The sequence below is a fragment of the Vitis vinifera genome, chromosome 7, assembly GCF_030704535.1.
Source record: "Vitis vinifera cultivar Pinot Noir 40024 chromosome 7, ASM3070453v1".
Classification (NCBI taxonomy): Eukaryota; Viridiplantae; Streptophyta; class Magnoliopsida; order Vitales; family Vitaceae; genus Vitis; species Vitis vinifera.
The window spans coordinates 19,996,115-20,057,062 of NC_081811.1; the positions used below are offsets into that span (position 1 = coordinate 19,996,115).

General features: G+C 31.1%; 5 protein-coding genes and 1 long non-coding RNA gene across 8 annotated transcripts in view; 3 read left to right on the forward strand and 3 right to left on the reverse strand.

Annotated features, from left to right (window-relative positions):
* Positions 1-163, reverse strand: part of LOC100256899 (probable sodium/metabolite cotransporter BASS3, chloroplastic) — a 3,179-nt gene extending 3,016 nt beyond the window's left edge. Inside the window, exon 1 of the mRNA XM_002263648.5 lies at positions 1-163. This exon is cut by the window's left edge and continues 324 nt beyond it. Within this exon, the coding sequence (XP_002263684.2) occupies positions 1-20 (20 nt within the window). The 5' untranslated portion in view covers positions 21-163.
* Positions 164-12,785: 12,622 nt separating this feature from the next.
* Positions 12,786-14,608, reverse strand: LOC100241410 (uncharacterized). Its single transcript, XM_002264034.5, has 2 exons — positions 13,880-14,608; positions 12,786-13,324 (listed from the first exon to the last, which is right to left on the reverse strand). The coding sequence occupies exons 1-2, from the start codon at positions 14,351-14,353 to the stop codon at positions 13,262-13,264; spliced, it is 537 nt and encodes a 178-aa protein (XP_002264070.1). The 5' UTR covers positions 14,354-14,608; the 3' UTR covers positions 12,786-13,261.
* An 11,014-nt stretch (positions 14,609-25,622) lies between these two features.
* LOC109121883 (uncharacterized) lies at positions 25,623-27,198 on the forward strand. Its single transcript, XR_002029162.2, has 2 exons — positions 25,623-25,990; positions 26,408-27,198. It is a non-coding gene; the product is annotated as an uncharacterized LOC109121883 (long non-coding RNA).
* A 5,877-nt stretch (positions 27,199-33,075) lies between these two features.
* LOC100265830 (monocopper oxidase-like protein SKU5) lies at positions 33,076-41,726 on the forward strand. The gene is made up of 9 exons (XM_002269689.5): positions 33,076-33,487; positions 34,398-34,507; positions 34,593-34,863; positions 34,953-35,091; positions 38,135-38,498; positions 38,825-39,190; positions 39,292-39,370; positions 40,520-40,719; positions 41,276-41,726. Exons 1-9 carry the CDS (start codon positions 33,341-33,343, stop codon positions 41,385-41,387), a joined length of 1,788 nt encoding a protein of 595 aa, XP_002269725.2. The 5' UTR covers positions 33,076-33,340; the 3' UTR covers positions 41,388-41,726.
* Positions 41,727-43,087: 1,361 nt separating this feature from the next.
* LOC100263672 (U3 small nucleolar RNA-associated protein 18 homolog) lies at positions 43,088-47,331 on the reverse strand. 2 transcript variants are annotated; one of them, XM_002264249.4, is made up of 2 exons: positions 47,017-47,331; positions 43,088-45,146 (listed from the first exon to the last, which is right to left on the reverse strand). In XM_002264249.4, the coding sequence occupies exon 2, from the start codon at positions 45,127-45,129 to the stop codon at positions 43,420-43,422; it is 1,710 nt and encodes a 569-aa protein (XP_002264285.1). In that variant the 5' UTR covers positions 45,130-45,146; positions 47,017-47,331; the 3' UTR covers positions 43,088-43,419. The 2 variants fall into 2 exon arrangements, with proteins under 2 accessions (XP_002264285.1, XP_010645232.1); XM_010646930.3 differs by having other exon boundaries at positions 43,088-45,151.
* A 6,771-nt stretch (positions 47,332-54,102) lies between these two features.
* LOC100258524 (serine carboxypeptidase 1) lies at positions 54,103-60,613 on the forward strand. Of its 2 annotated transcripts, XM_002264418.5 has the most exons (14): positions 54,124-54,674; positions 55,243-55,388; positions 55,977-56,050; positions 56,166-56,288; positions 56,381-56,483; positions 56,852-56,889; positions 56,958-57,059; positions 57,453-57,533; positions 57,628-57,867; positions 58,699-58,764; positions 58,838-58,959; positions 59,971-60,084; positions 60,227-60,272; positions 60,346-60,613. In XM_002264418.5, the coding sequence occupies exons 1-14, from the start codon at positions 54,526-54,528 to the stop codon at positions 60,427-60,429; spliced, it is 1,488 nt and encodes a 495-aa protein (XP_002264454.2). In that variant the 5' UTR covers positions 54,124-54,525; the 3' UTR covers positions 60,430-60,613. The 2 variants fall into 2 exon arrangements, with proteins under 2 accessions (XP_059594249.1, XP_002264454.2); XM_059738266.1 differs by lacking the exon at positions 55,243-55,388 and having other exon boundaries at positions 54,103-54,674.
* Positions 60,614-60,948: the final 335 nt, after the last annotated feature.

Consider the following 60,948-nt stretch of genomic DNA (forward strand, 5'->3'; position numbering starts at 1 on the left):
AATCGGGATGTGACTGCCATTGAGTCTGTGGGGAGAGACAGGAGTGTTGAGTAAAATGGGAGGATTTTCTCTCATCGGAGAAGATGGAAGTGGTGGAAGATTTATATAGGGAGGGGATTGGAGGGTGGGTATGAAGATATGATATGGGCTCCTGCCCCAGCGTTTCCCTTCGGTGGTTTGTCCACCTATTCACCTTCAATGTTTTGTTTTGCACTTTGCCCCTCTTCTTTTTCCGTATTTACATTACATCCCCACCTCTTTTCTATATTCTTTTTCTATTTTTCCTCTATCAACTAAGAAATTTATGCCATTAATTCTTATAAATTTGAAAAAAAAAAAAAAAAAGACAGAAAACATAAGAAATCTCTTATTTGCCTGTCCAAGAAATAGAGAGAGAAAAAATTAAATTAAGAAAATATTTTTGTTAGATTTTTCTCATTTTTATCTAAGGAAAATATTTTAAAAATATTTTTCCCCATAATATTTCTTTTTCCCACTCTTTTTATGATATTTAAAAAATATATATTTTTTAAATATATTTATCCTTTTCTAATACTAGTTAAGACTTTTAATTGAGTCATTAATGTGACTCAATTTCAATAAGAAAAAATAAAATCAAAATATAAATAAATGGCATTTTAATATAAAAATTTAAAAAATAAAATAAAATGAGGCCATATGACCACTTTCAATTTATTGTCACTTTTCAACATAACATGAAAAGTTTTGGGGATTAAATTAAAATTACAAAGGGATTAAATCCAACCAATAAAAACCCCAGCCTTTTAAATAATTTTAAAATTTTCTATTATTTTAAAAAAATAAGAGTACTATTTCGATAAGGGTATTTTAGTAAAATTATGGAGTTACTTAGATGGGAAAAAGATAAAAGATGATTGGAATTCAAACAATGAATAGTATACTTTCATTTTGTGGCTTAAAAGTGAGCCATGTTCCATAACATCATCATGGGTCAAGTCGAATGACTTTAGTCATTTCACTTTGTAGTTTCCTTAATGAATTCTTTTTGACATCTAACTTGTAACTAATCTTTCATTGTCATCCAAGAAAATACTTGGATATAAATGACAAAAAAAATGTTTTTAAAAATAGAATATATAATATAAAAAAATAATTTCCAAAAAAATTAGCAATGAAGTGCTACTCCAAGGGTTATTTTAGGTAATTCTCCAAAGTTTTAAATATGATTTCTTAAACTTTGTCAAACATGTGGCAATAAAGGAGGGGAACATTTTCAAATATTAGAAAATATTTTAAAGTACAATCAAATCAAATCAGATGGACTCCAAACTTTTTGTTTTGTACCCATGGTGTGGGCAAAAGTGGAATTATGGTATAATTGGGGGTATGAAGAGGACACAAGTGAAAGCAAAGCAAAATATTGGGGGAGGAGTTGAAGGGAATTATGGAGAGTAAATGGGAAATTTAGTTAAAGAAAAAAACAAAATCAAAGTAATAGGGGTTGAAACTTGAGAGTTGTGAGAGGAAGCGTCCAAAGAGAGTCAGTGGGTGGTGGTAATTTTGCTTGTTTCTTTCTTGGGTTTCCGTTTCTCCCTCTCTCTCTCTCTCTCTCTCTCTCTCTCTCTCTGAGTAAAGCTGTGGAGAGGGTAACCGATGGTGCATGAGGAAGCCAAGTGTTGGTCATTTTGCTTGTTTCTTTCTTGGGTCTCTCCTCTCTGACTCTCTCTGAGTAAAGCAGTGGAGAGGGTGACTGACAGTGCATGAGGAAGCCAAGTGCTTGTTGCATGTACAAAAAAGCCACTCTGCTTTTACAGTTTCTCTTCAAACCCTCTATGTGTGCGCCAAACAAGATAACAACTTGGTGCTTGGAGTCGGAGATGGCCAGGGATGGTGATGGGTGAAGTTGGTAAATTTTGTTTAAATTTGGGTCGACTTACTTGAGTTTGGGACCCCCATTTATTTTTACAAATAATTAAATAAAATATAATATAATTTTTTAAATATTTTGAAATAAAAATATTTACTTCTTATAAAAATTGTAAAAAAAATTATATAATATTTATTTATTTTATTTATAATATAATTAAAAAAAATTAATAATAAAAAATTAAACTGGATGGAATGGGATCACTCACCTCGAACTCATATGATTGTCATTGTCATCCCTACTTAAGGTTTGACTTGTTTTTTCTTTTCTTTTTTTTAATACCATTTTATAACACATTGAATTTGTTCTTAATTTTAAAAATACGAATTCCAATTAAAAAAATCAAATATAATATTAATACAATCCATACAAGTTTCATTTTCCTTTTTTTTTTAAATTTTGTAATGGTGATTTGATATCATATAATTTTCATTTTCAATCCTTCATTTTTCATGATAGAATAGAAGTATAATGAGATGGAACTTGCATTTATACCAAAAACATGTGTTCGAAAAACAATTTTTTTAAATAGATTTTGAAAATAGTTGTTTGGACTCGTTTGAAAACTCTTTTTCATAACAGTTTTTTATTTTTTAAAATAAAAAAATAAAAACATGTTTAATAACTAAAAACTGTTTCTATTTTCTATTTTCAAAAACAAAAAATAAGGTGTTTTTAGATAATATCTTTTAGTTGTTTTTAATTGTTTTCACTTATATTTTGGGAGTTGTTTTTAAAAAATAATTATACAATTATATTTAATAATTAAAAATAAAATTCTAGACATAAAAATAATTTTTAAACATATATAAAAATATTAAAAAGAAGTTAAAAAATTTTAAGTTCCGAAACAAATTTTTATTTTGCAAAACAATACAAAACAGTTTTTAACAAACTATTCTTAAAAATTATTTTTTAGAACTGCTTTTAAAAACAATCATCAAGGTCTTGACATTTTGTAGAATAAAAATTTATTTTAAAACTTGAATTGTTTTCAATTAAATATTTTTAAAAAATAAATTTTTTATAGTGTTTTATTTTCAAATATTCTTTATATTTGTCTCATTCAACTCAAATATATTTTCAATATATATATATTGCTTTTAATAATAAAAAATTATTGAGTGGTTTCTATTTTGTGGTAGTTAAACATGTTTTTAAAAAAGAGAAAATTATTTTTGGGAATCATTGACACGTTTTTCATATAAAATCTCTTTGAGTTAATTCTTTTGCAACATATCTTTTCCACGTATTAATAACATTTTCCATAAATAATAACATTTTTTCTGACTGTTTATTATATTTTCACATCATTATTTTTTTGTTTTCCTTCTACTTCTAAGTATATAATCATTATTTTAAAATTTTATTTTGTTGTTATTATTTTATTCATAATCCAATTCTCTTTGGATATATCCCTCAAAAACTTCCGATTCGTAAGGATTTTCCCTCAACTAACAAAGAGATTTTGGTTGAATTATTAAATATGAGCACAATTTTGCAAAGAAATAGTCCACTTATTTATGGAGAAAAGATGGAAAACATGCTCAATATCATTTGATGGAATAGTTGGTTCAACTCTTTGTCATTGGAGGAATTTGAGTTATATATATATGCTTCATAAAAAAATAAAAAAATAACAATAGTAAAGTGAAAGAAAAATAAAAACAATTCAAAATAGCTTTTCGACGTCATTTGGGATAGTTTTTGATTTTTTAGTTTAATTAAAAGATAAAATTAATAATTAATTAGTTAAAATGATGAAATAATCCTTAAATTTATGAATTTAATCATCCTCATATATATATATATATAAATAATCCTTAAATTTATGAATTTAATCATCCTCATGTATATATATATATTTTGAAAAATAATTCATTTTGAACATTAATGTTATTTATCATTTCAAGTATTTATATGTAGATTTTAAAATAAATGAATATTTTTATAAATAAATAAAATGTAAAGGTATTTTTTATCAAAATGAGACCAAAAAAAATGAAGGATTAAATTTCAAATTTTGAGTTTTTAAAAGCCCTTTTAATCAAATAACCCTAAAATTAAAGCCAAAATCACAATTTTGAATGGGTAATGTTAGTATTGTTAAAGTTATATTAAGACTTTCATATTAGTTTTTTTTTAGTTTTCTTTAAAATTATAAACTTTTTAAATAAAATTAGCCTAAGATGCATACAAGCTCTTATTGAGTTTAATTTATTTTTTTATTTTTTTTTTAAAAAGACTTTAACCTTTTCAAAAGTTCATTCAAGTGGATCCTTCTAAGTTAAGTTCAACTTATAAGAGGTTGAACAAGGGTTATGGTGTTGATTTGAGGTGACATGAAAAAGGAAAAAAAAAAAAACAATTAATTATAAAAATTAATTTTAGAAATAATTTTTTATTTTTTTAAAAAAATATAGAATTTGAATATGAACAAAAGAATGTGCTTTCAATATTATTTTTAATTATATGATGTATAATAAATAATAATAATTTAAAAAAAATACTTATAAAATATTGATGCAAGAATCACTCCAAATTATTTTTAAAATTTATGAAAATAATTTCTAAAAGCATTCATTTTCTAATCTATCACTCTCCAAACACCACAAGTCAACATGGCAAATGTAGGTTGTGAGCCATCATCAATGGATATACATTCATGACTTGAACGAATGGTTAAAAATAGATTTTCTTTCATGAAAGCAAAGAATCCATCGATTAAACCAAAGGCTCATATTGGTGATCCACGTGCAAGATAGTTGCAGCTTTGTCCTATTATGTGGACCAACAAGAAATACAAGAAAAAAATCCAAGGCCAAGTTTCAATGTTTTTTAAATTAGTTATTAAAAAATAATTTGGATTAATTTTATTAATTAAAATTTCATTTGCATGTACAACAAGAAGTGAAATTTGAAATCAATGATGACTAAATGCATTTATACTAAACCTTGGGTGTAAATGAAATTAACCCAAAATATTTTTTTAATGTATTTCTACCATGGTTCTTTTTGAATAATTTTTTTTTATTAATTTTAATTAAAATTTTTATTTTTCTTTTTTTTTTATTTTTTATTTTTTTTCTTTATATTTTTTTGTCTAAATTTCCTAGGAACCAAACGTAACATAAATGAATTTACATCAATCAAGTGATATTTTTTGGGTTTAAGTATTTAAAGTAAATAATTTAATTACATTTTTAATTTTCAAATTGCGTTTTGAAAAAAAAAATTGTGAAAAAGGAAAAAAAAAAAAAAAAAGTCCTTTACATGTAAAATTAGGAATAGTGGATGAAAAAAATTGAAAAGCAAATTTGATAGTGATGGAATAGGATGTACTCAATAGATGTACCTATGTGGAATTTAGTCTAACCTCATCCAGCAAAAAGATATTAGTGCAGTCATTTTCTGATATTGACTTTACGGTTGGTATTGGGACCATTTATAATTTTTTTTTTTTTTTAAATGAAATAAAATATGGAAAAGTTGATTGCAATTGCCTTTTAGAACATAGGAATATTGGAATGAAATAGAGATATATATTTTTTTATATGTAACGGTTATTGGTAGACTAACTTAATAAGTTAAAATGATTTAATAATTTAATTTAAATTATTAAATAAATTAAATATATTTAATAAAACAACTTAATAATATGACTTAAAGTTAAAAACAACTAACTTATTCTTAAATTTATATTTTTATTTAATCTTTTTATCTTTATTTATCTTAATTACTTATACGATCTCTTTTATTAATCCACAACCTATATTGTTACTTGACTTTTTTGTCCTAATATTTAAAGTACGAATTAAATAATAAACTATAAGTTAATAACTTAAATATAATTTAACTTAAAATTAACTTAAGTTATTAAATAATAAATACTAAGTTTTATCAAACAACCCCTCAATGTGTAACTTTTTTTTTTTTTAATTTGTAGAGCATTTTAACAAAATGTAATACTATGAATGATTGTTAGAAAAATAGATGGAAGTCGTTGTTTGTGTTTTTAACTTAAATCTTAAATCAACTAATTTTAGAATTTAAGTCTTTTTTTTAAGTTGTTTTTTTTAATTTATTACTTTTTGTCTAGAAAAAATGTTTTTTTTTTCTTTTTTCTTTTTATTTACTTTTATCTTAATGAATAAATAAATAAATCATTTTCTCTCTTTTGTCTTTTTGAGCCTTTAAGTTTGTTAAGTCGCAATAATCCTTGTATTAACAACTTTATTTTATCATATTTATCAAACTATCTATTAGAGTCATAATTTCAACTAATTTTGAAAAATAAAAAGTTGGAAATAGCTACTCTTTGTAGGGAATTGATGTTCTTTCCCAAATTAAAAATCCGAAAACTAATGAATTAATTTCGATACTAGAATACATATTTCAATCACAACACATAAATTTAAAGGCACAGATTTTGAAAAAAGTATTAATTTAAACATGTAAAATTAAATAAATTTAACACTTAAACTCATTACTAAAAACAAACAACTTAACAATTAATAATATTCAAACTCTAATAAAAAAATGTCCTATTTAAACTAAAATCAAATTCAAATATATTCAGATTTCATACGAAAAGACAAATGTTACCTTAATCATATAATTTGAAAAGTGATTAGTTGCTAATGAAATAAAGTTAATCCTATCCTTCCAAGATTAAATGCCATAATCATTCACAATCATCATGAGGTTTAATCATTCCTTAAACATACTTATCACATGGTCTTTGACTCAACTTAAGACTTATAATAGGTCCTGGCCATGATGGTGGGTTTGACCATCCCATAAGACATCCATCCCAAGGATCCCAAGGCTTTTTCAACCATCACAATGAGACTTAACCATCCTGAGATCTTTACTCATTCTAAGGCTTAAAGTAGGGTCTAACCATCTTTGGCCTTGTACACTTCATCCCAAGGTCAATTCTTCAATCATCATTTCCCCTATCAGAATGATTATTTATTTTTATTTGAATATTTAGTAACAATAAGAATAAGAATGGAAAAGAAAATAAATTGATAATAATATCCTTACATAAAGTTTAAGATTTTTTTGATTTTCAGTATAAAAAAAAACCCCATCTTTTAAGTCTACCTGAAGTTCTACCTGAAGGCCTTTAAATGATGTTCAAATGACTGCTTTTAAAGTTTAAAAAGTTCCCAAACTAGGATTATAACTTGGTACCCTAAAAATAAGACTATATAAAAAGCAGTTGACCTTCATTGAAAAGGGTGATGATCCTGTGAAGTGTGACAGCAGCACATACTAAGATACTGATTCTTTCTTCCTTCTTTCAGGGCAAAAAGGAAAGCACCTTTTTCTTCTCTAAAGAAAAAACCTGTGAGCTTCAAACTAACTTCTAAAAGAGATCTTACAAAGTGATTCTATTGACAAATCAAAACACAGTCACCACGGCATCAAGTATTCACTGCAAAAATTTCTTATCATACTCTACAGCCAATGTGGGATCTCCTAATCATCCTTCATGTAAGCATGGCGTCCTCATGGTATCCTATGAGATTGCGGGGAATGGACATCCCTTGTAGGACTAGATTCTCCCACACTCGACTAGGGAGTGACTTAGATAACATTTGTTACATTTGTAAGAACTTGCTCCCTCCGTGGATATTATCCACTTTAAGCCAAGGTCTGCTCAGCTTTGGAATATGTTTTTAGATAGTTAAAAGGAATTCACTACATGTATATTGTTAGGAACTTCTCTCCCTAACCAATATGAAAGATCTCACACTATGCTAGTGTCATTACATGCTGTGTTTAACAAATCAATACAACCTACTTACCATGTGAGCGCAGTTTAGCTGCAAACCCACAAAAATCCAGTCAAATAAAGTTGAAAACCTTATAGTCAAGAATGTTATATGAAGCAGAATTACGAAGTTAGCATTTACCCAGCAGCAACAATGCCTAAGCAGGCAGAATATCATTTTTTGGGTATTGACAGCAGGTTGCTGCCTCATTTCATCTAAAGGAAGCTATGCCAGTGTCATTCCATGGCACATTTAACAAATCAATCCAACCTAATTACACGTCATTTAGTACAGTTCAGTCCCAAACACACAGCCTGGTAAGGTTGACAACCTTATAGCCCAACATGTCATGTGAAACAGAACTCCTAATTCAGTGTTTCACCCGGTTTCAACAACGTCTAAGCATGCAGAGTATCATTTTCAGGCCAGCACCAGGTGGTTGCTCCTTGTTTCATCTTGAGGTTATGTCAGTGTTCTTGCATTCCATGTTTAACAAATGAATACAACCTATACTCATCATGAGTGTAGTTCAGCCTCAAACATGTGAAAATGTTATATGAAACAGAATTCCTAATTTAGTGTTTGACCCTGTGCAACACTAAGCATGCAGAATATCATTTTGGGTATTGACATGCCACTTCAATGCAAATGTAAGTGTACACAGAAATCGATACAACCTAATTACTCATCAGTAAATGCACTCCAATTTCAAACACACAATATCCAGTCAAATAAAGTAGGCGAGCACATAGTGGGACTCAGATACCCTTTGTGCTAGTGGTTATCCAAGAACATATTCTTTGAAGTGTGTAGCACATCCAGCACATTGTACAACATTGAAAATTCCGCCAAGTGGATTTTGATGGTCACTTCAAGTAAAAAGAGTGGCATCTCTACTAGAGCATGTATGCCATTGGCTCCACTTCTGATATTAGGACATGTTGACAATGTTATAAAAAATTTGTCACATCTTGACATATACTGATTGCTGATTCCCATTGAACAGTAGTAACCAATTTGAAATGAGGATCCAGGAAATATGATGGGAAGAAACAGGAAAACATGGCCATAAAAAGATGGGAAACATAATGCAAGGTACTAGTTTGGAGAGGACTCAATGCAATTACAAACAAACTAGTACACACACATTAATGAAGGTAGAATGAGCCTCAAGATTTCACTTCCCTGCTATGAAAATATCATTTCAATAAGCAGGTTTGCGCAAAATTTGCAGAAATCTTTCCCATAAGCACAGAAATGGTAACAGTGGAAGCGGGATTCAATTTCAGAAGTTGTTTCCATTGCTTTGAGTCCAGCCAAAGCAAATAACTTGAGTTTAAGGGATTTAATTGTTTTTGCATTAATTTATAACATTTCACTCGAAGTTTGCAAAAGCTCTGGCTATATAAGTAACTGATAATAGCAGGGAGAAACCTCATAATGAAATAAAGAAACAATAAAAGCCTAGAATAATCCTGAATACAGAAAAAGAACCTACAACTAAGAGGAAATCATCAAGTAACATGCAGATGTCTCAAAAGATACAAACTTTCCAAATTTGAAATCTGATACATCTCCTTCAAATAGTATAGGATGCAGTTACAGCTGTATACAAAATAATGTCTTGAAAACTAGAATAGACCAGAAAAACCAAGGATGTGGTATTCTTCCTAAAATCCTTTATATTAAAATCATCTTCCACAATCTTTCTAATGGCTTTCCATTTTTTATTCTATTTGTATCAAGGATTCAATTATCATCTTCTACCAAGGAGAAGAAATATGATCACAGTCAGAAAGTCACGATTTTCCCTGAAACTCTGGAGTACACAAGAGAAGGATAAATGTAGCTTACAGCTTACCTAATTAGGCCACAAGAGATTTCAAAGATGACCAGACAGTGTGTGTCCTTTGCAGAAGAAGCAGTGCAGGATGATTTTGAAGACGAAATCTTTCTTCTAAACATACAAATAGAACCCAAAAAAAAAAGTTTTATTTGAGCTTTGAGCTTATTCAGAGTGACACAATTTGACCAAAACCAGAAGAAAACTAAGCAACATGCTGTTTAAGTAAAATTTTCAAAGGACTTGGAAACAAGTACATGTAAATGGAATTAGTGGCTGTCACCAATTTGACAGTGGGACCTGCACTTCCGGTCATTGCCATGACTGTTTCTCAGTTCTGATAAAGAGGCGTTGATCACAGCCTGCATCACTTCGCATCACTTCCTTTGAGACCTCCACTGGTTTCAATTGTGTTAGGTTGATATATACTGTGGGCCCATATTCAACCAATTTAAGTTTAAGAAAGTTGGTAACCTAATATAATGTCAGAAAACAGGTTAATTAGAGGTCTTGAGTTCAAGTCTCTCCTGCTGCTATGGTTGTTTTTTGGTTCAGCAGCACCGTAATATGGCAAACATTATGCACTAATGTGTCTTTGTTGGAATTAGCATACATAAAAGGTCATTGAACTCACTTAGAGATGAAATTTTCACAGGTAGGTTAATTTAAAATGAAAGGAAATGGAGAGAGAAAGACCATGTGGTTGATAAAATATCACTTATTTAAAAAGAGAGCAAAATCTATAGATAATGGCAGAAAAGTGTCTCCATATGTACCATAAAAGGCAATTTCTACAATAGCAAAAACTTATTGGAACTCATTGTGGATGTGATTAAATCAATTTTTACTCTAGGGGATTCCCATATGGCTCTAACCTTGATTTAAAAACTAAAATGACCATACCACCTGTGACAATGGAAGCCTTTCATTAACTGAAAGAATTATTGCTGTAGGCTGAATGGTGGTCATTGTTATTTTTACATCAAGGGCAGCCTTACATAGAAATTCCATACTAATAATAATAATTGATTCAGCCACATCATCAAGGAGTTGTGGAGCTTTGCAAAATTTGCTGTGTTATAGAGTGCCTGTAAAGATTGCTCTTCTGAAATAACCTAGAATATTAGTTTCTCCATTTCACTTTCATTTTGCATTGACCTATCAAGGGCATAAACTCACCTCAGTATAACACCAATCCATTTAGTGACATGGCTTTGCTGAGTTCAGCAGACTTGAGTTGAGTTTCCAATAGATAAACCAATAGTCTAAAAACTGGCTTAAACAGGCCAACCAAACGTGATAAGTGAGAATTTGCCTTGGTCAAAGTTGTTTAACCAACAAATGTGATCCCAAACCTTTTTTTTCTTTTTTCTTTTTTCATAAAACATTTTCACCCTCCTTTTGTTCTTAATTGTTGATTATCCTTTTGTTCTTAATTGTTGATTAATTTGTTTTGACATCAAGGGACTGTTCTATTAATTTCTTTTATTCCAATAGATTATTTTCTAATCATTTGATCCTTTGAATCACAGCATATGATAAAAAATGCCTTTATATTTAAGATGTCACTCTTCAATGATTTTATTCATTAACCTTACACCATTATCTAGAAACATTAAATGAAGGTTGCATAATTCATCTCCCTTTCTAAATCTATCTTTGACACCACATGGCTAGCTTTAAATTTGCAAATCAAGAAGGTGAAATCAGAGACGCCCTTGTGCAGTTCAACCTCCTGATTGGTTTTAGAAGATTGATACAAAGACTAATAATATGTATTTACTTTATCCTAGTTCTGAAGTACCTAACCAAGAATGTTAACAGAGATGTTGAAATCTTGTATTATGGAGATTATATTGAGATGTGGCCAATTGGCAACATCTCATTACTAAGTTCTAAAATTCCTTGTTTTCCAACCTATAGCGATAACTTATTCTTATCAGGGAATAGCGTCAATAGCACCCTCTATGTTGCTCCCATTTTTTTCAACAACAGCTAGATTGATAAAAGAGTTTTGGCTTAATGATGGGTTGCCACTTGAGAAACAAGTTTTATTAGAGCAACAAGTGATAAAAGGGACTATCACTCTTTTCAAAGTCCAAATCATCACTGAAACTTTTACATATTCAAATAGAACATTTAATAGGTTTCACCTACAAGAGATGATAAAAGAAAATGATGACAATTGGTCTGACACAGCTTTGATAGAGAAATCATTCTTTTTCTTTGAAAAAGGAACAAAAGGATGCAAATGAAGTTTTGATCACCTAGTTGGTGAAATGAGGCAACTTTAGAAGCAGATAGCTTGAAGAGATGGGAGAAAATCCTGAAAAGTACATATAAAGCCTTTCAGCTTATGTAGAAAGCATTTCCATTTAGAAAATTGATCTTGTTTTTCCCATTCCACTGAGCACAAGGTTTGAAAGCAGGCAGAATATGCAGACAAGCAGAACTATTTCTAGTCCTGGTTACTGATTTAACAAGTTCAAGAGTTTGGTCCATTGTGTTTCTTAACATTGCATCCCCTACATTCTCATCAATGCCAGTTTTAGATCAATAGTAGCACAACTGAAGATAAACTTTCTGATCTGAATCTTGACCTCATATGTAAATGGATTCACAATCCAAGAGAAAAGATCACACAAACTTTTGAACAAATAAATTTTCCTATTATCATGTTCTTAGACATGATGAGGAAGCATGAAATGTTACTTCTAGAGATCCAAATGAGACCCAACAATCCCATCATGCAGAAACTTTACTGCACTCTTCTATTTATACAAGCAATTTCTGTTGACACAGGTTCAGAATTCAAGTCGTAACAAATGAGATTAACATGAACCATTTTTCAGAGCCCTTAGATGTTCCATTTCAAAACTTGAAATCCAAACCGTATGATAACTAGCTTGAATACACATTAATGTTTAACATCAAGAACAGGGACCTATTGACCAAAATTCAGCAATGAAAATCTCCTTATGATATTACACTATTTAAACTTCGCTTCATAAACGTATGATGAGGGAAAGAAAGAATAAAGCTATACACTCTTGAATAAGTGGCATATATACATTTTCTTGTCTGCCACTCAACTTATTACAGTTCATAATATGATGCTCACAACAGAACTGAAGCCAAAATCAGAATTGAGTGAATGAAAAATATGTCAAGAAGAAGCCAAGCAAAAGCAAAGGGGATAGTAGAAGGGGAATCCCTTAAAAAATAATGTAACAATTTTAGGAACAAAATATAAAGGAAATAGAGCCATTTATTCTTTATTCATTTCATCATAAGGATATATACTTCTGATCAACTAACACTGAAACTAGAAAAATAAATTTGACCCAGCACCCATGTTCATGTCTATAATACTATGAATTCAACATACAAAATGAACTTGGCAGATTCATCACCTGATATCACCCCGACCTGATGCCTCTGTATCATTTCATCATCTGTAGGCAAGCCACTGATGATTTTGATATGGCCAAAGTATCTCATCTTTCCTTTCAGTCCAACCTCTTTGGCCACCCTTGCATTGACAGAAGCTAGCTCAACTAATTTGCAGACTCTGCACTATACACCAAAAAAACCGCAAGCAAGCACAGTGGATGAAAGCATATGACCCATTAAACTGGACTTTCTGAAGACATGTACAGATGGGAATGGATAACCCATTATGTGATTGAGCAACTGTGCAACTTCACTCATCTTCACCCGCATTCCCTACAGAACATCCCTTACAAGATCTTCCTGATCAAATCGATATTGGAGTTTTCCAGATAGATTCTGCATACAAATAGGCAAACGATTCCCACTTCACAGATGATCCGTTTTGAATTTGAAATGTATGTAAACAATTCAAAAACTTTCAAATTCCAAGTAAAAATCCAACTTTGTACAACCAAATGCACACTTCTGGTCCATTTCCATCTTGCCACAAATCCAACATCCACAGAATTTCAAATTACCAATCCAGCAAAACACTCTGTTTGGCTGGCTAGAAAAAACACCTTATCATTGAGTTAACACAGAACACTCCACAATGCCCAGCCCTCTATTTTTTCATAAAAGCAAACATAGCTTCTTAAAAACCAGGAAAGAAATGAAAATTGAAATCTATATAAACTAGAACATCCTGAAACACACCCTATTTGGTTGCCCAGAAAAAAGCACACCAAACTGGATGCTCAACATAGTTACAGAGCCTTGGATTTGATACACATTATTGACGCATTACCCAATCCGCTCAATTAACAGTTTAACAACTCCATCATTTAATTTTCAAAATCAAAGGCATTTAGTTGAAGATCAAAAGAAAAGCAAAAAGTCAAATCAGCTTACCGCAAAATTGCTTTCTTCCGGTCGCTCATCCCCACGAACTGCCTTACAATTCGGCGGAGTCTCGAAGAGAGAAAGCGAGAATTGCTTGAAGACAACACCTACATCAAAATAAATGAGCCCGGAGCTGGGCACATCCACCCGAATCCCCTTCACCGGAAACCACAAAAACAACTCCTGCGCCGAAATCCCAGACAGCTCCCCGATCTGACCGTAGCTCAGACTGCCGGAAACGTTGCGATCGTAATGCAACTCGCTCTCGAACTTGGCATTGCAGGCCTGATCCAAATAGACCTCGAATCTGCCATTGTCATCGATGATGAAGTCGGTGACGCCCTTGGGGAGCAGGCCCATTGGGAGGCCATGGGAGCGGAGGACTTCGTAGATGGAGAGAGAAGCAGAAGTTGATGAGGAAGTGAGGGATGCGAAGGATGAGAGGAGCAAAGATGAGAGAGCTATGCAAAGATGGAAGAACATGGTGGTGGAGGTGGTGGAAGTGGTGGAAGTGGTTACATAATAGGGTTGGGATTAGGGTTTAACAGGGAGATGGGGGATTGATAATGGAGGAAGTAGAAGAAGGTGGTGTTTGTAGGGAAGGAGGAGGAGAAGACAGTGGTGCCAGCTTGAATACAGAAGGGATCATTAGGAGAATGATCAATTATTGGTGGTGACCGGTGTAATTGTGGGGCCCTCCTTTACCCATGGTAAGCCCTTGTGCTTATCATCTCTCTCTCTCTCTCTCTCTTTAATTTTAAATTTGTTTTAAATTGGAATTATTTTAAAAAAAAAATAATTAAAAATAAAATATTAGATATAAAGATTATTTTTAAAACATATTTAAAAATATTAAAAATATTTCAAATTTTCAAAAGAAATTTTGTTTTATAAAACATTAAAGTTATATAAAATATTAAAAGACAATTTTTAAAAATTATTTTAAAAAATAATTACCAACCGGAGTTTATATTTCCAATTGTACACCATTGTCACGAGAGTAATAAAAGATTTGACAATCAATAATGTATTTTGTAAACTTATTTGTCACAATTATTCCAATTTGATAGTAACATAAAGACATTATTGTATTCAAATTCATAGAATTTATTAAGAAAAATACCTTTTATGATAAGATGGACACACATTGTGTCTTTATCATGAAAATAATTCTATTTCTTTTGTCTTTATATTGTTGTTTTAAATAGTGTATTAGTTAGTTAATTCAAACTTGGTTTGAAAAAGATTTTTAAAGGCAAAAAAATTAGTGTTTTAATGTTAAATATAATTTTTAAAATTGTCGTATATTAAAAAATTTGAGGGAAATAAAATATAAAGAAAATATAGAAGGAAATAAAAAGTAAAAAAAATAAATAAAAAGTTTAAATTTTATTGATTTTTTATATGCTTTTTTAGATTTATTTTACTTATTTTTCTCTGTTATATAAAAATTATATAATTTAAAATATATGAATTTTTAAGGAATTTTAAATATATTTTATTTTTTTTATATTTTTAATGATAAAATCAAACACAAAAGATCTTTTTTTTAAATATTTTTCATGAATAAAATATAATCGATAAAATAGATCCGGTAAAATATATATATCGTTAATGATTTTATTAATTTTTTAAAAATTTAAATTTAAATAAAACTAATAAAAATTAAGAAAATTATGATCAGAATAATTCTTAACTCCAAAATTTCCTTTTGTTTTTAATGTAGAATTTGGACAAAGCCATGGGAGTGGTGTGAAGCAACCAAAGTGAAGTATCTTTTTGGCACGTGGTTGGAAGTTGGAGGTAGTGGGTGGTGGACAAGGAGAGTAGCTCCCACGCTCCGGTGAAGGCACGTGGGGATAGCACAGACGACAAAAGGATACAAGAGAAAATGGGGGATGGATGATGCAAGGGGGAGTAGCATCCAAAGAAGAAGGATAAGCATGTGAAAGGTGGTGGGTTGGTATGTGATCATAATCATCATGTTCTCTCTAAATTAAGTAATAAACAATTCTCTAGCTTAATAATTGCCCACAATTTTGCTAACTAATTCTTTGCCAAAATGATGATCCAAAAATTGATTGAATTTTGGAATCATGTCCATGTCGTAGACAAAGTGATGAAAACTACCAACCCGTTATTACCATCCTTCTTGGCTAATAATCTCAATTTAGGTTTAATATCATGTCTTTAGACTATATTTATTCAATTTATCTTTCTCGATTCGAAAGTCATTAGGTTTCGATCCTCTAAATGTAAAGGACATAGAACTCCCAATGCAAATACATTACTCATAGTAGACGTAAACATGTTGGTTGTAAAGTATTTTTAAAAAGAAGTTTAGAAGGTAAGCTAGATATACAATATATTAAATATTTTTTTTCTACATCAATGAGCTAGGTTTGATTGTCATTCTTGGTAACAATTACCTAATTTAAAATGATTATTATAAAAGTGATTTTACTTTGTAACTTTTTTTTTTTTTGGATAGTTGGCCTTTGAATGTTTCCTATTTTTTATTTTAAATAAATAAGATAAAAAATAAAGTAATATTTTCTATTACAAATACTTTTATTAGGAATTAGTTAATGTTTCTTTGATAATCTTGTTTGAAAGCAATTTTTTGTTATGTAGAAGGAAAAAAAAACATTTAACAACTAGAAAATAAAAAATAAAAAACAAGAGTATGTTTGAAAACTATTTTCTAGAACAGTTTTATGTCATGCTTGATAATTATAAATTTATTTTATATTTTTTGTTCTTAAGAATAAAAAATATGATGTTTTTAAATAACATATTTTAATTTTTTTCACTTATTTTTTGAGAGTTGTTTTAAAAATTAATTATACAAACTTATATATGATTAAAAATAAAGTTCTAGACATAAAATGTATTTTTAAAAATATTAAAAATATTTTAAGTTTTTAAATAAACTTTTGTTCTACAAAATATCAAAAAACAATTTCAAAAAAAAATTGTTCTAAAAATCTATTTTTAAAATAAATTACCAAATAGGTCCCAAGTGTTTTATACTTTAAACTCATTTTGAAAAACATAGATAATAGTTAAATACATTTTAAATTCTCAAATAAACATTTGTTTTACAAAATATTAAAAACAAGTTTTCGATACTGATTCTCAAAAACTAATTTTTTAAAGTTGTTTTGAAAAATAATTATTAAACAGAGTGTTGGTATTTGAATGCAACCTATTTTTTTAAAATCATTTTCGAAAATAATTACCAAAACAAAGTAGTGTTTGAGAAAACATTCATAGATGGTTAGTTTAAAAATCACTTTATCGTGATTCCTCAAATTCTTAAAAGTAACCTTTATACCTTTGCCAAACACTGATTTTAAAATATTAAGAAGTTCTTCTAAACTTTCAAAAATCACTTTCATAAACTTCAAAAACTTGTTTAGGGAAGTTTTTATCACATTTTCATTTGACAATTATTCTAAAAAATATTTTTGAAAAAAAAATCAAGTGTTTGATAAATTTTAGAAAACACTTTTAAATTTTTGTTGTAATATTGGAAAATCAATTATAATGTTTTTTTGAAGAAACACTCAATAAATGATTCTCTTAAAAACAATTTTGATAAAAAAAATATTTTTATTAAAAATATAAAAATATTATCAAATACACTCTAAAAATAACTATAAAAAAAGTTTGAATGCAACTCTTAATCCCGAATCATTCTCTCATGCGATTTATTTATGTTTGAAAATATAGGAAGATTCATGTTTTTAAATTATAATTTTTAAATATAAAATTTAATCACACTATAATAAAAATTACCTTGATCAATGGTAAAACTTTATTTCATATAAGGGTGAATTAGGTTGTTGTGAAGAAAAGGGGGAGAAGCTGTAGGAGGTGCTTGTTGAGATTAATTTCATAGCGGAAAATATGGGCATGGGAAATAGACAGGACTCAAAGTCAACTATGGAGATTGGTTGGGTTGTGGGATGCGGGCGTGTGAATGTGGAAAAAGGAGGTGACTAAAGTTGGATAGGCTTCGCATTTAACGGACTAAATGAGTAACACCTGGCTCATAGGAAGAATAGGAAGTTCAAGAAAATTATTTTGTTGGGTGGGACCATGACAAGACTAATGAGAGGGAAAAAAACAAATATTTACACAATACACTCTTTTAAAATGAGAAAATTGTCAAATGGGAAGTTTGAGGTTGATAATTCCCTTAAAGGTTGCTTATTTCATCATGACAGAAACCATCAATCAATAATATCGTATGTTACGTGTTGAAGATTAGGATAATTAGTTTTTGTTTCTAATAAATTCAAATTAAGATTTGAATTAGTTTGTTAGGGAGTCAATCGGTTAATTGTTCCTATTTTTTTGCATTTGATATTTTTATGTAATCTGATAGCTTAGGATAGACTTTTACCATAACCACTTTGAATATAAATACCTATTGTAATTTCTATTAATTTAAATAGAAAAAAAAGATAAGTCTTTTCTTCTTCTCAAAAACTTTCAATACGAGATTTTTATGTATTGACGATTTTATTTCTTTTTATTCTCATATAAGAATCTTTTTAGATGTGATTTACTCTTCTTAAAGACTCAGGTTCTTGATCTTTTAATTTAACTATCACAAATAAATATAAAAAAGTTTGTTAGAGGCAAGTTAGGTTATAAAAAGGTATTAATTGGATCGGTTTCACAAAATTAGTTTAAAATTGTGTTTTTCTTTTCATTATGTTATAAACCTTTTCACAAAGCTAAGTTATGAACCTTTTCATTCTATTTTTCTTTTCGATCTTGCTAATCCAATATGGAACAACCAAATGTGGGTACTTCCATTAATAATCCACCTTATTTTGATAGGAGTAACTATCCCCATTGCAAGGCCCGGATGGAATCTTTTTTAAAAATATAAGGTAAAAGGGTTTAGAATTCAGTGAAATTTAGACGGGGACCCCCATTGAAGATATTTTTGAAAGATTTATTAAGGAACTCAAACCCAAGTCTGAGTGAGACATATTGGATAATGAAGGTAGTGAGACCAATGCTCGGGCCTTGTATAACATATTTAATGGAGTTAGTCTTGACAAGTTTTGCAAAATAGCCACCTACAAACGTGCTAAAGAGCTCTAGGATATCCTTGAAGTAACTCATGAAGAGACTTCAATTATGAAATTGTCAAAAATCCAAATACTCACTTCCAAATTTGAGACCTTAAAAATGCAAAAGGATCATACTTTCTCTTCATTTTATTCCAAACTTAGTGATATAGTTAATTCTTCCTTTAACCTAGGAGAAAGATCCCTAAGTTTAAAATTGTTAGAAAAGTTTTGAGATCCCTTTATGAGATATTTAAACTAAGGTCATTGTTATAGATGAAAGCAAGGACGTTGACTCTATGAGAGTTGATGAACTTTTTGAATTCTCTTACACTTATGAGATGGCCCTTCCAAACTCTCAAAAGCCTTAAGAGTCCGCTTTTAAGGCTTCTAAGAATGAGGAAAAACAGTTTGAAAACTCTGAAAGTGTAGGTAGAGAAGAACTTGTGGATATGGCAAAACTTGTCAAAGAGGCCTTAAAATTTCATAGAAGAACTAATAAGAAACTAAACTTAGGAAAATGAAAAAAAAAATGAAAAGTCCTCTAAAGAAAAAGACAAGGGATACTTTAAAGGGAAAAAGATTGAGTGCTTTAACTGTGAAGGACTAAGACATGTTTCTTCTGATTGTCCTAGTCCCAAAGACATCAACAAATCTATGCAGGCTACTTGGAGTAACACAAACTCCAATAAGAATGACAAAATACCCTCAAACAAACATGTCATTATGAAATCAAGAGCTTGAACAAGGATCATTGAGACTCATAGGAAATATTGACTCCTTCATAATCTAACTTTAAAGTTAACTCAACACTCCACTAAAAAGAGTCAATTATACTCTAGTATCCTATGATATTACAACAAAACAAAGCTCGGGTCATAACCTACAATCCACTACATACAAACTCCCTATGGACCAGTGTTCCTAGTCTAATGAGGTATATGAGCTATTAACCTCTCAGGATTACTTCTCCAATATATACTTGAGTTACAGATCCTTTTATTAAGTGATTAATTGACATGTTATACCTCACAAAGAATACATGTCAAATTCCACTTAAGAAATTATTATAATCGTAATTTTCCTAATCACATGTCCTTAGGATCACCCAGGTGGACACACTATCTCAATCATATGAGATATCATGGTGTTTTTATTAAGGATATTTGTTGTCACCAACTTTCATCAATAGTGATTCAATTTATAAAGAATATATGACCACTTTAGGGTCTCACCCATAAATTAAAGCATCCTATTTACTTCAGTACAAGCTCAATATCCTCTTAAGATTGAGAACCCATACAATATAGTAGCTTGGTAAATCATGACTACCTGATAGTTAATGTTCTAATTTACTATAAATCTTGTCCAATATGTAACCATACAACTAGTGTACTCACCATGAGAAAACCATTTTAATGATTAAGACAAGTCATACCTCTAATTAGGAGACAGTGCATTACAGTTCTAATGGATTACCTAAATCCATGAACTTGAACAACTTATCATCTTGTAAAAAACTAATGACTTACATCTTTTATGGAACTTCTAATGCTCCTAAGTCATGTACAATGCAAGTGATAGGGACATGAATGTTAATATTATCAATTAATGCAAATATGATAGATAAAAAATAACCAAAATTATAAATAAATAAATTTATTAATGAAACTAAAATATAACACATCATTTCATGCTTCTTAGGACTTTATCCTAACAAATACCTCTTGTCACTAGTCTCCATCAACAATGACTCAATTTGTAAGGAATATATGTCCATTTTAGGATCCCACCCATATGTCAAAGTCTCTTACTAACTTCAACACAATCTTAACACCATCTTAAGGTTGAGAGTTCATATAGTATAGTAGTATGATGAATCATGACAACACAATATCCATTGTCATGATTCATTGTAGGTTATGTCCAATGTGTAATTATACACACTAGTGTGGGAAAGTCATCTCGATGACCAAGACAAGCCATTCTTCTAATTATGAGGTAATGTACTATAGTTTCTAATGGATTGTCCAAATTCATGAACTAACTATGAAACTTATCATCTTGCAAGGAACTCATGACTTAAATCTTTCATGTAACTCATAACGCATCTAAGTCATGTGCAATGCAAGTGATAGGGGCACAAATGCTCAGATAACCAATTAATGCAAATAAGATAGTAAAGGAAACCAAAATCATAAATAAATAAATGTATTAATAAAACTAAAATTCATTACATCATGTCATGCTTTATAGGGTTTTATCATAACATAGAGAATCTATAAAGTATTTTATTTATTTATTTATTTGAAATCACATTGATCCTAAAAAGGATGAACATTTGAAAGAAAATAAAACAAAGATTGACGACAAAGTGAAAAATATATTAAAGTAAAAATTGGATAGTGCTAGTAATTTAGAAGTGAAACTAGATTAGAAACTGAGATATTTAAATTGGAAGAAGGAGAATTTAATTATGAAAAGAGGCTTTTGTGAGAAGGAGTAACAAAAATGGACTTCTTCATTCAAGAAAGAAATTGGACAATGGTAGTTAGAGGGGGTTATCAAGATAAAGACATTGAATCATGGCACAAAGAAAGAGATGATAATTTCAAGAGCCATTATGGAAATATAGATGACCTCCATAGCAAATAAGGAAAGATAAGGAAATCTAAGAACAGATGTTAAAGAAGAAATCTCGTATAGCCTGATTAGAGTCAAAATATGTGCTCTAATGGCACATGTTCAATGTGATTTATGCACCATAACACACTCAATTCATCCAACTTGATCCAAATTGATGCTAAGGCCCCAACCATGAGTTTAACTTTTATTTTGGAGATTTATCTCAAGTTTAAGGGAATAAAAGGATGCACGTTGAATTATTTTAAATTTTAAAAGATCAAGAAAGGATTAAATGGTGAAATGAGAAAGTCAAGACTCATGTAATATTAGGAAAGGTAAGACGAGGATATCACAAGTTTGGGAGTTGAGTAATGACCATTATGAAATAAGAAAGAAGGCACACAAACATGGGAAATGAGGCATGAAGCAAGATTTATCAAGTTTGCATGAAAATTTGGAACTCAAAATCTGGTGGCAACATGTACTTTGATTTTGAGGTGATATTTGGAGTATTTCCTGAAGTCCATTCTAGGCAAGCTATATATCTTTTCAAAGCTTTGGAAGTCAGGAATCCAATGCTTCAAACAATGCACAAATTGGAATTTAAATAAGGAATTTATAAGCATTTGAAACAAACTAGTTAGAGAAGAATGCTAAGTTCAAAATTCATTATGCATTTCAAACTCAGCCCCTTGATTTTGAATTGAACCTCATTCTTCCACTTATGAGTTCGAAATTGACTGGGAGCTCACCCAAATTTTGAACTAAGCCACTAGTGACCAAGTTTGAGCCTTGAGACACATCGAAATGAGTTCCAAATGTCTCTACCCAATTCAAAATGCCTTATACTCGTTTAGAACTCGTAATTTTTTTTAAGTTTTTTAGGTTATTTATGACTTTTCTTTGTAATAAGTGGTCAATGAGAGTGTGTCACATGTTAGGTCATTGATAATACTATATAAACTCTCTTAGTTCTAGGGTTTAGGCATCTTGGATCTTTGGGCAATTTGACATTTTTGTAGGGAAGAAAATGAGAACTTTGGTTTATTTCTTTTCTTCTTTATTAAATATATTGTTTTTAGTTTATTTTGATTCAAATTATGGATTTTTACCCTATTATGAATTGTGAATGTGACATCACCTCCATGAAAGGCTAAAAATTCAACTTGGATCTTGAAGCATGGAAACCTAAAAACTAGAAATTTATAGGAACAATGGGTTGTTATAACAATGAGATTAATTATTGGTTAGGTTACAATTTATCAATTTTTTTATTCTATCCTTGTGAGTTAGTTTAAGAAATGATACAACAGGTTATTACCCGATACTAGTGATTCTTGATAACTCTTTATCATTGGTTATCCTAGTTTTCCCTATTGTTATTTGCCCCAAAACAAAGCTATAAGGAGTAGGAAATGTTAAAAGGTCAAACCTTAAACCAGTAATCAATCTTGTTCATTTGATGATTATAGAAATTTGTTTTAAAAATGAAAAATTAGGTTTTGGATGCAATTTTAAATTATAGAATTCAAGTTGATCATGAGTGGCCAAGGATCCCAAAACCCTAAAATCACTTTACTTAAGAAACCTTTGTTTTTTTTTCTATACCTTAAGTTAGATTGTGAAAACTCCAGACTTGAATCAATTAAATTAAAAATCAATATTCGTTTTATTATCAATTTAGTACTTTTATTTATTTTCACTTCATTCACATGTTATTTTTCACTTTAGGATTCAAATAAAGTGATTCATTTATCTTAGTATTGACAAAATCCATAAGTCGTTCCTTGTGGATGACACCTGAAGTACTATAGAAGTCATAGTGATTCTTTCTTTGGTTATTCTTGACCAAAGTTGCTACATAAAAATGCTTAGTATTTTGGATAATAGAGAAAATTGATCATAGTCATAGAAAAAGAACAAGTTACAGGAAACAAGAAATGGATGACGTTTTGGACCAGCTTAAGAGATATGGGTTGGATGTAGAGAGAAAGGGGGTGGGAAGGCAACAAGAAAGGGAAGAATGACATAGGTTTTGACAATCCCATATATATATATATATATATATATATATATATATATATATATAAAACTATCAAAACAAGAAAGAGAAAAAATAAGCGGAGTAGTAAAGAGTGGGCGACGTGTAGAAGACAAAGAGTGGGTCACCCATGCTACTATCAAAATAAGAAAGAGAAGAAATAAGCAAAGTAGTAGAGAGTGGGTGACGTGTAGAAGACAAGGAGTGGGTCACCCATGCTAGGGAAAAGGATGGGTATAAAAACTTTGATACAATATACTGAAAGAAGAAGATAAATAAAATATGACATCTCATTGATGATTGATAAATATTTATAGATAAATAATGTTTGGGTCTATTTTATATCCTAATTCAAACTCTATCTTCCACTTTAATTGAAATTAATAATAATTATCTTCTATTCAAAGTTGAACTTATAATAAATAAAAATTAACTTTTTCTAACATAATTTGATATATTATATAGTTTTCTTTCCTTTCATAACTAATTTTATATTGCTCACCTTATTGAGTAATGAAGCGTAAGTATTGCCACCTAACCATTTTTTTTTTACTTTGCTACTATTCGAATGGATCGAGAAAACAAGAAGAATTTTTACGGTAGTCATGGAGAAGACCATGGTGGTTCTTAGGAAAATTCAAAGTTGTAGTGCCAACTTTGCTAAAAAAAAACACCTAGGCATAAAGTTCAAATAATGCTACTATCATTTTGATATTTCTTATAGTGAGATGAATAAGAAGAATGACTCAATTTGTCCTTCGAGAGTGACTAACCTTGTTGAACATGGGAAATGGATTAGGTTTGCACGTTAGACAAATAGCTCATTCTCTAGTTTTGTTTTGTTTTTCCACATTCCACATCTTTTAAATTTTTTAGGTTATGTTTGGTACTTGGAAAATTTGAAGAAAAATGTGAGGGAAAGAAAAAAAATAAAAAAGAAGAAAAGTGAAAGAAAAAAAAACATGTTTAAATTCAATAAATTATTTTTATATGTTTCTTCAAATTCATTTTACTTATTTCTCACTATTATATAAAGATTAAATAATTTAATATATATATATATATATATATATATATATTTATTTATTTATTTATTTATAAATTTTAATTATAATTGATTTTCTTTTATATTTTTTTTATAGTTTCATGGTAAAACCAAATATGAGAAATTTATTTTCCTTAACACTTTTTTTTTCTTTCCTTAATACTTTTTGGGAACCAAACATAGCCTTAATTCATCTCAAAAGTCTATTACATGTGCCTTAGGCTACTAAGATTAATCTTATTAGTATCTTTCAATTTACTAAAGATAACAATGTTTTCTTGAATTTTGTTATTCATTTTGCCTATGTTTGATTCCCATAAAGTTTGAGGGAAAATATTTGGAAAAAAAATAAAAAGAAAAAGTAAGAAGGAAAGAAATAATGCAATAAAATAAAAATAGATTTAAAATCAATAAATTATTTTTATATGTTTTTTCAAATTTATTTCACTTATTGTTTTTGAGATTATATAAAGATTAAATAATCTTAAAATATAACATTCTAATTAATTTTAATTATATTTAACTTTCTTTAATAATTTTCATAATGAAACTAAATATGATAAAACTATTTTTCTTAAGGTTATGTTTAGCTCCCAAAAAAATTGAGGAAAAATATAAGAAAAAAAATAAAAAGAAAAAGCAAAAGGAAAATAAAGAATAGATTGAAAGTCAATTTTTTTTTTCTACTTCAAATTCATTTTACTTATTTTAATTCATCGATATAAAAATTAAAATATTTGAAAACACTTAAATTTTTAATTAGTTTTAATTATATTTATTTTCTTTGATATTTTTCATAAAAACAACCAAATATAAAAAAAAAATATTTTTCTCATCTTTGTTTTTCATTCGTTACTACTTTCCGGTAACCAAACATAATCTAATTTTTTTTCTTTCCAAGCCAAACATATCTGTAGACCCCCTTAACTGGGGGCAGGTTTTTTTTTTATTATTTTCATTCATTTTCTTTTTTTTCTTCTTCTTTTCTGCTTTCTTTATCCACCCGAGGACGGCTGGAAGTGAAAGGAGGGAGAAGGCAGAGCTTTAGGGGCGGCAGATGTGACAGTTTTGCAAGCAGGCTGGCTTGCTGAGGAAGACACGAACAGAGGAATGAAGAAAGGAGAGGCTAGATAGGAAAAGAAAAGAAAAGGAAGAGGATAGAGGGAGAGGGGGTTTTTTCTGGAAAGAGAGAACGGACAGGAGGGAAAGGAACGGAGGAGAAGGGGGATCAGAGAACAGGGAGAGGAAGGGAGCTGGAGTCTTCCCTGTTTTCGAGTAACAAAAAGCGTGAGAAGTTGACCAAGCTGTGAGAAACCTAGGTATGACCGTCATGGATCTTTTATTTCTTTTCGTCAGCATGTAGTCTCTTTCTCTTTTCTTGGTATTTGATGTGAATTGCTTGATTAGGGGCTTAGTTCCATGGTTTCTGTTTGGTTTATTATTGTTATCTCCTTCATTTTCTTTGGGGTGACTCGAGAGCAACACGACTCTGTTTTAGCTTCATTATCATCATGTGGGAGTTTTGTTTTTGCTTTCATTTCCATGGGATGCACTTAGTTCATATCTACTTCTAAGCTAGGGAACCAAAAACACAAAATGTGGCCTTCACCGATTCATCTTGGTTTCATCCTCCATACTCTGTTTTTCTTGGTTGCTGTCCTCTGTTCTCTGTTGGTACTTTGGATGTGTGACATTATATGCATCATTCGTTGATAATGTTGGAGACTGGTTCTTAGATGTTGACGGAACTTGGTACCTGAGCTTGTGAAAAGGGGAGAAGACTTGGTGGCTTCATGGGAATACCAACTCATGAGAATGGTGGCTCCATACAGAGAAGTTTTAAACGAGCAATGATGAATTTAAAGCAGCTGAGTTAGAAGCTTTTATTAGACCCATTAAGGATGCGAATATTGATCTTAAAAAAAGGAATGGCAGCCTTGTCAAAGGAGTTCTTCTCGGATAAGGATTGGATTTTTAGAATTAGTGCGGACTTTGAAAATTTCTAGGGAGGCAGATAGAGGTGCAGATGGGGTGTGTGGTCGGTTTTTTTTTTCAAATTTTCAATCAAAACCAGATTCTCGTCGGAAAAGATGGCATGTGACGACTCGCCTGACTTCCCGCGTGCATGGCGTGCCGACTCCATCATCTCCGTGGTCGGTCTCCTCACCGCCATCGGCAGCGGCGACAGTAGCTGTGAGGACGATCCTCTCGCTGTGGAGGGTTGCGGCGTCCAGTCCCAGTCCGCACCAGCCACCCTCCAAGGCGCATGCAGTGGCCATCATTGCCCCATTTCCTAACTCCCAGCACTAAGAGTTTTATCTTTCTTTGTTTATTTTATTTTAGTCATTCACCTTTTCTTTGTTTCACGTTCTCAAATGGCCCCTATAAAATCCCTTAAAATTTCAAAGTCCTAGATTTACTAATCCATTCATTTGTTCTAAAAAAATATATATTTGTATTTATGTAGCATTTCCGAAATAACCTTCTCAAATTTAAATCTAAATTCAATTCGTATAAGTCCAATTCTTGATATTCAATTTTCCCGAACTCCAATATTGTTTATTTATTTGCTTATTTATTTATCTATTCATTCGCTTATTATTATTTTTCAAGTTTTAGTCCTTTAAAATTCATTGCTCGTGATAATTTTCTAAGGTTTTAATTTTAAATGTAATTTTTCAATATTCAAATTCTTAAATTCAATGTTTCAAAATTTCTAATTTCCAAAATTTCTATCTTCGTAATTATTTATCAAATCATTCTTATTTTTATTATCCCATTTATTTATTTATTCACTCTTTCATTTATTTAAAATCTTATCTCTAAATAACTCTTCAAATTTTCAGTCTTAAAAATTCCACTATCCACTTTCATCTGTTTAAACATTATTTATTCATTATTATTAGTATTATTATTATTATTATTATTATTCCATATTTATTTAATTATTTCTTTTAAAAATTCAAATCATTAAGGCTCGGTTATTCAAAAATCTAACTTCCTAACTTATTTTTCAATTTCAAATATTCAACTATTTACTTTCGTCCGTTTAGGTATTATTCTTGTTATCATTATCATCATTCCGTATTTATTCATTTAATTCTTTTAAAAATTCTAATCGTTCAAAGTCCAATTCTTCAAAAACCTGACTTCCTAATTTAATTTTTAATCTTAAAAATCTCACTATTCATTTTCATCCATCCAAATATCGTTTTGATTAATTAGTAACGTTATTCTATATTTATTTATTTGTTTCTTTTAAAAATCTCAATATTTCAAAATTTAATTTTTAATCTCACAATCTTACTATTCATCTTCATCCGTCCAAATATCGTTTTGATTAATTATTTTTCTATATTTATCTATCTGTTTCTTTTAAAAATCTCAATATTTCAAATTTAATTTTTAATCTCACAATCTTACTATTCATCTTCATCCGTCCAAATATCGTTTTGATTAATTATTTTTCTATATTTATCTATCTGTTTCTTTTAAAAATCTCAATATTTCAAATTTAATTTTTAATCTCACAAATCTTACTGTTCACTTTCATCCGTTCCAATATCGTTTTGATTAATTAGTAGCATTATTCCATACTTACCCACTTATTTCTCTTAAAAATCTCAATCATTAAGTTTAATTCTTCAAAAATTCCGATTTCTAAATTTAGTTATTTGAAATTCCAATTGTCCTATCTGCGAAATTAATTTTCAATTTCCCATGCCCCAATTCCCGTATTTATCCCGCTTACTATCATTATCACTATCATTTTATTCATTATTTCTATAAATTCTGACTTCGAATGATTTCTAAGATTTCCAATTTTTATACATCAACTTTCATAATTTCTACTTTTCAAATAACTTACGATTCTGATCCCTTTCAAAATTTAACTACTATAATTCCAATTTTCGTAACTTAATTTTTCTTAAAAATCCTGAACTTTCAAATAATTCTTCAAAATCCTAATTTTCTTTCAAATTTAATTTCTAAAATTCTCATTCTCACATTTAATTCCTAAGAATCCAATTTTCAAATAATCTCTAAGATTCCGATTCTCAAATGAATTTCAAAAATCCAGTTTTCCTTCGAACAATTTTAATCCTTGTTTAGTGATGCATGTGATATGTTTCGTGCTCTATATGGTGCACTAACCCTCTCTATTGTTTGCACTAACCCTCTCTATTGTTAGCGCATGGTGGCTCGTTGCCCAGGTATGTACCCATTTTCCCTCTAATCGTTGTCTATGCATGTCTCGATTCTTATGTGTGCATGATCATTCAGGATATTCATTGATTTACTCATCAATTGCCACGTCAATTTCATTTTATTAGTAAAGACCCGACTTGAGGGACTTAGAGGGGTGCTATGGTCTTTGTCGTACCTTCCCAATAAGTAACCTGACCCCCGAGCCCAATCCGGTTTTTCGTAGATCACCTTTTCCAAAATAAGGAGTCGCGCTTAGGGTTTTCTTTCTTATTTTGTTTACCCTTTTAAAAATAAAACAAAAATAAGTGGCGACTCCAAGTCATTTTCTTAATCAATAAAAATCATTTTTCAAATCAAAATTGAGCTCGCCATCGAGTGGAAAACGCATGAGCCGAAATGTGGGGTCCACAATATCATTTTGTGTTGTGAAGGATCAAGAAATGAGAGTGGCACTCTTCTCCAAGGAATCTGCATGAAAGATTGTAGAAGTTCAACTTAACTACTCAACACGTGCAATGGTTTTAGAGTTTCTCTAAGTCATAATTATGCTATCCAACCACAAGCTTCTTTTTCTCATTTTTTTCTATGACTGCTTTTAATGGAAGCTAAACCCTTACCCCACCACCCCTTTTATGGTGATCAACCATAAGGATACTGTAATAATACCTCAAACCTAAAGTCAAGGAGAAGAATGCCTTTGCCATAAATATTAAAAAAAAAAAAGAAAAAAAAAAACAAGGATGAATACGTGTAATTGGCGATTAGTAAGAATCTTGGTTTATTAGGAGATTTATGGGATGTTTGGTAAAACTTAATATTTATTATTTAATTATTTAAGCTGACTTTAAATAAAATATATTTAAGTTATTGATTTAAAACTTATTACTTGATTTTTACTATAAGTATTAAAGTTGTTTAATAAAATTAACTTAAATTTTTTTTTCTAAATTATTAAATTTTGACATATTTTTCCTCCTAAATTAGAATTAAAGTAAAGAAAAAAGATGAAAACATATATTAATGAGACCTTTTTCTCACTGGGTTGTCTTCATGATTCTCAAAAGTTCTTGGTTGCTATATTGTTAATTCCATGGTGATTTCATTAGATATACCCTTTTTTTTCTCAACATTTGGTTATGGTGTTATTATAATAATTTTATTATTTTGAACTTTTTAGATATATGTTGCATTAAATTTTTTTTTAATACATTAAGATGTTAAGAAATTGATTTTCAGCATATAAAAAATAAACAACTTAATACTGTTAAACATTATTTAATATTAAGTTAAATATAAGTTACATTTAAAATTAGGTAAAAAACAAAAAACAAACACCACATAAGTCTATATTTAGGATCAAACATTCTTCAATTTCAAGTAAGCTAAAGCATAAACTTCCAAGAATCGGTAACTCTTTATTGTAGTTCATAACAACTTCTTTGAAGCAATGTATCACTAATCCAATTTTTATGTCATTTAGCAAACAATGCTATAAAACCACTTCTTTTTTTTATGACAATTAACTTATTAATGGCTACCTACATAATTCATTTTCTTGTATTAATCCTTGAAATATATTAAATAATATTGTGGAAAGAGCTATATATGTTTTAAAATATAAGGACTTTATAGAATTTTGATGTGGAAGGACATGACTCTACATAAGTCATGCTCTAATTATTAGTTCAAGTTTTGATTGCCACATTTGTCAAAGCAACCATAGAAATTGGCTTGTCCATAGTGAAGAAGACAATTCTTGAACTAATAATTAGGTGGATTTATTACTTTTTCCTAAGTATTTGGCATTTCATATTTTATATAATTTGGTGGAACATTGTAGAAAAAGAAAAAAAGGTAATGTCTCTCTTTGTGATGTGAAAATAGGTGGATTTATCACTTTTTCCTAAGTATTTGGCATTTCATATTTTATATTTATATTTAAGCTACGTGGGAATGCTTTACTTTTTTGTTTATTATTTTAGCTTAGTAGTTGAAGTTGAAGGTCAAGCCAATTTAAATTATAAAAATCATCTCTTTATTTTAATCTATGTCCCAATTAGGACTCTAAGGCTATGTTTGGTTTCCTGAAAGTACAAAGGAAAGAAAAAAAAACGCTAAGGAAAATGATTTTCTCATGTTTGGTTGTCCTATGAATAATGTCAAAGAAAATCAAATATAATTAAAACTAATTAAAAACTTATGTATTTATAAATTATTTAATCTTTATATTGATGAGTTAAAATAAATAAAATGAGTTTGAAGTAACAAAAATAATAATTTATCAACTTTTAATCTATTTTTTTATTTTCCTTCACTTTTTCTTTCCTTCTACTTTTCCTTTGTATTTTCTTTCCCTCGCATTTTCCCTCAAATTTTCCGGAAACCAAACATAGCCTAAACCTTTTTTTTTAAAATAATATCAACCTTAAATTCAAGGAAAATTTTGAAATAAATCATCAAAATTTCTGTGAAAAGTCAGTTTGTTGGTGACATACCCAATCACTAATTTATTAAAGAAAACAATAAAAAAAAAAGAAGAGAAATCTACACCTTGAGAAACCTAAATGGAGATGGAGAGAGAAATGGAGGAATAAATTATCTTGAAAAAATTGGACGTTGGTAATGGGTGTGGAACCAGTGGGCAATCGAACTGCACAGTGACGAGGTGAGGTTTGGGAGTTGGGGTGTTGTAGTAATGGTTTAAGGGGTTTTAAAAATATAGTTTTTTTCATTTAAAAAAAAGTAAAATATTTTGCTTTTTTTGTAAAATTTTTTAAAAATTAAGTAATAAGTCATAAAAAATTAATAAAAAGATGATATTTAATGAACTAAGGACAAAATTCTCTTTTTCATCTATTGAAAACATGGTTGATAAAAATAGTAAAAATTGTATTTCTTTTTCCATTGATTTAATAGTTTATTCTAATTTTAATAGTATTTTTTTTTTCAAATCTTACCACTCATCATATTCTTACTTCATCCAATGTTAGTTATCCTCGGGTGGTCAACACGGTTTGAGTCCTCACAAAAAGTCCTAAGGGCTTGGCTATAGAAAATACTTCAGTTAAAATGAAATAAATTGAAATAAAAATATTTTAATTGCAAATTATAAAAATAAATATAATATAATTTTTCATGCAATAAAAAATACTTTTGCTTGCTTCTATGATCACTTTAAATTCTTGTCTTTTAGTGGTATCTTGTAAATAATATTATTGAAGAAACCATGACTAATTTTTTTTTTTTTAATGAATAACAGGATTTTTAATAAGCCGATTCTCTTATTTTAAATTCTTGTTAAAATTGTCTTTTAAAAAAATAATTTTCAATTTTCAATAAAAATCATATTCAAACCCTATTTTTAAAAGTTGCATATTAAAATTGTCTTCTCAAAAAAAATTCCTCACTATGAAAATTTTGAAAAAAAAAAAAAAATCCTCCCTCAAAAAGGAAAATAAGACCATAAAGTAGCATATTTAAATTATGTTTGGTTCTTAGAAAAATTTAGATAAAATATAGGTGAAAGAAAATGGAGAGAAAAGATGGAAGGAAATAAAAATAAAGAAAAATAAAAAATAAATTTAAAATCAACGAATTATTTCTACATGTTTTTTTAAATTCATTTATCTTATTTTTCTTTATTATATAAAATTAAATAATTTTAAAATATATAATTTTTTAATTATATTTAATTTTTTTTTCTTTTTTTTCATAATAAAATTAAAAAGAAAAAATTTATTTTTTTAATATATATATATATATATATATATATATATATATATATATATATATATATAAAGGTCATCCACCATATTAAATATTTTTCTATTTAGTTATAATTTTAGATCCAAATATGATGCAAACTTCACTGTTAAGGTCCTGTTTGGAGTAATTTTTTAAAGTCAGAAAGCTTATTTTATAAGCTTGGTATTTAAGAACTTCCATTCATGTTTGTATAGTAATTTTATTAAAAAGTAGAGAAGCAGGGAAAATAGTGTTTTTTTATTTTATATTCTATTTGAATTCAAAATTATTTAATCAATTATAATTTTTAGTAATAATATTTTAGAAAATATATCATCTTAATTTTTAAAAGAATTTTCAAATTTTCTAAGAATAATTGTGTGAATTAAGCATGATATAATGTAAAAACAGCTCAAAAGGGACAATATTTTCCATCACAGATCTACCCAGATGAACAGTTGGATTCAAGAGTGAAGCCGTTGAAGAGGAATTACAGAGAGTGGGGCAGTATAAATTTGGCAGTGAAGGCTCAATTCTCAAGAAATACAGAACATGGGGCCCCGAGTCCTGTCTACACTGACTGCTTTCCATGTGATCCTTTACGGCTTACAGCTCCTCCCACTACCCCAAAGCAAACATCAAATACAACATTCTTCTTCTCTCTTCCCCCTCTTTTTCCCCTCCTTTCTCTCTCTGCTGTTTCACAGAGGGATCCAATGCTCTCCACCCTCCACTCAGCTTCCCTCTTCTCCTCTCTCATCCTTCTCTCCATCTTCAATTATGCCTTTGCAGAAGACCCGTTTGTGTTCTATGACTGGAAGGTCTCTTACATCACAGCTTCACCATTTGGGGTTAAGCAGCAGGTACTCTCTCTCTCTCTCTCTCTCTCTCTCTCTCTCTCTCTCTCTCTTATCTCTCTTCTCTGTAAAATCCGTTTGTTTTTGCGGGAATCGCAACATGGGTTAGTTGAAGAAGTTGTTGAAATAGTAGTATACTGCTTTCCACCTTCTAAATTTGGAAGAAATCTGCTTGTTTCCCAATTGAGGTCCAAACCCTTCATTTATTGATGTGTATCTATGTGGGTCTGATTCTATCATAGACAACCATCTTTCTCAGTTTAATGGTGTTATCATTTTCATGGGCCAAAGCGGAGAAACTATTTGGACCCTTTATATGCATGTGCGATGATTCCATGACAACGACATCTTTGTAACTTAATCAAACCCTAAATTATCCTAAATTTAGTTATAGAAAGTAAAATTCAATCAGGATTAATACAACCTCATGGCAACTATGTGGCTATGTGGCAATGTTTTGATGAGAAAGGCTACTTTCCTGAGTGGATTTTTGTGTATGTGGCAATATTTTTATTAGTAATGCTGCTCTATTTTCAATGGATTTCTTGAATTGTGGATGAAACACAATGTATAAATTCCCCTCGATTAGTTTCATTTCTGTCGAGTTCTGTTTTGTTTTCCTAGTTTGATAGTAGTATCCAAGTCATACTGCATTTACTCTGAGACTGAAGGTTCGGTATTGGGTTCTAGTCAGGCTTTATTGGCTTGTCTACTTTGAGAAGCATCATCAATCTCTATATCAGCAATTTAGCTACACTCACTTTATGATATCCTAGAAGTTCGCTCAGAGGATTCCTGTTTCTCTTCCTCTCTATCCTTTTACTTTCTTGTTGGTTCAATTTTTGTTTTACTGTGGAACTCGTACCATACGGTGATAGTGTCGTTGGCTGCTTTCTGATTTGAATAATTATCCCAGGTGATTGCAGTTAACGGGCAGTTTCCAGGACCAATTCTCAATGTCACTACCAACTGGAATGTGGTTATCAACATCAAGAACGACCTTGATGAGCCATTGCTTCTCACATGGTATACATGAAAGGTGAATTATACATTGGAACATCGAGTGACAATGTTGATGATGATGTTTGATTATGCTTGTTATTGAATGCAGGAATGGCATACAACATAGGAAAAACTCTTGGCAAGATGGTGTCTTGGGAACAAATTGTCCGATTCCCGCTGGTTGGAATTGGACATATGAATTTCAGGTTAAGGATCAAATAGGGAGTTTCTTTTATTTTGCTTCCTTAAACTTCCAGAGAGCTTCAGGTGGATATGGTGGAATCGTCATCAACAACAGAAATGTTATTCCAGTTCCCTTCGGGACACCAGATGGGGATATTACAATCTTTATTGGTGACTGGTATACAAAGAGCCATAAGGTCAGTGTACATGTTATCTTGCTGCCTCTGGTGAATACTCGCTGTTCTAGTTGGTTTCTGAGGTCTTAATGTCTTCTGTGTGGCAACAGGAACTTCGGAAAGATGTAGAAAATGGAATTGACCTCGGTGTTCCTGATGCCATTCTGTTTAACGGACTAGGGCCTTATCGTTATGATCAGGCACTTGTTCCTGATGGTATTGGCTATCATACGATAAATGTTGAACCAGGTAACTATAAGGGATGTTTATATGGTCCTTAATTCTTTGATTTAACTATGTTTATATTTTTGAGATTGTTCTCGCTATTTCTCTTAATAGAAGCATCAGTTACTTGGGTGAATCAGATGTCTCTACAAAGATTGGAATTTTTTATAATGGAAAGTCTTCTAGAAGTATGCTGATATTTAGTGTGTTTGGATATTCTACAAAAATTAAGGCTATGTTTGGTTCTCAGAAAGTACTAAAGAAAGAGAAAAAAGAGTTGAAGGAGAAAGATATTTTTACATTTGGATACTGTGGAAAAAGGTAAAAAAATAATAAAAAAATTTCCTCCCTATTTTACCTAAAAAAAATTTGGGGAAAGTGCATTCTTTAACAATTTGATTTTCTTTACCTGAACTTTTCTATGGACAACCAAACAAGAGAAAAATTTTATAATTTTTTTCTTACCTTTTTCTACCCTTCTACTTTTCTTCTCTATTTTCTTTCCTTAAAACTTTTTAAGAACCAAACATAGCCTAATGGCCCCATTATGTCTGAATAGAGAGACAGAAATCCATCACCATGATCCTGGCCAATGAAGAAAAATAGCAGTTATCTCAAAAATGATGGTAAAAGAAGTTGAGATTCTTGACTCAGGAAAACTTGACCTTGATTCTTTACCATCGGTTCTGGTGATGGATTCCATTTCCCCTATTTTAGACCATGGAATGTTATCTTTTAACAATATATGGAACAGAATAGAGGCCTTCAATTTCCATGGGATGTCCATTTATGCCCTGAGAAAATCTTTTATTTGTAATTACTGAGGGTGCATTTGGATGTTTACAAAGATGAATAATTCCTTTTGTTTTATAGTGTTTAGAGTATGGTTTTGAATGCTATTTGCTAACCTCCTGGATAATTCCCTTACCCTCAAATTGTGTTAATGCATTATGTAAATACCAGAGAACTCCTTCATAATAGACTCCAAAAGAGAGGGATGTGGAAAATATTGTCTCACAAATAATCCATTAAGGTCTTCCATACATATGATGATGTGAATATACATATAATATGTTATTAAAGGGGCATAAAAACAAATATATTAATTATGCTATTATCTAAGATGATAGCATATAATATATATTTTTTTATTCCATAAAATATTATATGTATATTCATATTATCATATTACAGGATATTAGTCTTGATGTAGGAGTGGAATGTATGGGTTGGCTCCAATTCGTGAAGATGCCAGTGGATATGGGTATGGATCTGCGCGAGATGATAGCTTTCTCAGATTTTTGAAGAGTTGCTAGCTTGTTGATTTACCTCTTGGTAACGGGAAACTAGCGATGGTCTTATTACCTTTTCTTCCATACACCTTTGCCGGAACCAGTACCTCCTATCTAGTCTCTGCCATTATCTGATTGAAGAATTTTGGTTTTGGTATTTAACTATGTGGGAACTGTGTCCTGGAAATTTTTGAAACAAGAAAAAACATTATTTTTTTATTTTAGTCAACAAACAATTGTCACCTAAGAATGCTATCCACAAACATAACCCGCTATTACCGAGCCAACAAGGTGCAAAATGAATCTCAAACATCAGAATGTTTATCTACCTCTTCATGTAAAAAATGTTTAGTAACTTTGCATATGAGCATCAAAATTTAAAAGCAACCAAACATTGAAATTAAAGAAGAAAACAGTTTTTGAGCAAGCGAAAAGGAGGGCTTAGACTTTATGTCAATCTAAATAATTGATCTGTTGGAGAGCCACCTTGACTGCTAAACTGATGAGTGTGCTTGAGGGATGTCAATTCCCTGTCTAGGGATGGTAAATTCCATCCATCTTTCCATAATCACTAGTCATCTACTTCCTGACCAGATCCCAGAAAACACGGTATGAGAAATACAAATTTGTACTACAATTGAAAGCCTTTGTACTAGCCCTTTGTGCAAGCTTAAGGGGTAATGGAAAGTAACTGAATTAACACCTTTACGGAACCGGAATGTATTATGCCATCAGCTACTCTAACCTTATCCCCACTTGAGCAAGTGCTTTAAATAGAAAAGAGATGGCACTCTGCTTGTGTCATCAAAAGCTCCTGAGTTCAGGATGAATGAAAGGTTTAGTTTAGAGGACACAGAAGAAGCTGGACGAGGAAGACTTAGAATAGCATGAAAGAGGCAGTAGCGGTTACATCTGAGCCATTAGTTGATGAAAAACTCTAATCGCTTCATGAGAAAAAGCCACAGAAGCAGAGACATAAGGGCCTATAGATCTATCTTGACAGATAATGCATGATGTGCACAAGACTGTATGTTCCCTATAAGAGCTCTAGTCATTACTGATAGAAGCTTGTTTCTGATATAGCTCAAAATATATTTCCTGGTAAGAACAGTTCCCTGCAGTAAGTCATATCTCAACTTGTTCCTCTCATCTCCTAAGCACTAACAGACCTTCTGCCTTCCCAATTTTTAACCCCATATTTATTGTCTGGCTGTAAAGCAAGAGCTGACTTTTCATAAGATGAAGAGATCATTATACTAAATGAGCTCCTCTGTTGGCTTTAGGGTAAGACACAGTCCTTCAGTGTATTTAGAACAGAAAGCAACCTTTGAAATGGCTGAAATCAAGATTTTGCTCAGATCAGCCCATTTTTGCACAATGAAGAAGATCAGGGGAAAAAAAAAGTTAGCTACTGAACAAGGTATGGTGAAACTCAAATTTCATGGGTAAATGGAGCAAGGAAGAGAAGAGCATGCCTGGAAGCAAAGTCTGATCATAGCAACAATGTTTCAACACTTTACAAGTTACTTCCTTTAGAAATACATAAAAGGCTTCCTCAAGATGTTCTCCCAAGATTTATTGACAAAAGGATTCTGAGCATGCATAGACTTTGATGTTGTGGTTTTGAATGAAACCGAAGAGACTCTAAATTGAAAGAACCTATAACATCACATGGAACATTTGCATTTTGGCCATAATATTTTACTAATTGTAAAACGCATTTTCGGCTTCCTCTTATTGCACTTTCAGTAAATTGGTTCTTTTTTGTGAAACAGGGAAAACATACCGCCTCCGGGTGCATAATGTTGGTATTGCAACTAGCTTGAATTTCAGAATCCAAAACCATAATTTACTTCTTGTAGAGACTGAAGGATCATACACGGTTCAGCAGAATTACACGAACATGGATATTCATGTTGGTCAATCATACTCATTCTTGGTAACAATGGATCAAAATGCTAGCAGTGATTACTACATGGTTGCCAGTCCTCGGTTTGTCAATTCATCTGCTTGGGCTAAAGCTACTGGAGTTGCTATCTTGCATTACTCCAATTCTCAGGGACCTGCTTCAGGTCCTCTTCCTGATCCTCCTAATGATCTTGACACGTTTTTCTCAATGAATCAAGCAAGATCTATAAGGTTGTAGTTAAATTTGTTTCTGTTGGGGGTAAATATCAGAAACCTTCCTGGAAATCTTACTGACCTCCCCACTTCAAAATTTTCGTCTATAGATATGTTTTAAGCGGTTTGGAAAGATGGATATACTCATGCTTTAAGTGTTTGTTGATTCTTGAATCTGTGACTAGTTGGTCTTTTCAACTGCTGAGGTTCACCAATGTCGTGGGGAGGAGAAGTATATGATGCTATTACAAAAACTCAGGGAATGTTTCTAATATTTACTCTTATTTTTTTAGCTCTACTCAATAGTCTGGGCTGACTGTTATACATTCTTGTGTAATCCTTAGATGGAATGTCTCTGCTGGTGCTGCTCGTCCAAATCCACAGGGATCTTTCAGATATGGCCAGATCACTGTCACTGATGTGTATGTCCTCCTTAACAGACCTGCAGAACTTATAGACGGAAAGTATCGCACCACCCTTAATGGTATTTCTTATTTAGCACCTTCAACACCCCTAAAGCTTGCGCAGCAGTTTAACATTCCAGGGATTTACAAGATTGATTTCCCAAATAGACTGATGAACCGACCTCCAAAGGTCGACACATCCATAATCAATGGTACTTACCGAGGTTTTATGGAAATCATATTCCAGAACAATGATACCACTGTTCAGAGCTACCATTTGGATGGTTATGCATTCTTTGTTGTGGGGTAAGCTTGATATTTTGATATTATTCTGTCTCTCTCTTTTCCTAATTCATGGAACTCAAAACTAGAAATATGATATCAATAACTTCTCATTCTGACTGTAGTATGGATTACGGAGTGTGGACAGAGAATAGCAGAGGCACTTACAACAAATGGGATGGAGTTGCCCGATGCACAACACAGGTATTCCTTTCTTGGAACTTGGCTCCAGAGGCTCATATATTACAACTGTCATCTGTGTTTTGGTACTTTGTCGGCTTGCATTCTCCCCAGGGCATTAAGAAAGTGGTTATTTATTGGTGGAAATGGACTTCACAGCCAAAACTGGTCTTTCCAAAATGGAAAGCTACTGTGTTTGTCCATTCTATTTCTTGAGCTTCTATTTCATCACCTGGTTTGTTTCAAGATTAGGTTTTTATAGCTCTGTTTCTTCACTTGAGATATAGTCAATGACAAACAAAAGATATCTACACTTCATGGTTGCTCCCCTCCCTGCCTAGAACCATTCATTTTGGATTGAAACCCCATAAAAAAACACCAGACTTGTATAGATTAATAAAGGTATAATGTCTATGGGCTCTCCACACTCCACAGAATTTGAATTCTCAACCACCCAACAGATTACTCATTTCTGCATAAAATGAAAAGGGATTATTTCTAGTGCCAAGTCAAGCATAATGGAATGATTCATTTCCATGGCATCTGCCACCTCACAGCTCAGATTTTGAGTTCCATCTAAAAGAATATACTTTAAGAGGAAGGAAAAGAAAGACTTTACTCTAGTGGAATTTTTCTCATCAAAATGTGATCCTAATTCTATAGAAACATGGCTTTGCATTTAGGGAAGTGATTGAGGCCAGTTTGCGTTCTCAAATGAGCTCTAAAGTCCTCATAGTGAAACAAGAATTTATTATATCCATTTCATCTATTATATCCATTTCAATATACAATGTAATCTTGGTTTTGAATGAATTAGTTTCGTCACTTGAGATTAAAAGCCCAATCACTATATCTTAACCTTAACTCTTGTACCCTGAACAATCCTGTTTCAATCTACAAGGGCTCTATTGTTTGATCAGACAAAACAAATTTAGGAATGGACCTTGTATTATCTATGAAGGCTCTAGAGCCCATACACAAAATCCAAAGTTTGAAACAAAATTGTTCCTTCATTTTGTCACAGTTGTTGTAATTGTTAAGCACTTACCATAATTGAGTTCTCAATTTCCTGAAAGCTTAGAATTTAAATTCACAGTATATATATCTTGCTTGAATAGATAGATTTTAGTTGATGGTGTGTTATGAACCAACTTGTTTATGACCTGATTACAGGTATTTCCTGGAGCTTGGACTGCCATTTTAGTCTCTCTTGACAACGTCGGCATTTGGAACCTCCGCACTGAGAATCTTAATACTTGGTATCTGGGTCAAGAAGTTTATGTGAATGTTGTGAATCCAGAGATCACCGACAAAACTGAGCTTCCTTTGCCTGATAACGCCATCTATTGTGGTGTACTCTCATCATTACAGAAGTAAGATTTTCAAAAACTCAGCTACCCTTTTGTCATATTCTTGAATTATAACAATTTGAAAATTTCTGGATTGAATATTTTTCACTTGGGTTGATTTAGGATTAAATTTTGCCTCACTTGGTATGCCTTTTCAATTCTATAGATCTTTGGGATGTCTCATAAAAACTTTGTATTAGTTGTTTAAGAATTATCTGTAGGAATGTTTGGAGGGAATGAAGGTCAGTTTGGCAACTGTTTTGAAAGACAAGTTTTTGCTCTTTTAGAACTAAGAACAGTTTTCCAATTCCAAGTACACATTTGATAAACTTTTTTACTAAAAGCAATTTTTTGAGAATCAATTTTCAAAACAAGTTGGCTTATTAGAACAAATTTTTTAGAATTGGGTTCCTGAACAAAATTTTATTCTTAAAAAAAAATAAAATAGAGAACTATTTTGAAGAACTGTTCTTAAAATTTTTTAGGAACTGTTATTGAAAATATTTTCAAATACTTACTTAGATGGCACATTATTCCCATTTTGGTAATACATTGTGTTTATTTTCTCCCTCTTTGCCAGGGACCGGTCTCAAAGAGTCAGGTTTTCCGGTGCACCACCCCTTACCATCACAAGAAGAACAATTTTGTTTGCTTTGATCACAGCTTTGATCACAGCTTTCATTAGCAGCTAACCAATTGGCAGTAAAACTGCCATAGGACTGCCAAGTCGAATCACCGGATGAGAAATATGAAAATCCATGAGACATGAAAGAGAGAAAAACTCAAGCATATGGATGAGGTTCGGTTCTACTGAAAGAGCAATCAAGCAAAGGAGTATCATTGGTATGTATGGTTTAATTGTAATGTTTGGTATTGTATGATATGTACTTACATAATAGGGGCTCAGAAGAGTTAATAACTAGTTGCATTGAAGAAGCAGCAAATGGCATTGTGTTTGTAATATCTTGATATATATTGCGGGTCTAAATTCGAACAATTTTTAAGTTTTTATGAAAATTGATAGTTCAACATGATATGAGAGCTCTAATTTAATCCAATCATCCATTTTTCGGGTTTATGACATGTCTGCCATCTATGGGCTTTCCAACATGATCTATTGCTTCTTGAAGAAGCAGACAATGCTTTTCTTCAAACAGCATGTGGAAAGAAAATTTTATTTAATTAAATTTTTTTAAAATATCATAATCAATTTTATTACTTCTTTTTTTTTTTCCTATTAAATACAAAAATGAAATGATATCTCAAACAAGGTTTTAGAGGCTTTGTTTATAGTTTTAAGAAATTTGCATTTGGTTGGGTATGGAATAATTCTTGGCACTAGTGCCTAATAACGTTAACGCCTTGATGTCCGGATATCAAAATTTAATTTTGCTTCTCAATCAGAGTCCCCTTCCCAAATCCACTAAAATTTTTAAAGAAGTATGGCCAAGATCTAACAACTAGGGAATGTGCAAAAAGTTCAATTCAATTGATTATTGAATAAAATTATTTTATGTTTAAATCAAAATCGAATCAGAACCAAACTTGTTTAAGATCAATTTAATTTTATTTGATTGATTAATTCAACGCAAACCAATTCAATTCATAGACTTAGAATGAATTTGACAATATTTCTATTCAAAATATTTTTGGTAAAAATGTTTTTTTTTTAAGTATTAAAAACGTTTTTAGGATAATCACCCATCAAATGTTTTTTTTTTTAAAACACTACAAATAAATTTTTAACACCATAAGTGGTTTTCCAAATTTTTAAAAGTGTTTTTAAAATTTTATGAAACACCTATTTTTTTTTTTTCAAAAACATTTTTTCAAGCAAAAGAGTACTTTCTAAAATCACTATCAAACAAATTCTTAAAGTGTATTTGAGAATAATTCTAAAAAGTGTTTTTAGTTTTTTTAATATTTAAAATTTTTATTTTTCAAACATTAGAAATATTATAAATACTTTTTAAAATCACTATCAAACGTACTCTTAGAGTGTGTTTAACAGTGATTTTAAAAAATATTTCTAACATCTTTAATATTTAAAAAATGAAAATTTTTAAGTGTTAAAAAAACTAAAAATACTTCCTAAAATCACTAACAACGTACTCTTAATTGGTTTTAATAATTATTTAAAACCCATTGAGTAAAAAGTCTGGAGTACATCTAAATTTGTAACCTAAAATATAACAAATGCATATAAAAGTTAATAAGAGTATAACTTAATAACAAATATGCAAGCCAATGAATATATTAAGATAAACAACTTAAAATATGTTTGATAATGAATTTAGAAAACATATTTAACATTTCTAATACTTGAATTATAAAAAATTTTAAATGTTAAAAATATTATAAAAACTTTGTAAAATCACTGTCAAACAAGTTCTTATAGGGCCATCAAAACTAGACTACAATCTATAGAACTGATCTTTTGGAGTTCAAACACTTGACACTACAAAATTGAGAAAGTAAATGTGCCATCATAAATCAAAATTCCTCTCATGAGACTGCCCCTACAGATAGGAACTACAACACTCAAAATTTTTGTATTTGTTGACATAAACCGAGTTGAATATAAACTACCTACATATTTCAATGTAAGATATGGAACTTTGGGAAATAATATCAGTCTTACCCTGTAAGTAACGAGTAGGGGAAATGCATGAGAAAATTGAACCAAACCAAGCTTGTTTGTGCCAGGTATCAGAGTCATTTGCTCTATGCATGCTGGTAATGGTGCAGCTTGTAGAGCAACACTTTTCCAGCTGCATTTCCCACTGCCATGAAACCTCCACCGGGACTAAAATCCAAACAACGGGGATAATGCAGGGTTCGGTTTGGTGGAGGCCAGTTTGAGTATACAGTGTAGGATGGTATGTGTATCAACTTTAAACTGTTCTTCTTCATGCTTGAACTAATAGCCAATATCTGAGCATCATTGTTGAATTTCAAAAAATCCACCTTGGTGGTTAGATTCTCAATGGTTTTGATTGGTTTCCTCTTCCCACCTAAAAATTCTTCTTTATTGTACACATTCACAATCCCACTGGATGAACCGGCAGCAAACAGAGCTCCATTTGGGGAAGCACAAAGAGATGTACCATTTATGCAGCCTTCATCAATAGCTTTATGGAAGCAAGTCCTTGTTCTCAAATCCCAGTGGTAAATATGCCCATCACCCCCAGAGCTCAATAGTTGCTTCCCATCATCAGTAAAAGCTAGAGAACGAACAGTTCCATTCATCTTAACTGTTCCAATCAGTTCCTTTGTTCTAGATGAAACCAACAAGATACAACCTTCATTGCCCACAAAGGCAATGGTACCAGAATCAGGGGAAACCTCAAAAACTTCCAAGCTCTTCTCCTCCCTACCAGTTAAGGGTCCTATTTTATCCACTCTTGCTTTCACTAAGTCAAAGCTATAAAAGAACTTTCTTCTTCCTGCTATAATAACTTCAGACCCATCAGGTAAGAAAGACGCTTTTCGAATAGGGCAATCATCAAGGAAGATGCTTTGTATTTTGGTGTTCCGTTTGCCATCAATTTGAAAAAATCTGAGTCTTCGATCTAATCCAGCAGTGAGGAGCAACTGAGCATTACGATGGAATTGAACTGAATTAATAGGACCATTGGAAGGATCCTCTGCATTCGCATCTATTAGCCTTGAATATTCCAGAAGCCCAGGCAATAATTTTGTACTGCTTTTCACTATCAGGTCTTCATCTGTCCGAAGGATATCATCAACAGCTTCAACATCCTTGTAACCTGGGGCTACGACTGCACCATTTTCTTCATCTGATGATTCATCATCATATGAGCTGCAGTCCCTTAACTGTGAATCAAGTTGGGCCCACTCGGTGCCTGGATTCAGCTTTGCATGCTGAGCCCTCAATCGTGATACATACGCTGAACCAGAAATCACACTCTCATCCTCTTCCTTCCTTAGCTTCCTCAATCTGTTGACTTTAGCTATATTTATATTGGTCCTTTCCTCTTCTTCATCCACCCAGACAGGTTTCCTTTGCTTTGTGTCCTCTTCATCATTACTTTCCTCTGGTAATTCCGCATCCTCCTCATAAACAGACACAGAGCTGTTTGCAGATCGATCTGTGAAGAACAAAGCGGAATCCTTCTCTACCATATCTCGCACTTCTTCCTCACCGCCCTTTCCAAATTCAACTGGGGCATAGAGAGATCCAAACAAAAGGTTCTCCAGCTTCTTCATTTCTCTTTCCTGCTCAACTTCCAGTTGCTTTTCCTCTTCTTTGCGTTCTTTCTTTCTCCTCTTGATCCTTGAAGTATCAGGACCCAATTCTTTTCTGTCTTCAATATCTTCATTTCCTTCCAGAGGTGAAGGTATATCAATATCCTCCCTTTTAGTCTTATTGATTCGGTTCTTAGGGAGAATATTTTGAGAAATTAAACTCATTGTGGGAAGATGAAGGCCTGTGCTGCAAAAACAAGCAAAATAAGACAGACATTTACATCCCAGTCCCTGGCTTTGAAAAGACAAACTAAAAAGACAATATGACAAAATTGTGGTGAAACATTTCAGGCTAATCAAGTTCAACTTTATCATTTCAAATCACCAAATAAATGAAAATCAGGGCAAATAGAGCAACCATACATGGTTAAATTTTTTAACATGTCCAGGCTCCAGCATATAAACCTATTTTATTAAGCTATAGGACATTTACAAAAAGAGAATACCAAATAAATAAATAAACTGTGGATCTAAAGATGTCAATGGGGAGGATTTGGGATGGGTCACCCCCCTTCCCCACCCAGCCAGTCAAGTTGAGCAAAATTCATCCCCATCTGGTAGGGAGATTGGAATCCCATGCTAGCCCTGGGTATGTTTCAGACTGAACACTGAAGCTACCTAAGTTTGGGCAGAGTTTTATATTAAATGAATGGATTACTGTGTACTAGAATTTTCAAAAAAAATGAATAGGTGCTAATTTTTTGGACATTTGGGTTTGAGTCCCCACATAAGGAGGGCACAAGAGTAGCAACCTCACAAACTTACATGCTTAGACTAGCAAGGTATTAGATTTAAATAAACAGGAAATGCAAGTAAATAGAATAAAGACCAAAAGCTACATGTTTAAATTTGAAAATATCATAGATATTTTCAATTCTTTGAAGCTCATTGCTGTGCTTTCAAAATAGCAATCTCAATCATTTTTTATCCAATTGTGAAACAACTAGCCTAAAGATATCTCAAGAGTCAGAACTTGGGCATCTTGTGTATTGTTTGGTGCAACTCCATCATAGTCAATAGGTGGTCTTCTTAACTTAGCAGGATTACATGCAAACCAAGATTAGATTTTACGAAGACAACAAGCCAAAACATTTTTACAGAAAACCAAGGGGAAAACTGTTTAGCAAAATACCAGATATTGACTTAGAATGCGTTTGACACTGATTTTAGAAAACGTTTTTAGACTTTTTAGCACTTGAATGATAAAAAAATTCAAGTGTTTGAAATATTAGAAATACTTCCTAAAATCATTATCAAACGGACTCTTAATTGACTGCAAATAAGACAAGAATGGTATGGAACTGATTCTAGTAGGCTCAAAACCTAGTCCCGAATTCCATGAGCTTTATTTTAAACCCATAGATGTAATTACTGAAACATAACTTTTAAAGTTAACAAATTTCACCAGGGCCTTCTAACTGAAATTTGACAAGTTCTCAAAAGACTGGGATATTGTATAGGCATGTGTCAAGGTCTTAAATTCATTTGAGTATAGTTCAGTGATTAAACTTCCACTGATAGCACTTCTACCATTATGCCCATCCGTTAGTTGAAACTTTCTCAAACCTGTTATTGCAGACTCAAATGAAATTTAATCATTAACCCATTCCTCATGTCAAGTACAGAATAAAACACTAATGTTCTCCATGTATGAAGGTGGTTTTTTAAAAGAACCTACTGACATAATATAGACTTCTGGATAAAGTTCAAGCAACACCTCTCACAATTTACTGAATCCATCTCAAACTCTCAAGTGAAATTAGTCTACAATCAGATCCTAATATCAAGAAAAGAGTAAACCACTAATTGCTCCATGCATGGATGAGGCATTGTTAGAAGACTTATGAGTCTAGTATGGATGTGACATTGAGGAACTACTTTAGGATGCTTCTGAGTCTAGTATGGATATGAGTCTAGTCTCATCTAACCCAACAACACAATCATCACAGCATCATATACCATAACTTTCTCAGACTATTAAAATTATCTAGCTTCATTTTTCCAGCATCCAAACAAACAAATCTCAATCTAGAAAACCAACATTTTGGGTACCTGCTGATAGATAGAGGATGTAGAGGACCTACACGGCTCCGTTGAAGAGCTATTGGTTTCCCGCGTTAGAGCCTCGACATTGGCCGGAGATGTTACCGGCACGATTTCATGAAAGAGCTATCGATAAGGTGGCTGTGGTTTAGCTAGGGTTTATCACATCAGAAACACGGTGCCGGCAATGCAACCGGCACGACTTCATGAAACTGCTGCCGAGGAGGTGGCTGTGGTTTAGCTAGGGTTTAGATACTTTGGCCCCAAAACTTTCGGGCAGGCTCAAGTTCGATTTACGGGCCAAACTTATATCCCGAATGCTATGGGCGTAACATCACATAGCCTAGCCCTAGAAGAATGGTTATTCTTGGGCCGGGTTTAGATGCTCACTGGCCCAAAAATTTCGAGCAAGGCCTTGGACCTACAGCCCAAATTGTAACCGGCCACAAGGATTTTTAGGGAAGATTCTAATTCGTTACAATAGGCTCAAAATAAGCATACATCTTCAGAGTACCATGTTATCGATTTATCATGTCCGTAAAAAAAAATGATATTTATATTACATTTGACCATCCTAACACCACCTTTCAACGATGAAAATATGAAACTTGAATTATTTTTAGAAGATTTTTGTTTTGTAATTATTTTTATATGAATATGTGAAAATATGTTTTTTTATATTTTTTTTTAAATATATATATAGCTGATATTATAAATCATATCAAAATCAATTCTTGATAGAGTTTATTTGACCGAAAGCCGAACAATGAATTATAGTTTGAGTGAAGAGGGAAAAGTATTTAATTATCTCATCAAATGTCTATAAGGAAATGAATTCTTTAATTTAAGTATTTAATTAATTTGAAGAATAAATACAAAAATGTTTTTTTCCATTACAAATATTAATTTGTGTAATTCCATTCATCCAAGGGAAAGTATTTATCAGTTGGACCCAAAAATAAGAAACAAAAAATCAAGTAACTATATGTACATTCTTAAACAAAAATAAGAAATGTCTATCTTTAATAATTTTTTCATCATATGATTGTTTTTGGATAGGTCCCAATTCCAATTAGGAATTTGTTGGGTATTTTAGGAACAACTTTTCAAATTATATATATATATATATATATATATATATATTATTGATTTTACCATTTAATAATTATAATTAAATCTTTGTAACTTAATAATAATTAAAAAAAGAAAAAGAAAAAAAAAAAAGGGAGACTTCTCAAGCACTTAAGGTTTTGTCTTTTCTCCATCATAAGTATTAGCTATGAAGACATCTACAATAATTGGTCTCAAAAAGTGTATTAGTGAAACATATGTATAGCCCAGAGCAGATCGCACCAAAAATTTAGTCAAGATTCCATTCTTCAAGTTGACTCCAATTATTGTAGATGTCTTCATCGCTAATAAATTTCAAATTCATTACCAAGTTCATTTTTTTTCTTTGTTATTAGATAATTTAGATGACATTTGGATACACATTATCATTAAAGTAAGGCTTTTAGGTTACCTTTTGAAATGCCGAAAGTTTAAATTGATTGTTTCACTAATCAATATCATGAATAAAACTACAAAAAAAATTGAGAACCCCTAGATTTTTATAGCATAAATGTCTTAACCTTTGTTTTTACAAGAAAAATAAAAAAAAAGAAATTCAAAAGAAGAAACTTTCTTCGAAAAGTGTGTTCTTATAAGATTTTTCTAAGAGAGAGAGATCTATAATTTTTTTATTCTAATTATATAGTATTTTTTGGACAGTTTTAACTCTCAGAAACTGTTCTCCTTATTTCTCATTTTTTTGTGTCAAGTCAGGTTGACCCACTTAGACACTCAAACCCAACTTCAACACTGAGAGAGAGTTTTCTAGACGATTCTAACTCTCATAAATTGTTTTCCCTATTTCTCATTTTATTGTGTCAGGTCAAATCGATCCACTTAGACACTCAAATCCAACTTCAACATTTTTTATTTAGAAAAAAACTTAGGAAGTCCTATATAAAATGGAGAAACCCTCTTGTGAAAGATAGGAACTTAATTAATGTTATTAAAATGGATTACTAAAATTTTTAAATTTAGGGTTAATTTCATTCACCTCTCCTAAGATTTTATTTAAATATATCTAGTTTGAAATTTTATCACATGTCTTCCTTATTTTGAGTAAAATGAGAGGTAAGTGAAAATTAGAAATAAGAATAATAAAAGAAGTATTTGATGAAATTTCAAACTAATGAAACATAGGTGTATTTAATCAAAACCTCAAGGAAAGTGAATGAAATTAATCTTTAAATTTAAGATAGTAAAAATTTGACAAAACTTTCAAATTCTCAACTTCAATCAAATGTTATAACAAAAATTTTAAATCTATTATATTTTTAAAAATTATTTCTAAAAACATAATTCCTATTATTAACTATTCATTGTCAACGAACAAAATGCACCCTTATTGATTAATAAAACCATTTTTTTCATTAGAGGTGAGTTAGATAAATAAGTAGACGATATGAAAACTTGATGTAAAAGGAATATTTTATTAATCGATAAGAAGGTATTTATTAAACAGATGAAGGGAATTATAACGATTAATTGATTAATTAATTGTGGATACTAAGAAAAGAAATATACAAGTATTCATGAAGATCCAATTATAAAAATACACAACACAAATTATAAGTGAATTTACAACTCGATTTATTAAATTAATTAAACATAATTTGATTATTTTCAGATATTACAACACATCTTCAAGGAGTTTCAAAAGAGTTTATTTACATAAAAAACAAATTCAAATTCGTAACTTTAATTTATTTATTTACAATATATATATATATATATATATATATATTATTTACAATAAATGATTTGATTCAATTTTATTTAAAAAGGCGTTTTTTCTTATTTTTATTAAAAAGAAAGGTTTGGATGCAATTTTATTTACAAAAAGTTTCAATTTGATTTTATTAATGTAAAGGAGATTTTACAAAATGTATTCCAATTTGATTTTTTAAATCACATGTCCTTTAAATCATTCAAGAGGACACACTGTCTTAAATATCATAATAACTCTATTGAGAATATTTATTGTCACCAACCTCTATTATTAATGACCTAATCCATAGACATATGTGACCATATTAGAGTCTCGATCATAGGTTAAAGTTTGTTGTTGATTTTACTATAGACTCAACACCCTCTAAAGGTTGAAAGACTATGCAGTATATTAGTTTGGTGAATCATGATAATTGATAGTCTTACATTATGATTCACTATAGATATTGTCCAATGTATAACCATACACATTAATGCACTCACTATGAAAAATTCATCATCACAATCAAGACAAGTTATAACTCATCCTTCCAATTAAGAGGTAGTGCACTACAATCTTAATTGGATTACCCAAATTCATGAACTAATTGTGAACAAATTATCCACTACTAATGCACCCAAATAATATCTTCTATACAACTCCTAATACACCCAAATAATATACAATGTAAGGCATATGAATGTGTATGCTCAGATAACCAATTAATGAATATGAGATAATAAATGGGAAACCAAGAAACATAGATAAATAAATTTATAAATTAATTTTAATTTGTTACATCATGTCATGCTTTCTAAGACTCAATCTCAAACAAGAACCTAAGGTGAGTCATGATATAAGGTTATCGAGTAGTTATGACTTTACTAAGCTGTTATACTATATTGTCTCTCAACCTTGAGAGAATATTGAGTTTGTAATAAAGTTAGCAATAACTTCAACCTAAGGGTGAAATCATAAAGCGATCATATATTCTCTATGAACTAGGTCATTGTTGATGAAAATCAATAACAACAAGTATTCTCAATAGAGACATCATAATATCTCATAGATTTTGAGATAGTGTATCCCCTTAGGTGATCCTAAGGATATGCAATTATGAAATGTGTGGTGTCATAGTAATTCCTTTAGTGGAATTTGACATATGCTCTTAGTGAGTTAGAATATGTCATTTGATCATATAATAGGAGGATATGCAACTTAGAGATAATAGAGTAATTTTGATAGGTTGATAGCTTTCACCTTGTAAAATTATAGATACCAATTCATAGGGAGACTATATATAGTGAATAGTAGTCATGGACTAAAGTACTTAGTGTTTCATTATAATATGCATAGTTTATTAGAGTGTAGTTGACTCTCTATAATGAGATTAAATTTTAGAATCAGATTCTAAGAAAGTCAATACTGTTCTATGGGTCCCAATGGTCTCCGTTTAAGTTCATAGCCCTTGATAACACAATTTATGAGGATTGTATGAGTTTTAAATTCACTTATGTGCATGAAAAGTGTTTTGATAAATACGGAAAGTTGCATAGGAGCTTGTGATAGTCTCTCTAAACTAGGTTAACTAATTAGTTGAAACTCAATTGGGCTAATTAATAAATTGGGACCCTTTTTTAGACTAGATTAACTAACCCCATTATTTGAAAATCAAATTTTAATTATTATATTTGAATGTTCTTCGACAATAACACTTCACGAGGATTTGAAAGCTAATATTTGACTATCTTCAACCTTTTTTGTGACAAATTTACTTTTATTTTTAATTGTTTGAATTCAAATATTTCTTATTTAAAAGGGTGACAATTTACCTTCCTCTTGTACGCCCATGTGATGTGATGCACAAACTCTATATCAATACCAAGAAAATGAATGGGTCATGGGAATATTTAATTGATCATAGTGTACATATTTAATTTATCATAGTGTACATTATCATAAATATTTTTTTTTTGCAATGCTTGAAAATTTAAGGGTTTAATTTAATGGTATGAAAATTCCATATGGTAAAAAAAAATAATGGCCCCATGTTTGAAAGTTAAAATCTTAATTGAGAATTCCAACATATCATATTAAAAAAAAAATTATAACCTTAATGTCACAGACTTAGTCTTTTCCTAAGCTCGTGCGACACTTAAACAAGTCAAGACCCTTGATCTAATCTTACTCCTGATGCTTAGCTTGCTAGGCTAATATGCACCTGACTTAGAAGCTTTAGAGGGCATAATAGGTAACATTTAAAGAATGAAAGTTTTATTGTTCAAAGTAAGCTTTACAAGTGTTTTGGAACTCACTTGTTTTGGTTGGTTAGGTTGTTGGGTGGTGTCTTGGCCAAATAAGACATTAACCTATTTATAGGCACCTTAGAAAGTCTCTAGAACCTTAAAGGGTCCTTTACAAATCAAGAATAATCTAGAAGCTCCTACACTAGTCTATGTACAAGGGTATGTACAAGATGACTTTGGAATATTCTAGAACACCCCACACTATTCCAATGCTCTCTTAGCCAAGTGTAGAGATGTGTGGACATCTCTAACCCTCCCTCGAAGCTTTCATACTCTTCCACTTTGTAGTTAAGTGTAGATGTCTCCAAGGATCTTTAAAAACTTCTCATTTCCTATATAAACCCATAGGAAGGGTCATTTGAAGCATTTTGTGACATTAAGGTATGATATATTTACTAACAATAAATTACATAGGAAAAGTAGGTTTCGATGCACTTATATAAAACCAAAATCATAAAATAGGAACCTAAATTTATAAAATATAAATTTCAAACAATAATTTAAAATATAATTAGTATTTCATACACTTTTAATCAAAGATATTATCTTTGACCATTCGGATACTACCTCATAATGATATAGGTAATACCTTTAAACGAGTGCATGAAACCTAATTTATGTTTAGAGGGTTTTTATTTTATTATTATTTTTACATGAATACGTGGAAACTCATTTTTTTTCCAACATATATTGACAAGGTAATAGATATGAGATTTATATTCTAAGAATTTGAAATTCTTGTCAAATTTTATTTTAAAACTTTAAAACTAAGTATTATTTGAAAATTAACATAAATTTATATAATAACATAATATATAATATTTTAAAAATATAAATTAATAAACAAAAACAAGCTATTCATGTTCCTTTTATATTCATTACACGAAAATGGAAGTTTAAGAAAAATAAAAGATGAAATTTTTTTTGAAAGAATCTTACTTACAAGAAAATTTTAAAATTTTAAATTATAAAAAAAAAAGAAGATGAAAAATGTGTTTCCATACACATATTTGGAAAAAAAACCGCCCTAATACTTAAAATATTGAAATATAGTAACTATATCATCAAAATATATCATTGAAATGTAATGTTTTTTCGATCAAACCTTAATTAAATATGAATTTTATAAATTCGGGTTTCTATTTTATTTTTTTAATTTGGGTATAAAATCATTTTTTTTCTCAAAAAAAAAAAACCCTTAAGAAAAAATTATTTAGTCTTTAATTGATCATAAAAAATACAAAAAAAAAAGATATAATTAAAATTAGGTCAAATGTGTATAGTTTTAAATTATTTAATTTTTATATAGAATACGAAAACCAAATTAAATGAATTTAAAAAAGCATATAAAAAATAATGTCTCGACTTCAAATTTATTTATTTTTTAAAAAAAATTTCCTTCTATTTTTTCTTGCAATTTTATTTCTTTGCACATTTTTCCTTGAATTTTTCAATAGCCACATTAAGAAAGTACCTCCTAATGGCTGAATTCAAACCTACCATAACAAGTTTTCTTCCAAATAGACTTTCAAAAATATTAAAGAAAAAATCCATAGTGCGATACCACTCCGTCAAATTTTTTTATGAATAAATATATCATATATAAATTTTCTTTAAAATATTAATAAATATAATGATAATTTTTCTTCAAAACAAATTTAGAGAAAAAAAAAATTATTATTATTAGTATTATTATTATTATTATTATTATTATTTTTGAGGAATGAGTTCTTACATAAGCTAAATCAAAACTTTGACAGAAAAGATTTTGACCAGACAACATGTTTCAAAATTAACTTCCAAATTCAAATGAAATTCCAAATTAGGAATTGAAGTAGTTGAAACTCAGCTGTAAAAGAATCCAAAAACAGAGGGTAGAAACAGAATGGAGAAGCGTGAAGGAGTGAAAAGATTTTGACAGTAAAGTTTACAAGACAAGCAGCAACAGCATGACTACAAATCATCACACCTTTCATGTGCCCCCGTTGATGGCATCATTCCCATTCCACCAATAACTGATCTTCGCAATCCCCATTGATGGCATCAGCATCATCTTCTTTAAATCAGACCCATTAAATGCCATCCAAACATTTCCATTACTACACATCAGTTCAAAAACTTAAATCCCTTGTCCAATTGGATTTTTTGGTCGAAAGCCCCTCTCTTTAATCACTCTGCCTTTTTTTAGGTTTTTTCCCTTTTGTCTTTTTCATCACTTTCCAACACTTGCCTTGAAAGCATAAGCAACCAGTTTAGCAAAAGCTCTCATCCACTCGTTATATATTTCTTATATATATATATATATATATATATATCCAGGCAGAGCCGTGAATTTATTATACAAGTTTTCAAGGTTGTTTCTCCTGTTTGATTCAGTTGTCTTACCCAGTGGATATGGGTATGACAAGGGAGAGACCCATGTTTTATTGGGTGTTGATTTGTATGTTGTTCAGTTTTGTATTGACCGAGGCAGCTCCTCAAACTGCTCTGGTAACAAAGCTTCCTGGCTTTAATGGCACTTTTCCATCCAAGCACTATTCAGGGTATGAGTCATTTTTGCCAATGTTGCTGTACTAATTCATATTTTTTTTCGCTTTTCTGGTATTGATTCTTTTTGGGTTTTTGTGGCTTCTGTGAAATTTGATGCTAGTTCATGATTTTTATGCTTTCATGGCACTTTTTCATCCAAGCACTAATCTGGGTATGAGTGATTTTATGCATATTTGTCAATGTTACTATATCAATTCATGATTTCTATGCATTTTTTTTATCATTGATTATATCTGGATTTTTCTTGGTTATGTGAACTTTGATGCTAATTCATGATTTTTGTGCTAATGGCTATGAGTGATTTGCTGGATTCGTGTCTCCATTTCTATGCTAATCCACGATTTTTATGCTTTCTTGGTATTGATTCTTTCTGGGTTGTCGTGGGTTTTTTTCCTAGTAGTGTGAAATTGGATGCTAATCCATGATTTTTATTTTTATTTTTTGAAAATATTGATTCTTCTGCGTTTTTGTGGGGTTTTCTTGGTTGTGTGAAATTTGATGCTAATTCATGATTCTTATGCTATTTTGGTGTTGATGCTTTCTGGGTTTGTCTATTTGAAGGTATGTGACCATTGATGAAAATCATGGGAAGAAATTGTTTTACTATATGGTGGTGTCTGAAAACAACCCATCAGAGGATCCTGTTGTTCTGTGGCTCAATGGGGGACCTGGTTGCTCCAGTTTTGATGGTTTTGTTTACGAGCATGGTGTGAATTTCAACCTTAGATTTCAATTCTTGTCGAATTAGAGATTGAGTTATGTGATTTTACAATCAGTTTTGGAATTGGATCATTGCGAGAAAGGAGTATAATTGGTGGAATGATTTGAATGAAAGACAGTTCTACCAAACATTTATGCAAATCCCTTTTCAATTCCTTTCCATTGCAAGTTTAGTTGATTTCCAATAATGGCATTCAAAGTTTTTCAAGCAATTCTTTTCCTTTCTTCCTAATTCTTGCAGTTCTGAAAATGATGTAAAGTATTATGGTTTGAAATTATTTGAGTTTTCCATCTAAACAAACATCAATCCAAGAAATGGGGTCAGTCCAATCTCATGGAGAAGAAAAAGAAAATCCAAAACCATCTCTCATTAGGTTATTAGATAGAAAAGAGAGATAGAGTGACTGCAATTCCTGTGTATATTTTGTGAGACTGATAAAAAGATTAGGATTATTTTTATCTATTTTTTCTCTCCCCATGAATCCTATGTTTATAACAAATCAGAATTTGAAACAAACGATTTTGAAGCATTATCACTATCTAGACTAGTTATATGTTCATATTGTATTTTTCAGGGCCATTCAATTTTGAGGCAAGGACTCAAGGAGACCTCCCCCAACTGCATCTCAATCCATACAGCTGGTCCAAGGTTGAAAATCCAGACATCATTCTACAAATATAGGCTGAATTCCATGATTCTGTTTTAATTTTTCCACATTTCCGTAGACCCAGATAGTTTTTGCATGATATGTCTTGCATTTCAGCTTTCCAACATCATATATCTGGATTCTCCTGCTGGGGTTGGGTTTTCTTACTCGGAAAACTTGACCGATTACAGAACTGGTGATCTCAAGACTGCATCTGATTCCCATGCATTTATCCTCAAGGTAAAGAAGAGCAACCACTTGAAAAAATTAGCATATTAAGACTGCATCATATATTGATACTTATGTTTCAACAAATTGCTTTCTATAACCAGTGGTTCGAGCTATACCCAGAATTCCTCTCCAATCCATTCTACATTGCTGGGGAATCGTATGCTGGGGTGTATGTACCAACTCTTGCTTATGAAGTAGTAAAAGGTATCATCTCTAATCTTGTACCCTATGTTTGACTATTCAAAAGTTTGACGAAAAATATAAGGGAAAGGAAACAGAGAGGAAAAAAATATAAAAAAAAATAAAAATTAAAGTTAATAAATTATTTTTACATATTTCTACAAACTCATAGCACTTATTTTTCCTTTTTTATATAAAGATTAAATAATTTAAAAATGCATAACTTTCTAATTATTTTTATTTGATTTTCCCGATATTTTTCATAATAAATCAAACATAAAAATCCTTCATATATATATTCCTTTCTAAGTACTATCTTGAAACCAAACATAGCATTAACTTCATATGTTTTGGGATCGAAAACTAACATGTAATTTCTTGATCTTGCAAAGGAATTAAGGGTGGTATCAAGCCCATTCTCAACTTCAAGGTACGGCTTTTTGAAAACTTAACTTGTTAAAATTTTGGACTGTGATTGCATTATTCCATGTTCAATAGGGTTACATGGTTGGAAATGGAGTTACCGATGAGGAGTTTGATGGCAACGCTCTTGTTCCGTTCGCTCATGGCATGGGCCTAATCTCAGACGAGCTATTTCAGGTGCATGATGCCCCTCATCTTGATTTTGGGTGCATAGTTGTTAATGCATGCTTAAGCGCACCTAGGCTCAAAGCACAACTACTCACTAGCTATAGTGTCTCACCCACCAAAATATGCACCTTGTTCAAGTGGCAATCCTTGTCTCTTTTTCTTTTTTCTTTTAACTTTATTCTTGAAATTTCTAGCAGTATAGTGAAACTTTAAATAATTTTATTAATTTTGTGTTATATGATTCTTTTAAATATTTAGAATCTTGATTTTTTTTGTTAGTTCAATTAAAATTTGGTCTCATATTTATAAAATTAGCACGCATACATTAAGGACTTTTGTACGCATACATCAAGACATCTTCAATGTTAGGTTTTCATTTTTTCCCTATGTTTTTTGTTGCAGGACATTAGCAATTTATGCCAGGGGAACTATTATAATTCCCTTGATGAAAACTGTGAAAGCAAGCTTTCAAAAGTTGATAAGGCAAGTTAAAACAAATTTTCACTTGCATGCAGAGTCTCCATCAGTTAAAACTCTGTACTCTTTCATTTAGTTTTGATAATATGATGAACCTCAGGACATTGAAGGTTTGAACATCTACGACATTCTAGAACCCTGCTATCACGAAAAAAGCCCGGAGACTTCACTTGGTAACATTAGGTTACCATCAAGCTTCCAAAAATTAGGTGAGACTGATAGGCCATTTGCAGTGAGAAAAAGGATGTTTGGTCGTGCGTGGCCTCTTAGAGCTCCAGTAAGAGAAGGACTTGTTCCAACCTGGCCGCAGCTCCTTAACAGCGGGAGCGTTCCTTGCACTGTGAGTTGCTTGAATTACTCTTCTTTGCATTATTCTTGGGTGATCTCCAGTGTCTTGACTTGCTTTAAAATCAAATGACATTTCATGTATTTTGTCTGAAAACAGTTGAAACCAAACATGAGTTCAGCTAAAAGTTAAGATCAGACGGCTACTAAATTTGTTAGAAACTATAATATATATTTGTTGGAGTATGACATACATTATGGATTCAAATCCTAACAATTTAAGTTTTTAAAAAAGTTCGTAACTCAATATGGTAATATAGCTCTAGTTAATTAAAGGTCTCAAGTTCTAGTGTTGTGTATGGAACTGCATGTGAGGCATTATAGAGTGTAACTAAGATTTTAGGGAAATTGGTAACTTCACATGGTATGAGAGCTCTAGTTAACTGATCTAAATCCTCCCTCCATTTATTTGTTGATCACAAATTTGTTTGTATTGTGATATGTATTGTGGGTTTAAATCCTAATCACTTACAAGCTTGATATTTGGTAACTCAACAATGTATGTCATCTACAATAATGTAGTGTTGTCCTTTGAAAAACCAATAGAATGATGCTTATATTCAATATTAAATTTGCATTTGGGCATCATGAAGTTCATCTTACTGCTTGGTTTTTAGGTTTTTATCATATCAGTAGCAAATACTGTGATTTCATTTTCACCCATCTTTGGTCTTGTAGCAAATGTCCATCAATTTGGTATTCCATTGCCTATTTCTAATTCTTATCATTGAAATGTTGGATGGTTTTTATTATAATCTTGATATTTTGCCACTTTAATAGGCCTATTGACAAATAACATTCTCTTATGATCGGGATTTAATTTCAGGATGATGAAGTAGCGACTTCATGGCTGAACAACAAAGCAGTTAGGGAAGCAATTCATGCTGCACTGGTGAGTTCTCTTCATGTCTCATTTCCAGACCAAGCTTTGAAAGCAGTTGGTTTATGATCCCTGTATATATCAGGAAAGTGTGGCCGGTAAGTGGGAGTTATGCACGGACAGAATCCTATATCATCATGATGCTGGGAGCATGATCAAGTACCACAAAAACCTAACTTCCAATGGATATCGGGCACTTATATTCAGGTAGATCTCCAACTTCAACAATTCCAAGTTCTGTTAGAATAAAAATAATTTATTGATTTCAAATCTATTTTTAAGTTTTCTTCACTTTTTCTTTCCTTAACCTCTTCATCTTTATTTTCCTTCCTTTACATTTTCTCTCAAATTTTCTGAAAACCTAACATAGCCTGTCCCACCTTTTCTCAAGAACCTGTCGTAGTTGCTCTACCTTAGGAGGTCAGATATCATAGAGCCCGAATTTTAATTTCTTCCTATGTTCTGAGCATGGAGGATTAAGGTTTTCCCAGGTAGATTTTTAAGGGATTTAGAGCCACTGACTTGCAACTGAAATCTACAAGGGCTGTAAGAGTTCCTATCTTCTTTCTGGTTTCACTTTCTCACACATTACCATTGAATTATTTTTGCACAGAATGTAATGTAGAGATTAAATACATTCCAAAGAACTGAAGAAGTAATTTGCTTTGGCATGTTGGGTTCTGAGAAAACCTGGTGTCCTTAATCACAATCAGAGGAACAACATAACATATGTCAGCCTAGGTTTTTAGACTGGAAAAACTATGAAAACATAAAGCAAACCTGAGAAAACCTATGTATTAAACAAAACCTGAGTCCTAAATACTCTTTTCCATTTAATAACTGTCATCTTTTAATGGTTTTGTGATGCTCTTTTGTAAGCAATAGAAGAATGATCGTATCTACCAAAAACTTAAGGTTGGGGAGGCTTGTGGGAGGTTCTAGGTTCAAGCCCCCAATAGAGACAAAAATTTACCCCAAAAAAAAAAACCACACTTAAGGCATGAAGCATGTTTGAACCGAATGCAGAAGCATTACCTTGAGTTTTAAGCTTGATGAAGCAAAAATAGAAGTGAAAAGATCACTCCAATATTACAATCACTTCATATAGCTCTCCAAATTTGAGGATTAAGTTTTCATTTTTTAAATTTGTTATCAACAACTTGAGTGATCCATACTCTGCAACTACAGACATTTATTGATCCTATTCATTTCTGGCAGCGGGGACCATGATATGTGTGTTCCATACACGGGGAGCCAAGCATGGACAAGATCAGTTGGATACAAGGTTGTGGATGAATGGAGACCCTGGTTTTTTGATGAACAAGTTGCAGGGTACGTTTTCACCTCTTATCAATATATCAGGAATGTTTTTATTAGTGAGGAAGAAATTTGTTCAGAATTCCACAGAAATAAGGATATCTTTCTTCTTTCACTGTTTCACACAATTTGAAAGTCTTTTACCTACTGGTTGCAGGTATGTACAAGGGTATGAGAACAACCTCACTTTCCTTACTGTAAAGGTCTGTACACAAAAACCTATCTATGGTTTTCATTGTTTGAGTTGTTCATTCTGATATTATCCTGTGGGTGCAGGGTTCTGGGCATACTGTACCAGAATACAAGCCAAGAGAGGCATTGGCTTTTTATAGCAGATGGTTGACAGGAAGACCGATATGAAGGACATCTATTTGAGGGCACACTTGGTACTTCTATTCTTATATCTTCAGTTGTTGTGGCTCATGAATATGGATAAAACTTAATACTATATAAAATGTGATAAATATTTTATCAAGAAATTAATCTATTTAATGAGAGAATGGCTGCCATGATTGAGCAGTCCCTATGCTATGTTAAAAGTCAACAGAATCTCTGATACCTTCTCTTTGCTTCTTATGAGTAGCCTCTTGTGTTCTTCTTTTTGAATATTTACTCTTTCACATATCACCCAGAGTTTGTTTCATTGGTAGGTGGCATAATTGTCTTGCTATTGGTGTAGATTTCCCATAATAAAAATAAAATATATGGTAAACTAAACCAAGAAGTTTCCATGGCTACCCAAACCAGATAGCTTTGTCTAACTCTTTACCCACAGCCATGGCCCTCATTTTTTCTCCTTGATTCCAAATGAAGTAATCATCAAACCCCTATGCTTTTGAAGTAAGAAGGAAACTCTCGCAGGAAGGAAGATGGAGAATG

Excerpts from the sequence above, each read along its gene's own strand:
- LOC100258524 (XM_002264418.5), top strand. The coding sequence starts at position 54,526 with ATGGGTATGACAAGGGAGAGACCCATGTTTTATTGGGTGTTGATTTGT. Across the intron at positions 56,289-56,380 it reads CCCATGCATTTATCCTCAAG|TGGTTCGAGCTATACCCAGA; the intron begins GTAAAGAAGAGC and ends TTCTATAACCAG. Across the intron at positions 56,890-56,957 it reads AGCCCATTCTCAACTTCAAG|GGTTACATGGTTGGAAATGG; the intron begins GTACGGCTTTTT and ends CATGTTCAATAG.
- LOC100265830 (XM_002269689.5), top strand. The coding sequence starts at position 33,341 with ATGCTCTCCACCCTCCACTCAGCTTCCCTCTTCTCCTCTCTCATCCTT. Across the intron at positions 33,488-34,397 it reads CATTTGGGGTTAAGCAGCAG|GTGATTGCAGTTAACGGGCA; the intron begins GTACTCTCTCTC and ends TAATTATCCCAG. Across the intron at positions 38,499-38,824 it reads AATCAAGCAAGATCTATAAG|ATGGAATGTCTCTGCTGGTG; the intron begins GTTGTAGTTAAA and ends TGTAATCCTTAG.
- LOC100241410 (XM_002264034.5), bottom strand. The coding sequence starts at position 14,353 with ATGTTCTTCCATCTTTGCATAGCTCTCTCATCTTTGCTCCTCTCATCC. Across the intron at positions 13,325-13,879 it reads CGGAAGAAAGCAATTTTGCG|AATCTATCTGGAAAACTCCA; the intron begins GTAAGCTGATTT and ends ATTTGTATGCAG.
- LOC100263672 (XM_002264249.4), bottom strand. The coding sequence starts at position 45,129 with ATGAGTTTAATTTCTCAAAATATTCTCCCTAAGAACCGAATCAATAAG.